General features: G+C 46.3%; 1 protein-coding gene across 1 annotated transcript; it reads right to left on the reverse strand.

Annotated features, from left to right (window-relative positions):
* Positions 1-1,128: 1,128 nt before the first annotated feature.
* On the reverse strand, positions 1,129-24,239 carry RPS19 (ribosomal protein S19). Its single transcript, XM_069640889.1, has 6 exons — positions 24,098-24,239; positions 22,135-22,205; positions 21,822-21,922; positions 3,097-3,280; positions 2,682-2,736; positions 1,129-1,187 (listed from the first exon to the last, which is right to left on the reverse strand). Exons 2-6 carry the CDS (start codon positions 22,203-22,205, stop codon positions 1,158-1,160), a joined length of 441 nt encoding a protein of 146 aa, XP_069496990.1. The 5' UTR covers positions 24,098-24,239; the 3' UTR covers positions 1,129-1,157.
* Between the last annotated feature and the right edge of the window lie 47,850 nt (positions 24,240-72,089).

Here is a 72,089-nt window from a genome sequence, read left to right on the forward strand (position 1 = left end):
GTTGGGCACAGGCTGGTAGGGTCTTGCTCGTGGCAATGAATGAAAATAAATTAAAATCCCTGCAGATGCAGGCAAATTTAGAGCAGCTTGGCACACTAAACCGAAGGTCCCCACTCACACAATCCCAAAGTATCAGTTGCCCAGTAGGTCAATTCACATTTCCAAAGCATGCGAAAAGTGGTCTGACACTTATGGGCATTAGGCGTACCAGAGGTGTCTTCTCAGGGAATCAATACCCATCCCAAGAGGGTTGATATGAGGGGGATTACAGAAATAGCTGGATTAAAAAAAGTTATTGTTTTTACTCAAATGATTATGGTACCAATGAGACCAGTTCTGGTTGGTTCTGTACCAAAAAGCATTTTATGACAAAGTTCATAAAGAAGGCTTTGCATAAACACTTCACTGCGGGTGGGCTGGTTGGAGTGGTATCACCAGAGGTTCCTCGGTGGGATGTGAAGAGGTTCAGTTCAAGTTACTGCCCTTTGATTTGGAGCCAAAATCCAGGGTTTTTGCAACGCTCTTGGCTCCAATGATCCACCTGGAAAGAATAGAGATTTTAAATGTGGATTACTGCCGAGGGACAGAGAAAGGCGATGTAAGCCAGGGAATTAGTGCAGGGTGGTTACTGTATGACACCAGGGGCTCAAACCAAGTCTGGCCCATTGCACTGTATCAAACAGATGTGGTCCCCAGGACATTTATCCAGATCCACATAATCACGGTCCAGTCAGCAGCCGTGGTCTGTGATGACAAGGGTGTGGACTGACAACAGGATGAGGAGCCACCCCTGGCAGAAGGTTTACCAAGGAGAGGCAAAACAGATCACACTTCACCTTGAGGGAACGTGTAGTGATAGAAAGAACAATGAACGAAAGGTCTTGTGAAAAGTAGAGACATGTGCATATCCACTATAAAGTGCAGGAAGCTTCCCACTTCGGTACAAGGAAAGCTCTAAATGCACATTTGCCCCAAGAACCTGAGCTGACTGCCTGTCTGTCGGGAATTTGGAAGCCAATTCACCAGACGTTCAGATAACCCACAGTTTAATGTGGCCACGTATTAACATGCTGTCAAGAACCAATGGTGCATTAAACATTTACAAAAAAAGGCGACAGGACCAATTAACACATTTTGAATTTGGTTTTTAATTTCTCTCAATGTTGTTTCTTGCTTGCAGCTGCAACCTAAAATAAAAAAGGTAAATATTAGGAGTAGGCCATGGGCATATGAAAAGAATTTACTGGGCAACAGCAATCCTGCATGCCCTCAATCAAAATAGACACAAGACTAACTTCTTGAGCCAACTACGATGAACTCAGCATAAAAAAACAGCTAATAGACACAGGCCTTCACCCACAAATGGGCAATGGCCCGACACTATTAGCAGTTGGGTAATACTTTTTACTTTTTAATTTGGGTTCAGGCAATCCTAGAGACTGAATCCACTACCAAGTAAACCCAAGTAACAAACACGCATGCAGCTTGAGCAAGGCCTCCATATGATATGGAAGACCAGAAGGAATATGCATGATCATTGGAGTGCAAGAAATTACAAACTGCAATCTGCAAGAAGAACACAGAAGCATTGCTCTCAAAGACAGGGAGGTGTACAAGTATGACCTGGGAAGCAACAGTAATGTAGTGCGCATGCTTGTGCCTATTGACTACAGTAATCTTGGTTTGTCTGAAATGCGAATATCCACATGTGCCTAGTTACTGCCATGAAAAACAGCTGCAGGTTACTCATTTAGTGATCTGGTCCCAGGAACCCTGGATACCAAGAGGAAAAAAAAAGGAATGGCGGCCAGGAATATGATAAGTCATTTCATTTATAAATGCGCATAACATGGAATGTGCCTGGCATAATCATTGCATCTGGGAGAAGATTGAATAATTTCTCATGGGAGTGCTGAACTGAATCCTTCACGGATTGTCTTGTGAGGTTGGGGCAGGTGGGCGAGTCCAGATTTAAGTGAAAAGGAAGATTTTTTTTAAATATTTTCGGACAATGTTAGGAAACGTCCAGGGTGTGGCGAAAAGGAGGAAGGTTGTGCCACAACTTTGTACCAAGCACTGAAAAGCATCCATTGCGCCTGGTAGAACAGCAACTTGTGGGGAAAGTATGGATGTAAGGAACAGGGATGTTCATACAATTGGATGCATGGGAGATAATGTGTGGACACTTAATTTGAAAAATGTGCGATTGTGGGGATCCAATGAAGATTATGCCTAGCAGGGGAGATGGGAGAGACCAACACGGCTGCATTTTGAGCTATGCATAGCTGGTGGACTAGGTGTTCAGGGAGGCAAACATAAAAGGCGCTCACATAAAGAGCCTAGAATTGATCAGTGCCCTAACCACCGGTGCGGAAGGGCAAGCTGAAAGGCACAACCTTTCACCGACTAGAGTGACAGAGCCCAGCATGTTAACTTATTTGTTGATCAGTAGGCCAAACGATCGTGGCAAAAGTCGATATATAGCAAGGTTCTTAAACCACCCATTGCATAATCTTACTCTCCCTACCGAGTTCCTTCTCTTGACAAACTATCGAGACAGCCTATTGGCAGTACACTACAAAACCATACATTTTGGATTACTGCATTCAAGACTACAAACGCAAGCAGGAGATCAAGTAAAATCTCTGCGTCACAAATGATAGCATGAGCATAGCAGTTACCTGTCCAGCAATTCGGTCCAAGTCTCTCTGGCCTTGTGACGTTAACTTTCGACCTCTGTAATGAAGGAAGGCAAAAGGTCAATAGTTCTCTCCCTCGTATACAATGCAACGGGTTATTTAATAGGAGCTGTGTATTTTGCACACTACAGCACTCAAGTAGCATTTGAACACCAGAGCAACAAAAAGGCCATAGGATAATTACTGTAAAGAGCAATTGTGAAATTAGTCTAGTAACAGAACTGCAATATATGTAGTATACCATAATAAAAAACAAGTTAAACATTTAATCTTGTACCCGAACAAGTTCAATGAAAAGCTGATCACCCTGCCAACACAAATACAGACTATTAAGCAGGGATTATGGTATATGTCTTATGACATGCAAATTAGGTCATCGTTCCAATGAGAGCCTCACCCATTGGGGTCTTTTTCTACCATCTTGACTCCTTCTAGGGATTGCATCACTCGACGGGCCACACTTTTTGAGCCGCTGCTGAAGTGGCTGGGCATTACTCCATTGCGTTGCCGCCCACCATAAATTTTGGTCATGGAGCCAACGCCAGCACCACCGCGCAGGTACAAGTGACGGACAGTGGAAGCTGAAAAGGAAACAAGGGGGGCGGGGGGAGGGGGTGAGTGAACAAAGAACAAACATGAAGTACCTTGCCCACAAAAAACATCCGTAAAATATAGATTAACGAGTAGCAGTTTTATATGCAGCTTTCTGAGGAATTAAACCCAACACAAACAAATGGAGTAAAACAAGCGGAGTATGCACTGTCGAGTGGTGGACAACTTGCACGAGACTTCAAATAAAGTCTGCATCTCGTTTTTAATACAACAGGATTGTTACACTCCAATAGCATTCGAAGTCTGAGATTTCCAAAATCTGCAATAGTCAAAAACAATGTTAATTTATGCATTAAAATACATCGCTGAAACTAGATTCATGGTTTGCATGGATTTCTTACAGATGCCCATGGTGAAAGATTGCTGAAAGGACCTACCTGCTGAGCTACTGTTGGATAAGAAACTTGTTTCCATGGCAATGTAGGCTAGCCAACCTCATTATCGACTTCATACAGAAACCATAAAATGCCAGAAACGTGAGAAACCCTAGCCAGTGAAGTGCATAGCCTAACTGGGAGACCATTCTAGCACAATAAAGCGATGACAAAGAAAAAAAATCTAAATCAAGACTACCATTGCATTTCAGCCAATGGAGCACTACTCTGAAATGCACAATTACCGTCTTCACTCTTGTGTAAAGAGTGGATAGGTAACCATAATGCTCAATTTACCCATGGTAAATATTGATGCAAGCTACAATCTAAAGAGAATATACCACCGTTTATTCCCTTTTGTTCCATGTACTATTTACTGACACTCGCGCCTCATGAAACACCAGTTAGATCTTCCCGTCACGTGTACCGACAGAGTGGCTCTTTTGTTGCAGCTCGAAGTAGAACAAGAGATCAGTAGCATTAATTTGGCATAGAATGGATGGTGCTGGCAGAGTTTAATCTCGGACCACAGCATCACACTGTTAACGCTTAAGTGTATTGCCTGCGTGCAATACACCTGGTGGGCAAAGTCAGTATAGGCAGAGAAGGAGGTGTAAACCAACTGACAAAGCTGTAATCCCTTCACAAGACCAGCCATCCCTACCTACCCTCTTGTCCTCGCCAAGCGGCATAACATGTTTGTGAAGTAAATCTATCTTAACAGCTCACCTTACAAGAAGGGAATTTAGCTGTTACCAGAAACTAAGTAGCATAGTTCTTCTTGAAGCAGTGAGATCAAGATCCATGCCAGGTTGAGACACTTGATCGGACATGCATCAGAACACAACTACAGATAGGGCATATAGCTAAAAAAGCACTGTGCTTGTCAGCAGATGTCTCCGGCTTGAACAAGCCCATGGCACAGAAGTTTGTTCTTGAGGCACGCCTCATGCCTGCTTGCTAGGAACAGGACCAAGTTCCAGTCAGGAAATCCAAACTAAAAGCGGTTTTCGATAAGCAACTTTCGAAAGTATGGCCGTAATCAGATGTTGCATACTTCCATAAACACAAAATGAATAGTAGACCTACAGAACCAGTCAAAGCCAAAACGCCAGACCTAGTCTTCTGGAGGAAGATTCATGCACAGATTTTTCCAGTCTATCAAGAGGGACCAATTATGCTGAATTGTGGTAAGAGGCCTTTATGCTGGATACCAATGCCAGGACTGAGCAGGGTAAAAGAAAATCAATACACGCCATTCAAACCTCAGGTCCTGGAGGAGAGTGTATTCCAGGTATTTGGACTTGAGCCCACCCGAGTGGTGTTCGACAGATGCTCCAGACTACTATGGAGATTTACATTGTTAGGTTAGAGGGCCCCAGGTTGTCTGATGTACTTATGCACTGAATGGGAGTCCAGACTACTGTGAAAGTGCATACCCATTACGACCAGAGAAGGAAGATGGTAACAGGGCTTACACCCATATGGTATTCCAAGGCATTATTGCAGTACAAACAAAGGGCATGTGTATGACCTCTCAAAGCGCAATCCTGCTGCCTCAACTTGGCAAGGCTCCAGAAAAGCAGATATGCTGGGGGACCAGATTGTGAAGGATTACAGTGGATACTGCCAAATTCACCTACCAAAACAATTTTTAAGTGAAAAACATGCACTTGGTTCAACAGTAGCCAGCTGTTGAAAGTGTGCAGTCTACTATACAGCACCAAAACTTTCCGGTATTATCAGGGTTCATCGACAAACATACAGAAAACCACCCCTCGAGTGTATCTGCTTCTTGCAACAAGTCAACTCCCATAATTCAAATCATGAACTAATGCTTCTATTAGCGAAACATTCATTTCCGTCTAGACATGTTAATGTAGGATATTCTGTAGACACATTGTTATTTGTGGGACATTAGTACCAATCATGTATCGCTGCCGACTTCAAACCTAGAATGAACAATTAGGGAGAATCTACCATGGATTGCCGCTCTAATAGCAACACTAACATTGCATATTCAAAGTTAATTCGGGCTTCATTATAGTAAGCACATTTAACAGCTAGGAGATGTATTGCCAACTGTTTGAAGTTCTATCCAGCTCCTCTCTAATTGGCTGTATTGGAAACACCAATATTGGGTGCCACAATCCACCATCTAAACATTCCAAGTAACGTGTATATAACCAAGCAAATCTAACACACCAAGAGGGTGGACACTAACTTTTGGGCACAGGTTAGCAAAATTGGTTTAAATACAAAAACTTAAAACTAGGAGGTGGAATGATTTAAACAAGTACATTTTTTACTGATTTTGGGTCTATGTTGGATAGCTCAGCGGCAGCGTGCGCGTCTTGGAAGCAAGACGACACGAAGGAACAACAGGTTCGATCCCCGGGTCCGCGCTTAGAAACCTCTGGGTGTTTAAGCGCGTTATAAATACGTAACTAACACAAAAAAACACAATTACGCAACTAAGAAAAACAAACAATTCCTGTAACAGCGCCTCGATGCCTGCGGGCTGTGTGAGCGCTTTATAAATGTTAAATAAATAAAAATAAATATGTTGTGCGCGTATAAACGTACGTCAAAAAAATAAATCAGAAACGTTCTCGAGTTCGAAAAAGTATATAGCTTTTACTTGTCTATTGGTGCAAAACTTTAGACCATGTTCTACTCCAATAGAGGCAACCTTTCCAGAGTGTGAACCAATCAATTCTCCATTTTGAAAGAGGTTTACAGTGTCCCTCTAAAGATTGAGCAGCACCCAAACCAGTCATCGGAATATGGAAGCACGTCAAGATCTCATCGATACTAAACTAGGTCCCCACTCAAACATTCCCAGACAACCAAAGCCGGCAACCGGTTTATTCACTTTTCCGAAGCATAATAAAAGTGGTCCGACACCTGGGGGCATTATAACTTCTTGGGAGAGATTTCTCTAAACGCATGCCTCTAAAATCATCAGAAGCCAGTGGCAAGTTCAGGTCTGAGATGACTCACATGGCCTATACATTTAGATAAGCAGTGGTGACCGTACACACCCCTGCTTTAATCAATGTGTTAATTGGTCTACGATACTAAATCCAGTTTGGTATGGCGGCATAATCTTACATTGTTACCCAAATAATTTGATCAACAAAGGCATTGCAAAGACCTTGTTGATTGTGTTCATCGTGATTAACCAGTCATTTTTGCAAATTCTGTAACTCTCCTGTAAACTGGGATTAGGATTGTGTCAAACAATGCAGCTGGAATTCCATTCAAAATTCTGGTTCACTTGATCACAGTGGCGGGTAACTCATCTGCACCAGGGGGCAGATATATATTTTTTAATTGATTCATATTAAAATCTGCCACCTGGTTGCAATTTCTTCCCAAAGAAAAGGCTTGTGCCCAAGTTTCATCATCACAATGTGATTCACCTGGTTGAGAGTTGATCTTTATAAAGCGACAAAACCTCTACACCATTTAATGCCTTTAGCAGACACTTGCTGATAGTAAGATCACTAAGGGCATTTTCTAAACTGTGCAGTTCAGATTATCAGATTCTTAACTTTGGTTTAGTACTTCGCCACTGCACTCCCTTGTGTACTTAAGGAACCCTCTGCAGACCCTTCCTGCCCGGCTAACTCTCACCCAATCTCCATCACTCCTTTCCTGGGCAAACTCCTGGAAAAGCTGGCCATCTCCCAGCTTAATTTTCAAACTGAATCCGTTGTCTCCATGACCATCAGTTTGGCTTTGGAGCTGCCAGAAGCATGGAAACTGCTCTCCTGAACATCCGTGAAGACCCGCTCTCCAACCTTGATTCCAACACCCCTGTGTCCTCATCTTACTTGATCTCTCTTCTGCCTTTGACAGTCATCCATGCCATGATAGCATGGGTATCACTGATCAGGCACTGGCCCTTTTCAATCGACCCTTTCAGGTCCAACTTGGGTCTTCTCTCCTCCATCTCCATCTGTGGTGTTCCCCAGGGGTCTAACCTCCCTCCATGGCTGTTCAACCAATACCTGGCACTCCTTGCCCACCGCATTGCCGCTCTGCCCAAAACTTCAGTGCTATGCGGATGACCCTCAATTTATTTTCAGACTCCATTCCGCCACCTCTTCACCTTCTCTCATCTCTGCTATCCAGGAGTGGTGTGCCATCAATGATTGGCCTTAATGTCAGTAAGACAGATTGCCGTCATCAGCACACCTGCTTCCTCCTTTCGTCACTCTGGCCAGCCTCTCTTGGCCCTCTTCCCACTACGACCTCCACCTGTGAGGCTAAAAATTGCAGGGTCATCTCCAACTCCACACACTCCTCACATCCGACGTCTAAGTAGTCAGACTACCAGCTGCACCTCCTCAGGGGTATTCTTGCTTTCCGCTCCTTCCCCAGAAGGTCACTGTCTCCAGAGCTCACGTTCCCTCGAGGCTGGACTACTGCCAACAGCCTCTTCCTAAATATGCCTGCCTCTACTCTCCGCCCTCTGCAACTGCAAAACAGGACTGCAAGACCTGTCCTTGGCCTCAAGCCCGGGGATCGTATCCCTCCAGGACTGAAATCCCTGCACTGGCTCCCAGTGGCGGCAAGGATTATTTTCAAAACCCTCTGCATTGTTCACAAGGCCTTCTGGGTCCTAAATATCTTCATTAGGGTTCCTCGCTCATCCGCCTCCAACTCCCCCAGGGCCAGTCACTTCTCGAAACAAGTTGGTGGTAGATCTTTCTTCGGCTAGGGCCTCTCTCTGGAACAGCCTCCCTGCCTCTGAAACTGGAGGAGACCCACCTCTGGTTCCGTAAGCCCTCAGGACCTTCCCCTTTGCCTTCTCTCCTCTCCCCAGCCTATCTTCTGGCTGAAACAGATATTGCACTGTTTACCTGGCTACCCTCTGATCTCTGGCCCAGGTCGCCTCCCCACCAGTTGCACACCTTCACTGCCCCCTGGGGCACACTTCACTTGGGGAGTGTTTCTGTATCCCTACCAGCATGTGACACCCGATGTCTGCACTTACCCTCGCAGTTGCTACTAGCTGGCCTCACTTTATTTCACTGTTCATCCTAGGCACTCCGCCCTCACCATCCCCTCATCCCCCCCATCCCCTGCACTTGCAAACTCAATGTTGCCTGGCCTAGTAAGATCATTCGGTCTTCCCTTTGTTCCCCCTCGCTTGCCACGCCGTGAAACTCGTGTATAGGCGCGTTATAAATGACATATCATATTGCCCCATTTTACTAGCATGGTGATATCACATTCTTCTCTATCTGAATAACCAAAATGTTAATTGTCTTGTACTGTGCACTCTTACCATGCGTTCGATCTGCAATGGGAGGGTTGGGGTACATTAGTGGGATTGAAAGGGAGAAGAGCAAGGGAGCTTTGATGTGCTGTCGGCAATTTGAGTTCGGAGAAGCCAGTCACTGAACCCAGGTGCTTTTTGGTTTGGTAGCTGTCATGTGGTGTTGAGGTAGGATTGTGCATGGTATGGTTTCGTGTTGGGTGTTAAGTACGGGCAGAAGGAGGCATGGTTGTGCTTAGAGTGAGGGCGAGTATGCAGTATGGAAAGTTGGTATGGTTAGGAGCAACACATGTCCCACCCCCAACAATCCATCAAGGAGCAGAACCCAACACGGAAAAATTTACAAAAAAACAGATCGACTACCCCTCTCTTTAAGTCCTGTATGGGTCACGGGTGAAGATAAAGGTTGACCTGTACACTTTGTTAGTGAGGTTATCGCCCCAACACTACAGATGTTATACAATGGCCATTCTAGGGAGCACATGGCTGGCCTGAACAAACACCAATAAGGGCCACCCATGCTAACAGGGCAAGGTGCAGAGTACGGCCAGTATGCAAAGTTGGGCTGAATGAATAAGAGTGGTTGAGATTTACTGGAGCAGTGTTGGCTGTGCTCCCCGCCCAAACCACACTTACCTTTCCTGTCATTGTAGGTGGTCTGTGTCAGGCGTCCTGAGGTGAACGGGGGACAGCGAGTGGAGCTGCTCAGGAGGGAGCTGCCCTAACAGATGGCGGCCTACCCAGATAAGGCTGCCCTGGGAGGGGTGCTGAAGATGCAGTGAAGGGGATCACATGACAAGGTAATGGTCCAACCGGAGGGTGAGGGAGGCAGCCCCATTGTGTCGGGAGGGAGGAGCTGATCGGAGTGGGGACCGTAGGGACACAGAAGGCAAAGGAAGAAAAAGAAAAAAAAAAAGCCAGGGGGGGGCAGAAGCCGATTCCCAAGGACTGGCCTGCAACAGGTGATAAGTTCACCTGGAGGCTGAGATGGCGTCGCCAGCTCATGAAAATGCTTCAGGCCCAGTGCAGTGTAGGGGTCACGTCGCAAGGTTGCGGGCCAACCGGAGGGCGAGGGAAGTGAGGGGGCAACTAGTTGGAGTAGGGAGGGAGAAGTAAAGCAAACAAAAATAAAACAAGCAGATGCTAGAGCTCACCAGGCACGCTGCTCGAAAAGGGCCTAGATGGCATCCAAGACAAAGTAATCCAGAGTGGCTGTAAAGTACTGACTAGGTTTAATACCTCAAATTGTTTTCCCTTGTAGCATTACTAAACCCAAGTTTGGGATGACCTCTCCCCCACTCTTGACGCTTACCTGCAATCTTTACTATTTCAGGGAAGATGCTTTGGTTTCCAACATTGCAATAAACCAGCCGCAAGTCAATCAGTTGAGTCATACATTAACCAGGTAAGCAGAGGAAAAGCTCATTGGCCAGATTCAGCTACTACATTGTCCTGTGGCTGGATGGAGGTTTCCAGTCAAATGGCATGCCCAAATGACTACCTGTGGGCAACGGCTGGATGACATCTCGCAGCAACTGATCAGTTACAGCACCTCAACTATACGCAGATCGAGCTTACTCAGAAGATACACGGATTAAGTTAAATGTCTCGTCAGTGCGTTGCGTTTAAACTTGGCATGAAATGTCTATGCAGATGTAAAACGAATGGATTCATAAAGAACCTGCCCCGGCTGTTCACCTGGCAGGGCCTAAATAGAGGTCAAGCGCAGTAATGGAACAAGACACTCCTTGTCAAAATGCTTCGAAAGTTGGACCCGGACAATCGTTTCATTTCGAACGATGGAGATATTGCTAAAAACGCCCAATGTGAAATAACTACTTTGCAAAGGTCAGTTGAGAAAGAATTGAGTAGGGTCTTTGGATCCTACAGTCCATTTTCCACATTGGTCAAGTGAAAAGAAAAGGCAAGTCGGCGGTTGGATATCTGGATGGCCAACTCGAGCTATGTACTCACATCAGAAACGGGGTCAGCATGTACTTCCCAACTCCGAATACCAGCTCCACTCGGAGGGAAGAAAAAGCGTTAGATTCAAATGCAGCCCCTCCACAGCAGTCAACTGAACATTGTACTTGCCTACCATTGTCAGGGGCATGCTAACGGTGTAAAGGGAGAATAAATCTAATGAGGATATAAACCACAGGACAAAGCAACGCAGAATAAAAAAGTAAACTAAGTGACCAACTGTCAGCAAAACGTCGCTTTAACATTAGCCAGTTTGAAATTAAAAAAAAAAACATGTTCAGTAGATTTAAAAAGTAAACGCTTTTAAACAAGCATCGCCAATATCAACAGTGGGTTTTTGCGTAGGCATCCTTACACAAGCCAATGTAGGATTTGCAAATGCTTGTTTTAACAGGGCTTAGGACTCACATGGTGCTTATGAATAGTTGCTGAAGGCAGACCTGGATAAGATATTTATTACACCAGTAGCATGTTTATAGCTCCAATTAAGTCATTAACTCTGAAGACTACTTAAACAATGCCAGGCCCTTCAGTGCCAAGTTTGATGGTAAGGCTTCATGAAAGGGCTCTAAAGGAGCCGAGTAGGCTTTTTGGGAGGGGCAGGAACTTGGGGTGAGGAGGGCATAGGGCAGGGGTCCCCAACCTTTTGTTAGCAATGAGCAACATTTGAGCGTCAGATGAAATGGTGAGCAACTTCAGCACTTTGATGCAATTTATCGGCATTCAGTGGTAAAATGATTGGAACAAATCATATCATTTGACATTAAATTGGTATAGAAATACAATCTTTAGTAAATTAAGTGGCAAACAGTGCATTTCTAGGCACTGGGCCAGCAAAATTATTCAAAAACATTGAAGGATGTATGAAAATATTTGAGTGCTTGGAGTTCTCTCCCAGGAAATGTTCAAGAGATTTAATGGTAAATGTTTAAGCACTTTTTAACAGTAGCATTTACTCCTAAATATAAAGGCTTATTTTGGTGCTGCCCCATCTATCCCTCCAAAGGGATTATCAGGATCTTTAGGGGCAAATTGGGCATTTTTAGGAGAACAGGATGAGTAAAACTAGACAGAATTTGGTAGAATTTAAAGATAATTTCAAACAGGCTTTGTGTGAGGGGAGGGTTATCCACCTAAGAAATCTAGCAGAAAACAGTGCTTTTTAAAGCACTCAAGGTCTGTTACATTGAAGACAAGTGATTAGGAATTTTTAAAAAACTATTTCTGATGGATTTGGGTACTCTTTCCCCAAGCAATCCCCTGGGAAATATAGTTGTAGGTGGACATGCTAGTGGGCCAGTAACATTGTACACAAACTGGAACTTTTGAAGACCACTTATGTTTATGGTTGTATACCTCACTTGTTAAGTGCACTCCCATGACATGGGGTCAGCCTGCACTTCGAATGTTCATAACAGTGGCAGGGTCGACTTAGCCATTCATTGCTCGAGGTTGATTAATTCATTACATTAGTAATATCCGTTATTAAAGAATTTAGAAGCAGGAAAAATCTAGCAAGAAACACTATACTAAAGTAAAAATAATTTCTATGTCACTAAGAAATTATTTTCAGTAACATAAGTGAATTGCAATTGGTAGCTACACTAATTAAGTGTGCACAATTTGGAGCTCATTCCCCTTAGAAATCCATTAGTCAAATGCCAGATAAGCAAAGCATCATACAATGTGAATGTTCCCACCAGGCACTGCAATACAAGTAGTATGTAACATTTGTGCCAATTATGACACATAGGGCCCGCAAACACGAACTTCACATGTATACAAACTGGCATAAGCAAATTGTTTAAGAAGGAAAGTTTGAGCATGCATGCCACTTATTTGCCCAATATGTGGGCACCAGCTGTATAAAGGCACATAAGCTGGCAATTCTCACCAGAACACACAGGCATTTGGTTCAATTATTTTTCCAATTAATGCACTTCCGTACTAGAAAGAAGAATCAGAAGATGAAAATGTCTTCAAAGATTATGCAATTATTGTGGAACATTTTGGACCCAAAAATTACATTTTGGCAACAAACGCAAATCATACATGTACAAAAGATTGTATTCTTGATCCAGCCAGCGATGCACCTCATAGTGTACCAGAGTTTCAAGTGGCATAGAAATTTTAGAGTGCTAAGACAGAAATTGTCTGAATAAGGGTGGATTCAGTGGGGAGTCCTTTTTACTTCTGATTACAGAGCAGTACCATGGATATTCACATGGGTGGCCAGGCCAGCTTAGTTTCTGTGCTTCAGGTTCTCTTCAATCACGGGGGACTGTCTCATCTGAAGCCCCAAGAGATTACTGTAACCACCCCCTTGCTCCCTGCACCCACCTGGCCTGACCCACCACTCAGACCACTCTACTGTTGCTTCCACAGCTAAAGCGTCAATACCTAACAGTATGTCATGCCTGTCAAATAGGTTAGGCTGATTGGCTAGCCTTCCTGCACAGTTCTGGCTCAGGGTACACTGCCATTGTTGTCTCATTTCTGAATGTCCTTCTTCTTAGCCTTCACACAATGACCCAGAGCAACGGGCGAGCAACATTTTAGGGCCAGGAGAGCAACATGTTGCTCGCGAGCTACACGTTGGGGATCACTGGCATAGGGCATGGACAGACTATGGACGGGCAAATAGTCTCTCCTTGTATGCCATTTCCTTATCTGCATAATGCAATCGTTTCTGCGTGTAAGTGGCAGTTAAACACTACCCAACAGCCCAAATTAGGTACCACGATTTGTACAATAGCTAATATTTAGAGCTATGGGGCACAAGGCAGGACTGCACTTCTCAACTGGGAACCTCAGGCTGGAGCTGTATTCTGAGGCCTGGGGTAACAGGGCTACCCGCGTTTAACGGAATCCATGTACAACAGATCCTTTGTATCATTTGCAAGACAATCAGCTGTCCTAGCTCTTGCGATTGGGTTCATTATTATTTATGCAGACCTTTTCAGTGAGCTCTGGCAGAAATGAATACCCATAAAGGGATAAAGATACGGCAAAAATGATCTACTCCCTGCAAGCACTTTTTCACTATGAGCATGAATCAGTCAAACCTTCCTGCATTCTCTGCACCCCTTTTCTTTGGGCACTGAGACTAGTTTTCTCATGTACGCTGTTCCTACTTTTAATGAATAAAGATGCCAATCCAAGCTGTATGTAATATTTTTGATTGGTTTGTCATTTTGCCCATTTGGATGACACGTGTTTCGGCATTATCCCTTGCCTCTCAAATACGGGCATTTCCCTGCTATCGCAGTCCAAATTATCTTCTTTGTTGCAGTGCTATTTAGTTATTGGGGTTGAATCCCACCTGAAAAAAATCTCTTGCCTCACGCGTCGGATATCAGGGTCCCTGGAAATCCCCCTCCCCCAATAACTAAATAGCACTGCAACGAAGCAGATAATCGATAACAGGGAAATGCCCGGATTTGAAAAAGGATACCACCAAACACGCGTCATCCAAATGGGAAAAACGACAAACCAATAAATCAAAATTACAGTTTGGATTGGAATCGCACAGAAAAGGGTGTAAGCACACACAAAAAAATCTTCCCATTAGTGGAGGAGCTCATGGTCTCCGTGGTTGCACACACATATACAACACACAGAAGGATAACCAAATCTGAAACTATTAAAAAAAAAATACTCTGAACTGTAAAAACTATTACTCGCCAAGGTACAACTTAAGGATATCACCAAAACGTTCCTCGAAAATATTCACTTTGAGACAAAGACCAGCACACCCCATCTTGACCACTCCTCACCTTAACAGATTCCAGTGGCAGAACCGTCAGTGGAGTTTCTGCAACATTCTGAAACCAAAGGTATGAGCTGCTTAACCAAGAAGGGGGGCAGGAGGTATCTGGCTGTGAGCGTGACACAAGTACATTATCAATCCAAGGATTCGAGGTCCCAACCCCCTCCACAATTGCTTGAACATCAGCCCTCTACCAATGTGCATAACACATCACATGAAGTCAGTGTTTGAGAATGCTCTAGGGCCGACAACAGATAAAGTGAGACCAAATCTGTACATCAATTTTGTCATTAACCGAACTGAAGCTGCCAACACCACATCACAGCTGCCTTGGTCTCTCTCCAAATGTATCCTAAGCGCCTTAACTTAACCCCTCTCTTTCAGATCCGTCAGGGGACCCCTACGGCGGTGATAGTGTGCAGTATAAATATCCTGTAACATTAACATTTGGCACCCTTATGGTGAAAAGCATTGCTAACACAAAGGAGAAGACCCATGAGAACCAGAATACCAGATTGTCATATTGTAACTGGCAATGTTAGGTCTTCAGCCAATTAGCGGATGCATTCGCGATTGTGGAGTCTCGTTAGAAAGGACGTGCTTTTCTACTCAGCCCAACAGGGTGCCGCTTTCACGACCTGGGAAAGGGGGTGCGGGGGCACATGGTGTTTAACAGCCCGCCCGAGCAAAGAGTGCCTCAACTTGGGCTGTGGGCCGCACGAAAGCTATTCGCAGCCCAGGATTTGCCAGGGTGGACAGTTTTCTATCCAATAGATGTGCTACCGAAGGGTGGGAAAAAAAGTACAGAAAAAAAATGCCTGCCACCATTAAAATGAAATGGAAAAGGGACTTTTGGATGACGGCAGCAGTCCATGGAAAACGTGGCCGCCGTCATCCGAAAGGGGACCCAGTGCTGTTGTAATGGCGACTGGCATGTAATTAAAATTTTTCCCACCAGCGAATGCACATTCGCGCCAGGAAAGGCAGATTGTCATTTGTCAATCTTTACCATGTCCGATTTCACTCCTGTCAGGCCGCAAAACTCAAGGAAAGGACCTTCAACCTCTGAATGACGAGTCCAACGGGAAGGATGACTGTCAACATTTTTTTTAAATAAAAAAAAGGCACGTTTGGTTTCATGAATCCATGACTGGGCAGCAATATGAAGGCGACCTGCAAGTGTTGGCATGTCCCTCCTCCAAGCCACTGTCGCCCTGATCCCGCCAACATTCTTGCTTGCCTTCTCCCGAGCCCACCTCTCGCAGTCATTCCCGCCTGAGCCAGTCTTTTGCTGTGCTCTAAACGCGTTTTTATGCTGCCCCACTCAGTGTTCTTCCAGACATAGCCCTCGTTTGTGCCCCCCAACACCAAACCCCCAGTCCCATGACCCTCCCACCTTGAACCATTCAACCCTCATTTATGCTCCCCAGCCCCAATCCTCGTGTGTTCACCATCTCACCCTTTCTTATTCCCCCTACTCGATTACGCTTATCCTCAACCCTCCTCCTTTTGCCCCATGACCCTATCATCTTTTGTGCTTACCCCTAACGCTTTCTCTCCCAGCACAGACCCTAATGTGCTCCCACAAGAGCAAGACACTTGTGCTTCTCCAACTCAATGAGCCGCCCGGCACCAATCTACCCACCCACTGCCACACCCTAGCTCATCCCCCAAACTTCCCTGCCCAAAGTACCTCACCCATATCTACCCACAGCCTACTTCAACCCGGCCTAACCACCCACCAACCCAAGTTTACACATGCTTACCATGCCAACCCGCCTCCCCAACCAATGTCCCCCGCTCCCTCACACATTAGGTCACCCCTGAAATAACTACTTTAAAAACTCTACACGCCTGCAAGTTAGTTTGCTGAAACTAACATTAGTAATAGAATTTAACTGACTCATACACAGCAGTGAAGAGAAATATGCCTGCAAACTAACTTGCAGACATTTAACGGGGCAAGTAGACCCATGCTTATAAATGGAAAATTCAGTCAACGGCACAACGATTTGTTTTGCCAATGCGTACCTTAATATTTTTCAAATGCTCGTTTTTATCCATCTGCTAGTTAAGACTGAACAAACCCATGTACATTTGATACCCACTGCCCACATAGCCAGTGACTCCGCCAGTGACTCCAAGCAGTACACCATTTATATGAAGCAAATTCCTTTGTGATTGTGTTCAAACCTTATGCACAACAGAAATGGAATTATGTAGACTAACTATAATTTCAATTATGCATAAATTCTGTAAAAAGTATATGTTCATGCCACAATTTTCTTGGTGCAAAATTCGGAAATCACTTCCACTATATGCGGGCGATCTACTTACTAGAACAGCAATGAGCAGAGCCCCAATATGACCCTCTGAAACTAACATTGTTTAGGCAGTAGGATGCATTATGACAGCAGAGAATACTACAGCACAATTTTTTTCTTTTTTATAAAGCTCAAAGCGGCCGGGGGCATCATGGCGCTGTTACAATGATGCTTACACCATGTCTGGTTCTTGGTTATAATAAACCCTTTGCCAGACAGATATGCACAATGTAATGACAAAACCATTAAGATGACAAGTGATGGTGAAAGGTGCCATGGTACATGAGTGAAGTAGCAGATGTAGAGCTTGTGAGGCCTAGGTACGCAAATGTGAGTGACTAAACTAACAATGCAGAACAGCATATGAAGCCCCCCTATCCTTCTGTGAGGACAACGTATGGGGGCTCACTGGAGTGATGGGTGGGCTAATTGAAAAGTTCAGTTTTGAGCGATAAAGATCTTGTTTCGCAGGTATTCCAGGTAGGGCATTCCAGTGTTTAGGAGAAAGGATTGTGAAGCAGGCCCCTCCTGCTCTGCCCTTTTGAAGGTGGGACCTTTTGGGTCTGGCTGATGTTGCTCTAGTGATCGTCTGTCAGACACGGGGGGGGGGGGCAGTGTGTGGAAGACATTTATGTGTTAGTGTATAGAAGAGTATTCCTTCTTTGACTGGCAGCCAATGTGCTTTTTCTCTGGCACTGGTAATGTGCTGAGGGCAACCCTGATCACATTATTTTGAATCAATTGGAAGTCGGTTGAGATTTTTTGTGGACATGCTGGCAAATAAGTATTAGTTTCGTATCGAAGGACGCCGAGGATGCAATGGCGCTGACTTGGCGAGTCATTGAGAGCGTGGAGGCAATGTAAACCCCTAGGGTTTTGACTGCTGCCGAGAGTGGAATTTGGGAGTGGTCAATGCATATGTTTTACTGTTTGTCCAGCTTGAGCATTTCCCTAGGGCCTACCACGAGGAGCTCAGTGTTATCCAGGTTGAGGCATAACCCATTGGCTGCCATCCATGCGTGAATGGTGGAGTAGATTTTACATAGTGCTTCTGCATCTGTTTCATAAGAGCCAGTGAGGGGAATGAGCACTTGGGTATCAGCAAAGTTTGTGTATGCTATGCCAAGATTGTCCAAATAGTTGAAGAGCGGCAGGGTGAAGCGATTGTACAGTGTAGGAGATGTGCAAGAGCCCTGTGGGACTCCAGTGTATGGTGGTAGAATTAGCACGAGCCTGGTCTGAGAATACCTTCATGGCTCTTCCTTTGAGGAAGGAGGTAACCCAGGCAGTGGAGAAATGGGCAGTATTAATGAGCTGTCTGCAGAGTGTAAAGTGGTCCACCAAGTCAATGCTGCGGATGTTCTCAGCATTGCAACTTTGTAAATATGTTGCATTATATCTGTTCTTAATGCTGTGGATGAGCCCAGTTCTGTAACCATATCTGGACTCCACCTCGCAATATGTAACCCAAGCTATACATTCCTCTTGCTGCTCCTGTGCCCTGCTACCCGTGGGTTAGGTGCGCATTACAAATAATAAATCAAACTAAACAAAAACGCTGCGGACAGGTTAAGGAGGAGGAGACAGGCAAGCTTTCCTTCAATATTTCAGCTAGGTGGTTTTTAAGATCCAAGAGGGCAGTTTCAGTACCATGACCAGGGCGGACTGCCTCTTCCATAGGATATTGTTGGATATTATATGCCGCTTTGTCCAAGTTTTTTACCACATAAAGGTTACAGTGGTAATGGGTCTGTAGTGGTTTGGCGATCCCGGTTCTAGGGAGGATTTCTTCAGAGGGTGAACCCATGCCTCCTTCAGGCAAGCAGGAACAGTGCTGGAAGCGAAAGGCATTTATGCATGCTGTCAGGAAGGGCGTTGGTTGCAGCCTGATGAGATTGGCCGGGCAGGTATCACCCTTACAATTCAAAGGTTGTTTTTCAGGATGGCATACTTCTAATTCAGACACATCTCGGAATGGGGAAAGCTTATTTTTATTCCTGTGGGGTGAGGATTGCCAGGTGGTGGGGTGCGCAAGGCCGATTTGGGTAGGGAGTCGGAGTGAGATTTGATTTTACCCTTTAAGAGTAAATTTTGAGCATAGCAGACTAGATGCTCGACCAAGATTTGTCTTTTATGAGGTCTTGGTTGCTGGTGTCTGGTGAGGCTAGCTCCTTAAAAGCGTGTGTCTAATAGGGCTACTAGACGCCATGCATCCCACACAAACCTGCACATTCTACTTTCCACCTACTGATACTGCAGTGTTTGAAATGTAGGAGATCCTGTTAGCTTAAAACCAAATTACCAGGAGCTACTTTCGACCACAGGCCAACTGTGGCCTTATAAACATGCATGTGACAATAACTCTGCGCTGATTATTCATTCACACTTCAGGGGACTGCCAGCTACTACCTGCCATCACTGAACACACCAACAGCACACAACTGTACAACACTTGCGGCGGGTTGTCTAAAGCCCTTCAGCAACAGTCTCAAAACTAATGACTAGACTGTTAGCAAGCCAAATACGTAGACATGGTGCTCCCCTCTGATAAAACACTTTGCTTGAAAAATCATACCAGCACAGAACACTGGTTCTACCTTCCCGAGTTAGGTTTTTACCCCGTCTCTCCTCCAATAGCACCTCTACAATGACAATGAGGCTGCAAAGACGTCATAACTTGCAATACAAGATCATTTTACATTATAACCGGGGCCTTCAAGTCAGCAGGTGAGATCTGCCCATTAAGCTATCCCTTATGACACTGGGCCCGATACCAACTGACAACCAAGTGATGCACGATTTATGCAGGAACTCTAGTGACCCAGGGTAAATACTAAAGCAACATAAGGGGAGGAACCCTGTATTTTGTACATCTCTCCACCCTACTCCCTCATTCTAAATAGAAGGTCCAGTGAACTCAAAATGGAACTCCCGACACCCCTGATGTGCAACCAAACCCTGCTAATACTGCACCAGTTTTCGCATCTATATTTGGGGCCCAAATCCTGAAGTGTTTTATAATGGTGCAATCCCATAGGAAAACGTTCATAACGGTCAACATGAAACTCCAGATACCAGATCAACTGCCAACAGTACGTATTAAAGAGCCAAGCATAGCTAATAAGAGAACTTTAGCCCATTAATTACCGAAATTAATAATTTCCTGGGTTTGTTTGTTCCCCGCGCCCACCCGACCTCCAAACTACCCTTTCAACTAGTGTGGACCCATGGAGGAGGTGATCAGTTGCAAAAGACTAATGACATCACAGATCATACTAAACTCTAAAGCTGAAAATGGACGCCCGTGCATATACTTTGGCCGTGTCATTGTTGACATCTGTGGGTGTCACTTCAAGAATGGATGTAGGGTGTGCGATTACTTCTGATCTCGTCGCCGAGCCTGGAATCCCTACGGTTCCAGACCTTGCACCTCTCCAACCTTATAGCCATGTTTTGACCCACAACTGTGATGGGGGAAATAATACCCAAGAAACCTGCCCCCAATGAAGCCCCTCACTCTGCTAAAACTTTCTAACATAACTACACGGCTGTATGGATGTTGTAAATGGCCAGCAGAGGCCAATTATTTGGGCTTGTGCACAAAAGAACCGCAGGTTTGGGCCCACAGGCGGATCTTTGGGGGGGGGGGGGGGTATTGATGACATTCCAGCACCACCCATTCACTGCGAGTAGAAAACTGTATACCAACTCCTTTGGACGAGAAGGGCCCAGTGAATAGCATTTGCCAGTGTAGTATTGTTTTGGCTGAATTTTACCAACTCAAGAAACTGGTTCTCCCATCTGATTGACCTTGTGGGCAGTGGTAAAAGCAAGGAGGGGCCTTCGACTGGTCAGGGGGGCCAAAAAGACTAAAGTGAAGGAGGGTCTGCCTGTGCCAAACATCGGCCTTGATGACACTGCCACCAGAGATGGAGGACTGCAATAGGCTTAAAATACCCATTTAACAGTGGGAGTTGAGGCATTCACCCATGCCCACAGCTGGACCAGTCACTGCCCCTTCTAGTCTTCATTGCTGCACCCCTGGGCTGAATGCAATCAGAGTACCCAGGGCAAATATACCAGAAGAATGCCCCAGCTGGGTCATGCTTTTGAGAGTCTGACAATAGTAGGCAGTTTCCACAGGGAAGCAAGTCACCTCAGCTCCAAGGTCCCTCTAAGCTTGCTCCAAACTACCATGAACCCAAGGTCTGCAATGGATTCAGGGGATGCACATTTGTCAACCGGGATCAAATGTTGTATTAGGTCTCGCTCCCAGAGGCCTACTATGCACGACTCCATCAGAATCGATTTCAGACTTCCATCTAGCTGGGGGTATATTACACTAATGAACCATGCGGGCCTCCCTTCAAAATCGGCAATTGTACTCACTCTTCCTGTGACCATACCCCCCATTGGTCTGTTCGCACAGAAGTAAATGTTGCCCCCGCTGGGGAATAGGCCCTCAAGAGAGAAGTCCACCAGGGTTCACGGTTCTGAGACACTAACCAGCATTTCTGCCGTAACTTGGTTTGAACACAGCTTTTATGTCATTGCCAGGTGATGTACTCCAATGGGAAAATTGTGTGACGTTTTTGTACACTGTTTGCGTGCTTGTCAAATTTTTATGGCTTCACAGACGAAAAATAAATGTCAATGAGGATTACAAAGTCCAAACTGGTTTAAGTGGCAGCAAACCGGCCTTGATGTAAACATGAAAATATAGAGCCGTCTATCCAATTTTTACACACACACACACACTTTCACCCTTACCAGCTCTGGTGTAAAACCAGTTCTCATCGTATGGTGCCAGCTCTTTGTGTTTTGCCAACTTGACGGTGTCCACCCATTCGGGGACTTTCAGTTTTCCAGATCTAGGGTAGCAATAAGCAGACGCATTACAACGAAATTAAGGTCATTTGTTTAGACAAGCCAGTTAGATGAACAGACATGGATTGGGACACAACAGCATGTGGTTAAAATAAATGTGTGTCGTTTGTTTTAATGAAGGTGGCCGCACTAAATGTTACAAAATAAATAGTATTTCAGAAAACCGCAATAAAATTAGTATACCGATATTACTCACTTTTTTAGGAATGCAGACAGGGCTCGGACGAAGTCCTGCTGGTTCACGTCCTTCACTGTAACGCCAGGCATCTGAGAAGATAACAGCACTGAAGTGAGTCGAGAGTGTACAAGTAAATACTGACCAGTTCGGGGTTCGAAGGAGCTGGGAGCCATCTAGCTCCCGCTTGTAGCCAAAAAAAGCCTGGTTAGGTCGACACCCAACAGCTACTTTTGGCCCCCAAGGCCAACTGATGTCAAACAAATACATCCGTTTGGGGCAATTTATAAACATTAGGAGGCAGCTTTACAACATTTTATGCATAAGAGATCATAAATAACGGACACGATAGGTTTTCATCTTATGTGGAAGTGAGATGTGCGCTACTATGTACTAGCCCCTCATTACCCAGCGGTAGGCTCCTGGTAAGTGCTGGATTCCCAGGAGCTGCTTCTAGCTGCCCACTTGTCTAATCTTAATTTCGATCCCTGCTAGGTTATCCCAAATGGCGCACTGGCGTAGGAGGAGCGGAGCAAATCAGTGCTCCACATTGAGCATCAATGCACAGCAGGGAGTCACCCACCTTGGTTAGTGAAACGCAAACCAGCTTGAATCTGATGCATACCAATAATAACACTTGTCTTAACCTATTTTTGCACTCTTACTCGAAATGATTGAACCCAAGTAAATGTTCATGAACACATTCATTGGCCCAAATTTAGGCATAAATTGCCACAAGTTACACCAAGGTTTTTATTTGTTCTACTAGTGGATCCTTCATGAATATTCAAGTTTTAATAAAACCAGTATGTGCATCCAACATTTCAAACCCAAAAGCAAAAGGGAACCTGCCATTAAGATGACACTTATTTTTAGGTTCCATGTGATAATACCCCTGCAAAAATGTTTATGGCACTTTTTTTGCAATAATATTACCATATGAAACCTGCAGGGGATACCCCCACTCCCATTTACCCCATATATTGTCCCCATAAATAATGTCGCCTATGCCATTTCCCAGCAACTATAATGTATGACAACATTATCTACAGGGGTAATATTACCTGAGACCTTATTTTTATCAGTAAAATGATCATTAAGTACATTAAAATTCTAACCCTCCCTTCTTCACAGCTCTTGGTTAAAAGATAGAAACAGTGAACATGTTCAAAACACGCAACCCTGTGCGCACTGCCAAAGCTATACAACAAGCATCTTTGTGCCATCTTTATAGCAATCAAATGTGTCCAACGCAAGTCTTAACGCCCTAGTCACTGTCAGTACACACTTCATATGTTGATATCGGCTCATATAAAGTACGTCTTTTAAACAAAATCAGTAAAATAATATTGGAGGGCAATGGTTATAATCGTCACTGGTGCGCAACATCGCAGAAAGGTGCTTAAAAGAGCTTTTGATGTATTTATTCCCTTTAAACAATGAAAGGCTAAACTTCAAGATAGTGTGTTGACTTGTGCAAAACAAATCCGTTTATGTCACTTCCTACATCTAATCAATAACAGCCCTGCAGTAACAAAAAGAAATATGTGTCGTCAAGCTGCTTAACATTCGAAAGAGCAGCCTGAAAAAACACGCTTCCATTACGGAATTTCACCATTCATCTTTCTTGTCACCCTGCACTGAACCCGCCGCAATCAGTTTCTGAAATGGAGGCAAGATTGCTGCAACGTACCCTTTCTAGTTCTGCCTGCCAGATACTTCTCCCTGCACCCTACGCTATCTTGCGTAAATAGGTAAACTCAGACGTTCACTCTTGTATACAGCGAAGCGCCGTTCGGAAAACACATGGCAAGCCAAAGAAAGGATGGTGAAGTTGAACAGCTCAATGCATGTGCTCCCTCTGCAGTCCAAACTATGCTCACTCGACACCCCTTCGCTGCCACTGCCCCAAGACTCTGCGGGCCCCATTCCCAGCTTCTAAATGCTCGCTATAAAGCGCCCCGTTCCACAGAACAGCCATCACCTTGCGTCTCTCCTGCTACCGGAAAGGGAAAAGGGAGAGCACGGGGTTTACAGGCCACTCAAGAAAGGGCGAGCATGGGAAGAGAGCAAATGCGTCACTTCCCTGCGCGAGAGATGGCATAGAAATAGAGAACAGACAAAAACGAGCCCTCTACAAATACACCATATATAAAGCTTCATTGGGCACAGCAATAGATTATGACACAGAATTATGGCATTATACAGAGAAGGCACCAGATTGTACCTAGTATGAATTCATCGCGACGATGGAACCCACCGACTTGATTATATAGCTAGGTCCTTTAAAAACACACGTTTTATTACACTACTCATCAGTAATTTATTTGTCGCCAATCAACTGCATCATCATCGATATGTCAGTAACCCAATCTAGTCACTTTTTCCGCAACTGATGGTTATCATGTGTACGAACTAAGTAGGGCACGAACAACGAATCGGCCACTACGCGCTTACAAAAGACATGGGCCGCCTAGCCCAATGAGGGCTCTCGAATTCCAGCTCTCGTTGACCAATCATCCCTCAGAGAGCTAGTTGTTTTTCTTCCAACAAACTTTATTAAACATATGGGACAAACAATAGATACGCCGCACATATACCCACACAAAGTATGATTCGTGAGATGCTCGCTAAACTCTACTTTTCTGTCCATTTGGGGACATGATTTTGTTTTTCTGCACTATACATCCAGTACAAAGGAAAAACAATATACCACGAATGACACATCAAAGCCAAATTAGCATCCACTGCTAGAATGGGAAAACAATGCTCTGGCCATGGGGGCAGGGAGGAGGAAACACCTTGAAAAAAAAAAAGCCTTGGCAATGCCAACAGTTTTAGCTTTTGTATAGGCATGAGAAAGTCATACAGACACTGCTGTAGGGATATTAACTGTCCATCGATGGTAGCCGGTGCAGAATGGTGCTAGGACACCGGGGATATAACAGCAGTGCCTAGCGAATGCCTAATACAAAGCCTAATACATATACAAGCCAACAACGTTGGCTTTGCCAATGCTTGTTTTTAACAGGACTTAATTGAAGGACCACAATGCTTATAAAGTGTGGTTGGAAGGCAGACTTGGGCTGGGAAGGGTAACACAGTCTTCCCACACCCCAAGCCAAATAGCTCCCAACCTTTTGTGTCATCAAGGAGGGTGAAAACACCTGATTTTCTTTTTGGTGGGTGAGAGCCCATAGAAGTGAATGGGCATATGAGGGACTTGGCGGGTGATTCAGCTGCTTGCAAGGCGGGTGACACCTGCCAAAAGCTGGTGAGTTGAGAGCTATTCCCTAAGCGCCTTAGGATAAGGAAAAGACCATAGAAGCCGTGTAAGAGGCCAGGGGGTGCCCTGAATTGTCTGGAATGATCATATTATTGCATGCTCTTTAACTATAGCGCACACACAGGAACAATCGCCATTGTAGATATTAGCCGCCATATTGAAACACAAGGCCTAACACGCAGCGCAACAGTCAGCCTCTCAGACACAGGTCACGAACATGAGGGAGAAGCCAGGCTGTATCCAGGGCAATGATGAGAAAGGCCAGAGCCACACAGATCCACAAACCCTTCATTGTGCTAAAATGTTGCCGCTATGCCCGATAAAAATGTGCCCTGCAAGGCCACGGGAGGAGGGCTGCGCGTCTCTGCATGCTACAAGCCCATGAGGAGGAGGGTAAGGGCCTCCGGCACCCACCCGTCCCAATGCTAAGTTATAGCACCAAATACCTCAGCGTTAGGACCCCTGAATTCTAAAGTACCAGCCAGTCCCAGACCACTGACCATAACAGTCCCCAATCGATCAGGAAAGATCAGAAAGTAAGGTTCTCTTTCCTTCATTCCTGGATCATGTGATTTGTGCTGCGAGGTGCAGGGATTGATGAAATGATTGCCAAAAGTGAGGACAGAAGACCTTGGAGATGTGCCTGCCTGCCTGGGAGGTAGTGATGTGTGTGAGTTAGTGTGACCTCAGATCTCCCCCCGGGTTCCAATCTGCTTGGCCCAGGTGCACTGTTCTAGAGATGTATTGTTTAGTTTTGCCAATGCCAGCTCATTATTTAGCGGTACAACGTCCTTTCATCCCGGGATGTTTTTTCGATGTTTATTTTTTTTTTTTTTTACCGCACATTTTTTAACAAAAAATACCATCACATTTTTTTGGGGGGGGTTAGAAAATTATATATATGGGGTGTGGGTGTTTAGGAATACATACAAAATTAAAGTGAATAGGGGATTTTGGGGGGAACATCGCAGTAAAAAACCCTGTGAAAAAACATCCCGTGATGAAAGGACACAGAACCTATTTAGCTCCGCCCATATGACGGATGAACATCACCCACGTGAAGGATGACGGATGGACTGAGGCCAATGACCTGTCATCCGCTTTGGAGCGGGTTGGCCATGTATAGGGTCACACCAACCAGCCACACAGGTTTTCACTGTATGTAATGACGTCACCTGTAACAATGTGTATCCTCATAAGGTTCTGCTCATGCAGATTTTGGAAGAACGTTCCACGGCAGCAGAATTCTTTGTTGGCGCATGGCGCATCTCTTTTTGTGGAAATAAACCTTGTTATCCTCGCAAGAGGTGTTTTGGGCCCTTTTCCCTAGCGGGTGATTTTATTTTGGTATGAACATCTGGGGGGCATTCCTACGCTTGGTGCATACATTTTCATTACACCAGTAGCACATTTGCAACTCCAAATTAGTCCTTAACTCTCAGAGACTGCTTTGAAAAAACACTGGCAGGCATTTTGAGTGCAACATTTGATGGTAAGGCTTGTGTATAGTGAGCCCAAAGAGTTCCTATGAGGAGGTGTTTTGGGTAGGGGCAGGAACTGGGTGGGGTAACCATATGCAGTCAACGGGTGGGCAAATAACCAAACATATACAAGCGTTTTGTCCCTCCTCATATGTCATCTCTCCCTAGCTTTTCAGCTTATAGGTGGCATTTAGCACTACCTAGTAGCTAAAACTAAAAATGAGGCCCAGACTCTGGTGCACATTGTAAGAAAGAGACACATAGAATATGCAAAAGTGTAATTTGTTAAGCAAGTGGTGGCAGAGTATTTATATAGGAGTATTTATATATTGAGCAACTTAACCATAACTGCATGTGTAATATGTATAATTCTAAGGACATATGTGCATAGGGCATGCACACAGACATTCTTACCCTGGCATCCCCTCATAACTGCTTTTCTAAATTTCTGACTCAATTTGAGCATCTAAAGATGTTGCAAGCATGTTATCTTCATACCCAAACACCGATGCTGTTAGATGGTTAAATACACTTTAATGTTAGGCTGAGTGTTTTGAAAAATTAAGTGAGCACCATGCCCAGTGCGTATTACAAACTTGGTGATTTAAGTCATCAACACTTATCATAGATATATTTGTCAATAACTGTGGCCATTCTTGGGTTCCGAAATTTCCCTTTGATTATATGCAAAGAAGCCAGGAATCTTCATTGGTGCTATTTTTCTTCACCTTTCTCATAGGTGTATTTTGAAGGGGTACAATAGCAGTGTGCTTGCCTCTACCATCTTGGAAAGAGAACCTATCAGAAAATAATGTATATGGTTGTTTTTGGTTTTGATAATGGGCTTTGCTCAACATGACAATTGTAAAGCGCTTACTTTGACTACAATATGTATTTGGAGTGATCAATCAATATGAACATTGTAAAATCTTTAAAAAGAAACAGCGTACAGGGTTTCTCAAAATGTTCTTAGTGCTTGAAAACGGTTGCACTCAGATTAAAACCAATTATCTGTTTAGTTCTGTTAGCACCAATGCAATGTTTCATTTAGTGCTGGCCACTGGGAACACCTCTAGTGCCCACACATCTTTTAAAGTATTCACAAACACTAACAATTAACATAAAATAGAAAATGAGATACTGAGTAATTGACCTTGCTGCCTGGGTCCTATGGTCCCTTTTTAAAGTCTGTCAGAACTCTAGCAACCCTCCATAACCTATCAACATAGCCCTCACAGCCCACATACATGTAATACACCTACAGAGTGATGGCAGTATCCAATCAATGCACATGCGTTGACAAAACATGTGTCTAAATACCAGGCTGGTGCCCACGTCTCAGGATGCCTCTTTCTCTGCTGCGCACAGTCTGCTTTTAACCAGAAAAACATGCCCCCACCTTCGAGATGGCTGTTTTCTTCTGTTTGACCTGCTTTCAACAATGGCTGGCATGACTCTTACAAAAGAGCATCTGACAACAGTGAGCAAAGAGATAGAGAGAAAGCGAGAGCCGGAGTGTAGGAAAGCACAGAGAGATAGGGAGATGGAGCGAAACGAAAGACAGAAGAAAGAGAGAGAGGGTAAAAAGGATGAGAGAGCTTGATTCTTTGTCAAGACTCGGAGGCTCAGATTATGCTCTAACTTCTCTTTACTCACTCGAGCAGCATCAATTTCATCAACAAACATGAAAAACAAATAACCAAAACTACAAATCCCAACAAAACATCATCACATTTGTAGTCCGTTTTTCATAGGTTGTTCTGGTCATGTGACTTCATCCTCTAATCACGCCTCTCTTATCCTCTATAATACATTCTGACCCCATAGTCCTTCCTCTTTCTTTGCTGCTCGAGCAGCTGAGATAAGTACTTGATTTTATCTATTGTGAATTTCATGTGTATTTTGATTAATGTTTATGTTTATATGTGTGCACGTGAGCACCTACAGTACTTAGGACACGCGGCGCGCTAGCATTAGCCGGCGGAGCATATCCGTGGTAAGGGTACGCAACGGGACTTCTGTTCTGGCGTCATTTCGCCTCATTAGGAGGCAGTACAACAACGGAAGTTCGCAATGGCGCGACAGGACTCTTTGGGTTCCGGCGCCATTGCGAACTTAGAGTTTTAAGAGTGGCAGCTTTGGTGCGCATACACAGAGGATTGGATTGCCTGGTCCGGGCATTCTATTGAGCAACAGCATTCTACTGCTGTATTTTGGGTGTGAAGAGCGAGCAGCTCTGCTGAAGAAGTCACGGGCGCCATCTAGTGGCGGAAGTGGTACCGCAGGCTGAAAAGAGCTCTGGTGCCATACAGCTGGGTCCAGCCCAGGTAAAGTGGAATAGACCCCTCATTGTTCTGCCTGCTGGGGAGGAGGCATTAAGACATTGTGCAATATCTCATTGACGGGCTCAGTCCCAGGCAAAACTGCTAACTGATACAGAGAATCGCTAAGCTACATTATAATATATATTTTTTGACGGGGGCAGCCCAAGCAAACAGCAAATACATTTATTAATGCACTACTAACATGAGAGATTACTCAGAAGAATCTGAAGGTCCTCACGTCAGCGGCCTGCGTATGAGTGAGGCAGTCCAAAGAATGGAGACTGCCGAGAGGCCCCGTGGAGAGAGTGGCATTTTGCAAGGCCCGGCTGCCTTGTCGCAAGGCAAGGCACACAGGAGAAAAGGGGGAAGTAAACATAAAATCCACAGGGACCGTAGCGCCCAGACCCCCCCGGGTTCACCCCGCAGATCCAGCTCCAGGAAAAGGAAGGCGAGGTCTTGTAAGAGGCGAGTCACAAGCTCAAGCGAGTCGGATGACGAGTACTGCAAGAGAAGTTCAAGATCTGAGGAGTTCACTTCATCAGAACCTCAGACCTCCCCAGAAGAGGATGAAGATCAGCCTAAAAGTAAAAGAGGCAGGAGGGAAGAGGAGGACCCTCTCAGAGACAAGTTTGATCCTGACGACGGTCCAATGAGTGGGACCCTCTGGAGAAAAATTGCAGAGTACATCAGGAGACGGTTGAGGGCGCCGCTGAGCAAGCAGGCAAGATCCAAACTGAAAGCGGAGTGCCCGAGACTGAGGTTTCCCGGACGGGGTAGCTGAGACCCCTGAGATCGATGACAGGATCCTCACGTTCCTGAGCAGATATGGCAGGGACGTGAAGAGGGGCATTGACAGGTCCTGGAGGTCCTGCCAGGATAAATTGCTGGACATCTTGGGGCCGATTACAAGAATCTGGCAGCTGGCGGAAGAGGCAAAAGCTAAGAAGGAGCCCATGGACCCGGACATTGTAGCTGGTTGGGCTAAGAGGGCCCTCTGTCTGTTGGGTAACGCTAATACAGCGTTAGCCATGGAGAGGAGGAGGTCCATCCTAATGAAACTGGACACCAGGCTGGGTGAGATGGCGACATCAGAACAGGCGATGGCAGCAAAGGGCAAGCTGTTTGGAGACCTGTTTATTAAGGACATGGTGAAGTTCGCCAGTTCATATGTCTCAATGGATAGAGCCCAATCTTCTTTGAAGAAAATATTTGGCCGAAAGGTTTTTGACAGGACTGGAGGAGGAAAGGGCCGCCCGTCCAGCCGTGGCCAGTATAGAGGCTCCTATAGAGACAGAGCTAATTGGAAACAAGAAGATCGAAGATACAGCCCCTTCTTCCCTTCCAGGGGAAGAGGCAGGGGAAGAGGTTGGAGGAGCAATAACAGGCAACAGCACCAGAATAATTCAGGTGACAGAAGTAAGATCGGCAGAAAGGTTGGATGTGAGTATTCCTCCGGTAGGAGGGAGAGTGAAGCTGCATGTATAAAAATGGGAGGAGTTGTCCTCAGATGCATGGGTAAGGCAGATTGTGCGAGGTTTTCAGTTGGAATTCTGGCAAGAACCATATCAGGTGGTGTTGCCGAGGCAAATAAGGTTCAGCAGAGAAGACGAGGAGCTTCTAGACAAGGAGATAGAATTACTAAGGGTAAAGAACGCAATAGGCCCAGCCTCAGAAGTTCTGGGAGGTTTCGTAAGCAATCTGTTTTTAGTGAAAAGCAAAAACAAGGTAAGGCCGGTGATAAACCTGAAAGGTTTGAATTACTTTCTAGTGTACAGGCACTTCAAGATGGAAGGGATTCATCTTTTAAGAGATGTCCTCCAGAAGGGAGATTGGTTGACAAGGATAGATCTCAGAGATGCATACTTAACGATTCCGATTCAGGCAGATCAGAGAAGGTTATTACATTTTGTATGGAAGGGACAGAAGTGGGAGTTCAAATGTCTTCCTTTTGGGCTGGCGTCAGGCCATGGTGTTTCACCAAGCTATTGAGACCTGTGGTAAGATATCTGAGAGAGCAGGGGATCAGGATGATCATTTATCTGGACGATATCTGTCTGATGTGTCAGGACAAGGAGATTCTAGTAGAACAGGGTCGGATAACCACTGTTTTGCTGCAACAGCTGGGCTTTTTGATAAACTGGGAGAAGTCGGAACTAGAGCCAGTGCAGGAGATGGAATTCCTGGGATTCAGCTTAGAGACAACACAGGGTATTTTCAAGCTTCCATTAGACAAGGGGAATTCAGTAAAGAAGAAGATCAAGAGTATGATGACGAAGCGAGAGATTTCATTGAGGGAAATAGCAAAACCGGTAGGCCGTCTGTCATCTTCAATTCAGGCGATATTCCCAGGGCCTCTGCATTACAGAGCATTGCAGAGGCTGAAGATAGAGCATCTCAGGAGAGGTCTATCTTACGAACAGAAAGTGGTGATATCGCAGGAAGCGAGGTTGGAACTGGAATGGTGGTACTACCACATGGAGGCATGGAATGGCAGGGCGATATTTGGCTCATCCCTGGACCTGGTGATAGAGTTGGACGCCAGTCGATGGGGATGGGGAGCCAGATGTGGAGACCAATCGAAAGGAGGGAGATGGTCGAGCGAGGAGCTGTGTCTCCACATCAATTGCCTGGAGCTTCTAGCGGGATCCTTCGCGGTGCAGTGTTGGACCCGGGAAAGAGTGAAAGCCACCATTCTGTTGAAAATGGACAATGTTTCGGCAGTCAGATGTATACATCGACTAGGCGGAATGAGATCGATGAGGCTGATGGAGATGGCCAAATAGTTTTGGCAGATATGTCTCCAAAAGGGAATAAGCGTGAGAGCGGAGCATCTGACCGTGGATCTCAATCTGGTAGCAGATTGGAATTCGAGATGCTTGAGGGACGCCAGCGATTGGCAGCTGAACGACTCAGTATTTCAGGAGATAATGTGTCACAGGGGTCAGTGTCAGATAGATCTATTCGCGTCCAGGCTGAACAGGAAGATCTCCATACTTTACAGCTGGAGACCGGATCCGGAAGCGATAGCGACAGATGCATTTCTCCAGGTTTGGGGACCAGCAAGAGAATACGCTTACCCTCTGTTCGCCATAATAGCACGCACAGTGGCGCAAGTCAGGCGACAAGAAGCCACAGTGATTTTAATAACAACAGACTGGAGACGTCAGGCTTGGTTTCCGGATCTTGTGGAGTTGTCTTACGAGGCTCCAATTCGGTTACCAGACAGAGAGGATATATTGTTAAACCCAGCAGGAGAGACTAACCCGCTGGTGAGGTCAGGGAACTTAAGCCTCATAGCTTGGGCGATTTCAGGGAAAATTGGTCTAAGCCAGGACTTTCAGCGACAGCTCAAGAATGTATTAGAGAATCATGTGCCCGGCTACGGGGAAGGCCTATAGAGTGGCATGGAGTAAATGGAGTGATTGGTGTATGGAGAGAAAGGTTGATCCCGTCCGAACAGATGTAGTTCACATAGTGAATTTATTAGCAGCACAAGCAGCGGCGGCGAAGGCTTACAGGACCATTAATAATCATAGATCAGCGATATCGGCAGGTCATGTGCACATTGAGAGTAAGCCGGTAGGCGAACACCCTTTAGTATGTAGGCTCCTGAAAGGAATCAGATGTATGAGACCACCCACACCTAAATATTCTCATTTGTGGGATGTGAGTGTGGTATTGAAGATGTTTGAGGCTTGGCCAGATAATGAGTATTTGTCCAGCAAAGCGTTGTGGGCTAAATTGACTACTCTGTTGAGTTTGATTACATGTAAGAGAGTGTCTGATGTGAAAGCTTTAGAGGTAAATAGGAAATCATTTTCTCCGGCTGGAGTAGTATTTTATGTAGAGAAGAGAACAAAGACAAACATTAAATCGGTTGTGTACTTGGCCTTTCCGGGGAAACCTAAATTGTGTCCAGTTAGATGCCTGAAATTGAATGAAGAAACTGCGAATAAGGCGAGACCTAATGGGGAATATCAGTTGCTGATAGCCATTAGGAAACCTTTTAAAGCGGTAGCAGCAGCCACCTTCTCTAGATGGGTAAGGTGGTGCATGGCAGAGGCAGGTATAGATGTGAGTTAGTTTGGGGCACATTCCACAAGGGGTGCTATGGCATCATCTGCTTTTATGGCAGGAGCCCACCTGGAAGATATTTTTAAGGCGGCAGACTGGTCTAATGAGGAGACGTTTAAGAATTTTTATTTTAGACCGGTAGAACAAGTAGCGTTGTTGGTGGTAAGTAAGCTTTAAACAAGCATAATCTGAGCCTCCAAGTCTTGACATAGAATACAGATTTTCCATACATTTGTTACAGAATGTCATGATTCTATTAAAGACTCAGAGGGAAAGATTATTCCACTGTCATGATGCCTACCTCCAAGGAGCCAGGTCCGACCCAGCAACCCCAGAGGCAGGCATCATTTCCCCCAGGGAAGTGCCAGCGGGCCCAAGCTGGGGCCCTTTGGACACAGTCCTGGCGCCTTAGGCGCCAGGCTCATGTTGGACCCCTGTCCTGGCGCCTTAGGCGCCAGGCTCATAAAGCTAGACATGTGTTCAAGTGTTTTAATGTGCACTTACCTGATGCAGACCATGCTGCTACATCCAGGCCCTCTTGAGGCCTGAATGGAACTACTTTACCTGTGGGACTACTTTCCCTGGGTGTGGTCGGGGAAGGATACATACCTGATTGGTGGAAGGATACATACCTGGAACTTCTTCCAAAGCTATTTAAACCACACCCGATCAGCAACTCACGCTTCGCGTTGTTCTGCTCCTCGCAGCTGGACGCTCACCGTGTCAGCTCCTGCTTCTGGACTTCAGCCACGCCTGTCAGCATCCTGGGTCACCTGCTAAGAGAGAATTGGAGAGAAAGAAGACCTTACCTGCTAAAGCAGCATTACGAAGACATCACACCGACAATCCTGAAAGGGAAGACATCATTTTAAAAGCATTTCGCTTCGATCGCTGCAGCGCTGCATTTCACTCACCTTTCCTGGGCACCTCCATCTTCAGCAGCGATCATCCAGATCCGCAGCCACTTCCCAGAGCCTAGAGAGAAAAAGACAAGAACACAAGGTGAGAGAAGGAAGGGAATAGGAAAAGCTCAGTTTCCTTCTAAGACTTACCTGTTGGGTAATTCCCATTTCATTTCGGGTCCTGCCGCTTCCTGGCATTCCGGACCCCGGCCCCTAAGGGGAAAAAAGACAAAGACATTGAATGAGCCAATGCAAAGACATTACCCGAACGCTCATCCAGAACTTACCTGTCATTTACTGGAACTGCACGTTTCACTTCGGGTCGGCGCCATATCTCCGGCATTCCGAACCCCGGCCCCTAAGGGGAAAAAGACATAAGCGTTAGCGCTTGCTGCAATAAGACAATGAACATTATTATTAAGCTTGAACTTTTGAACTTGCTACAGAACTCTTACAGCGCCTTACCTGAATAGTCAAGCTTATTTGAACTCCCATCAAACCTCAATCCAGTGAAGTAACTGGGTTTCAACGCGCCCCTGCATCAGAAGCAGGATGGAGAGCTCACCCTCCCTGACCCTAAGGTGAGACTTTACGGGGAATCGAGGAAGGGTATCGTGGAGGGTTGGAAGGGAGTGGGAGGCTTGAGCATTATTCCGTCAGTAGGTAATACTCCCTTTTCACGCACAGGGGAATATTCCTGCGAGCCAGTGAGTCCATCTTCACAGTCCTGCGCTTCACCATTGAAGAAGCATCAGCACTTGAAGCCAGACCTGTTCCTCCGTGGGAATCAGGTGAGCGTGACATCCACCGAATTTCAATCGCTACAATAAAAATGTTTAAATATGATATCTGGAAAATAATGTGATGTTGGATTGGATATGGTAATGTTATTGTTATGCGATTGCCCACCCGTTCATAAGGAGATTGGTAATGGTTTATATTCATTTCAGTGACGGAGCAGAAAACGATGCCTTGAGAAGGAAACAGAGAAAGTTAAGTCGTCTACCGGTAGGGGCGCTAGTTTTAATTCGTTCAGCAAAAGAAAGAGGAAGGACTATGGGGTCAGATCGTAATCTAGAGGATAAGAGAGGCGTGATTGGAGGATGAAGTCACGTGACCAGAACAACCTATGAAAAACAGACTACAAATGTGATGATGTTTTGTTGGGATTTGTAGTTTTGGTTATTTGTTTTTCATGTTTGTTGATGAAATTGATGCTGCTCGAGTGAGTAATGAAAAGTTAGAGCATAATCTTTCGCCTCCGAGTCTTTAATAGAATCATGACTTTCTGTAACGAATGTATGGAAAGTCTGTATTGATGTATGTTTACCAGGTACATCATGCTTTTATAAAATTCTGTAGTTGGGTATTTACAAATGCACTGCTTCACAGGATTCCAACCATCAATGACCAGAGCCGGGGTCGGTGAGTAATGCTGGTGCCACTGGCTCCCTAACAAATGTCAACGCACACAAATGCTTTTTAATTGATTGATTGATTTGTGCATTTGTAGAGCACATACCCACGAGGGGACCAGGCATGAATGCATCTAGACGCAGAAGTGTTCTTACATAATGAATTGCAGTGTCACAGGAGTTCATGCTGACAGAAAAAGATATAACTAGGCAAACAAGTGGGGGGGCGTGGCTTGGTAGCCATGCTGTGAGGACGTCTCTACAGAGAGCTCCCGAGAATCCTGCAATATCCTGGCTGGTAATCATGGACTCAGCTGACAAGGGTCCATGAAACACTAAGAATTGGCTGTCGGAGGTAAACTGGCACAAAACCTGCGCACATCTAGTGCAAATTACTGGGGCTGGAGCAGAGAACGAGTCAGCGAAGCCTTGGGAGCATGCCACGGAAGAGAAACCCAATTGGCGGTCGCAGCAGTTCACAAAGCCCGACTACAGTGACGAAGTGCCCGGAGAGGAAGACCAATTGTATCGACGTGGACTGCAGCATACAGCTTAACCCTAAGAGGGGGGGAAAGGTGTGCAGCATCGGGAAGTCGCAGCAGTGCAAGTGAGGAGCTGGAGCAGCCAGCATCATAAAAGAACCGAGTGGGACCACTTGGGGCGGCCCGCAAATGAGGGGGTTATTACGGGCATGGAAGAAGCAGAATTGGTGCGGGAGGGTCCCCTCCAGAGTCCGCCCCAACAAAGTGGAGGATACGGACAAAGAGTACCAGGCTATGTAGGTGGGCACGCACAAGCTGCAATCCAGCTTCCAGTGCGGTCTGCCCCCAGGCTGGCTACTTATTTCCACAATATAGTTGCAAACTGAGGACCAGCACTGGGGAAAACTGGGAAGACGCAGGATCCATCTATGGTCCCATGCAGGACTGGTGCGAAGCACAGCGGCGAGCCGGACACATAAGTGAAACCGCGGCTGAACTTTAAAGTGTACCAACTAAGGAGAAAGAGGCACTGAGGAGGACATAGAGAAAGAGCGTCCCGCTCCGAGTCACACAAGAACGGGAAGCCTTTCGGCGAAGACGTGGCTTACACTGAAAGCAGAGGCCAGGAGCCGTGGCACAGCTGCACCTGGGAACATTCAGCCAGAGCTGGCCCGGCTTATACGGAGGTCCGGGCGCAAAGAGAACACAGGCAGAGCGGTTTGTACCGGGTGTAAGTAGGTTTGCCTGGTCGCTCTGCGGATTGCCAGCGGAGCGGATGGGTTATTTACAGGAACCTGGAACTGCATAGAGGGCCTCTTGTCTGCGAGGCAGGGGGTCTCCTCCATGTGAAGGGAAATAGCTGTAGCTATATCACTTCAAAATCAGCATTCAGCTTACAAGTCGGCACGCCCAGGCATGAGAGGACAACGGGTGCTGGAGGTCCTAGCACAGGGACCACGAACAAGCACAGAGGGTACTGTGCGCCCCCACCGTGATCTGACTTCATAAAAACACCTAGACACTGGAAGATTCCCCGCAGTGGGTGCATGAAGATAAGCAGAGGCCGTGGGACGTGGGAGAGCACAGTCCACTCGCTGGTCAAAATAAACAGCACAGGCGGACTTGAATCACAGTTTAACGCCTGACTCCAGGTGCCATTACCGCGTGTTTGAGGCGTGGGGCGGAGGGTGGAACATAGCCAGGAAGATGGACGTGCATGGGGTGATCGGAGCAGCGCACTGCTCCAGCCCATTGCAAACGGGCAAGACAAACAATTGAGATCTGGCTACCATAGCATAAGGAAGGCTGCAACAACCGCGATTGTATAAAGCAGCCTAGAAGCGGAGCTGCTCATGATCAAGCAGAAGTGCTAACACCCTCTGTAGAAGGTAGACTGTAATATAACACCAGCCCTGGCCAGAACCACTTGGCACAGCCCGGGCCGCAAAGACAAACAAGACTGACAGGTCCTAGGAAACATGGGAGAGCACAACCCACATGAGGAGCCACGCCACTGAGAGCAGAGAGGCGTACACCACAGGAAGCAGTTAGGGTCGGAATTGAGGCCACAGAGGACTGCCGGACAGAGTGACACACAATCCGCTCAGGCTAGAGCTGGGCAGGCGGCCTGTCTGTAGGACAATGTTGCTGCTGATGAGGAGCCACTGCATAAGACCTAAACACAGCAAACTGCCACTCAAAAGGGCCCTACTTGATAGAATACACAGAGCGGCAGTGGGCGGACTTTGGAGAGCGCAGCCCATTAGCTGAGCAATGGATCCTGAGCCAGGATTGTCTAGAAAATGGTGCCAGAAGCTAATGTAGTTGGGTCCACTGCACTGACAAAAATATCTGTAAATGCCCACACAGCGCTGCTGAGCGGGCATTTACAGATTTTGGGTGGGCCTTGCCCCTGAGGCCCTACCCTGTGTATGCCCCTGCTCGCAAAACATGGATTAAGCAGGAACCTGAATTTCCATGTTGCCTTTCTTTGGCACATTAGATCTATCTTTCACCCCTATTCAGAGGATGTTTTGTTAAGTCGCATGCAGGAACACAGCACTGCTGAGTGGGCAGTTACAGATTTTGGGTGGGCCTAGCCACTTAGGACCTACCCTGTCTACACCTCTGTTCTCAGCCCCAGGACAAAGAGTGGGAAAGGCTCGCTACAGCAAGATACTTTCAAATCTTTCACTTTTGAGAGCAGAGTGTTTACATTTAAAAATCATGAACAAGCAGCAATAAGAAAGCACACAGTAGCCGAGGACAGAAGACTGCCTGTGCATATCAAATACACCCCAATGACAAATTCAAAGATTTAACTGACCTGCTTAGCTATTAGTGGCTTAGACCTCACAATGATTATCATCTCTCCGTGAAACAAAACATCCTCTGAATTGGGGTGAAAGATAGATCTAATGTGCCAAAGGAAGACAACATGGAAATTCAGTTTCCTGCTCTCAGACGAAGGAGGGTTGACAGCCTAATGGGTTAATGCACCTACTGCAGCCCCCTATGTGTAGCCTGCAGATGACACATTCAGTTGCTGGTGAGATGCTGATACCGGTTTGCCTGCTATGCAGGGGCCGGTGGTCACCTCACAGCACCTCGAGAAAGTGCCCTGTTTGAGTCCCAGTGGAATTATCTTACCAAAAATGACCCGTAGATGACACTTTTTCCTCTCGTTTTTTCCAGTCAGTTGGGGCCAGAGAGACAAGCTTTTGTATGCTTGTTACCAAGGCCAGAGTGTAGAAAACAAAGGCACAACTGTTAATAGGAATGCACGTATAGAAGGGGGATTAGCTGTTGGCTGATCGGGCAGGGCAATGTATACCAATTTTCAAAAGAAAAAAAAAACATTTTATGATATCCCCATGAAATTCTGGACATTGGACTAGAACTCAGGTCTTCAGCATTCCAAGACCAAGAACTTACCACTTGAGCCACTGGCAGCTGTGCTTCTGAGTGTAGCTTTTGGGGTTATATATCTTTCTCCTGCATGCCCCTGTGAGCATACCCATTTGCATTGTGAAACGTGTTCACTGAGGATAGAACATATGCCCCCCTCCCACCACCGCTCTACCAAATACCAGCTAACTGCGGTGCCCTAGAGGTTAAGTGCTTGCCTTACAGCACTGGGGGCATGGGTTTGAGTCCTGCTTTTGGCACATAAATGGAATAGTTGGGTAATCTCCTTGTACAGTTGCGGGTACCCACACTCCTTCCAAAAGATTCAGTGGCTATAGAAAGAGTTCCCTGGTAAAGGGAGGCTGGAAGAAAGTAGAGGCAGGACTGTGGAAGTGAGGAAGTGTCAGGTGAAGGAGGAGGTGGGGCCAGCTAAATGGGGAGGTAGGGCCGGATGAATGGGTCCCTTTGCAGAGGAGGCGCTGGGTGAGTGGGGGTAGCTCTAGTGGGACATGGTGTAGCTTCCCTGGTAAAGGGAGGGTGCAAGAAAGCAGAGAGGTGAGACTGTGGAGGCGAGGAAGTGCAGGGTAAATAAAGGAGGAGGTGAGGAGATAGAGCCGATGAATGGGTTGCTGTGGAGAGGAGGTGGGACTGGGTAAGTGAGTGGGGTAGGTCTAGAGGGGCATGGAGATGTAGGATAAAGTGGGCCCTCGGGAGACAGGGAATAAGTTGTCCCTGGGGATGGTGTCGTAGGGGAAGAGGGCCCTGAATTGTGGAGGGTGGGGTGTGTAAATGAGGATCCTAATGTGGGGAAAGGGGCATCGAGGAGGGAAAACGGGTGCCCAGTAGAGGGTGGAATGGAGCCCACAATGGGCTTACATTTTTGTTTAATCCATGTTTAGCGAGTGCTTCCCAGAGACGTACACAGGGTAGGGCCTCAGGGGCAAGGCCCACCCAAAATCTGTAAATGCGCACTCAGCAGCGCTGTGTGGGCATTTACAGATATTTTTGTCAGTGCAGTGAGCCCAACTACATTACCTTCTGGCACCATTTGCTAGACAATCCTGGCTACGCCTATGGGTGAGAGGTCTGTTTTCTGCCTTCAACTTCCTCAATTTTGGAGTGGCTGGCTCCACCACTGACAATCAGGGCCTAATCCTGGAGGGAAACGGGCAGAGGTCTGCGTCCTGCTTCCTCCATGCGTCCCTAATGCTCCCAAACGTGGCCACAGCCATTACGGGCACAGCCCTATGTCCTATACAGCCTGTCTGGTGCAACCACCTGCACAGCTTAGGGTTAGGATCTGTACTCTTCCACGTAGGCCTGGCCACATAGGCCCCAGAAAATGTCACAGTCTCCTTTGTAAACCTTAGTGACAGTGGCCTAGGTGAAGATGATCTTGCTGGAATACTTATGCCCTCTTCCTCCCAGAAGCCACCTGCAAGCATAGTAAAATGAAGGGATGTGCCTGCTCAGCTGCCCTCTGTTTACCCTCTGCCTAAGTGACATTAGTTCTGGGCTCTCCAGGCAAATGTATCGATGTGGGAGAGAGCTAGGAATAGGACATCTCTTTCTGCAGGCACAGTGGGGAAGACTCAGAGAGCTGCATGCCTGAGACATCTTTCCTTGTCCCTCATTCATTGCTGTGTTCCCTAACTTTTAACTCTCTGCCAGGCCCTGTTTCTTTTACTGCCAACCCCCGTGACCCCTCGTCTTCCACCTACTTCCCCCTCTATCACGCCTTCTCCTTATTTGCTCTCTTCTATGGCCCTTTGAACAGGAATGCAGGCCTAGCTAAGTCTCATGAAGGACATCTACCAACAAAGGTTTAATTCCTCACTTATGGGAGGTGCTGTGAGATGAGTCACAATTTAGAGATTTTGGGTGGGCCTTGCCCCTCAGGCCGTACCCTAAACCTCTGCTCTCACCCCCAGGGCAAAGAGTGGGAAAGGCTCGCTACAGCAAGTTTCTTTCAAATCTTTAAAATTTGAGAGCAGAGTGTTTACTTTTAAAAATCATGAACAAGCAGCAATATGAAAGCATACAGTAGCAGAGGACAGAAGACTGCCCTGTGCATATCAATACACCCCAATGACAAATTCAAAGATTTAACTGACCTGCTTAGCTTTTAGTGGCTCACACCTCACAATGATTATCATCTCTCCGTGAAACAAAACATCCTCTGAATTGGGGTGAAAGATAGATCTAATGTGCCAAAGGAAGGCAACATGGAAATTCAGTTTCCTGCTCTCAGAGGAAGGAGGGTCGACAGCCCAATGGGATAATGCACCTACTGCAGCCTCCTATGTGTAGCCTGCAGGCAACACATTCAGTTGCTGGTGAGATGCTGATACAGGTTTGCTTGCTATGCAGGGGCCGGTGGTCACTTCACAGCACCTCAAGAAGGGATCCCGTTTGAGTTCCAGTGCAATTATCTCACGAACAATGACCCGTAGATTACACTTTTTCCCCTTGTTTTTTCCAGTCAATTGGGGCCAGAAAAACAAGCTTTGGCATGACTGTTACCAAGGCCAGAGTGCAGAAAACAAAGGCACAACTGCTAGTAGGAATGCAGGTATTTAAGGGTGATTAGCTGTTGGCTGATCGCACAGGGCAATGCATACCCATTTTCAAATGAAAAAAAGAACACATGTTAAAACATCCCCATGAACTTCAGGACATCGGACTAGAACTCAGGTCTCCAACATTGCAAGTCCAAACCCTTACCACTTGAGTCACTGGTTGGTGGCTGTGTTTATGAGAATAGCTTTTGGGCATATATATTTTTCTGCTGCATGCCCCTGTGAGCATACCCATTTGCATTGTGCAGCTAATGTATTTGGGCCCATTGCACTGACAAGAATATCTGTAAATGCCCACACAGCACTGCTGAGTGAGCATTTACAGATTTTGGGTGGGCCTTGCTGTTCAGGCCCTACCCTGTCTACACCTCTGCTCTCACCCCCAGGGCAAAGAGTGGGAAAGGTTTGCTACAGCAAGAATCTTTCACTTTTAAGAGCAGAGTGTCTACACCTTTGGTTATGTGTCACAGGGGGCATGGCAGGCTTTGGGTAAATGCTGTGAGCGTTTTGTGTGTGTGTGTGTTGGAATTATTGGTATACGCAGCATTGCTGGAGCTGTTCCCTGACTATGGTCCTCATCACGACTTTGGCGGTAACCCTTAAATCCGGCGGTAGCGCTATTACCGCTGGATTTAAGGGTCCGCCAAATCAGGACTTTGGCAGATTTCACCCCAGCTCTGAGCTGGGGGGAAATCCACCGAAAATTCGCGCTCATACCGCCGGCGGGAAATCCGCCAGCGGTATTAGCGTGAAATTTCCCCATTGAGCCTAATGGGGAATGGGGCATTCCCGAATGGGCTCAATGGGGAATGGGGATTAACATTACCGCCAAACTCGTGATCCGGCGCTATTAGCGCCGGGGAGTTCGGCGGTAGGGCAGATAGCGTCGCCGCTAATAGAGCCGGCGTTACCACCCAAGTCGTGATGAGGCCCTATATGTGAGGCTTTGGCCTGTGTCATATATTCAGATTTCAGTTGGCCCCATTGCTTAGTAGCCACTAAAGAACTGGGGGTGCAAAATGCATTGTGCCAGGTTGTGGCAGTCATGTGACGTGGCTCAGAAGACAGCATAAACATTCACTCCAGTCCAAAAAACGGTCTTGGATGGTAGGGGTGGGATGGTGGGGGGTCGTTAAGGGGGCTATAGTCCAGGTCTTTTGGTTGTAGCCTGAGATAGATGTTCAGAGGCTACAGCCAAAAGGCTAGCTACCCCGAGTCCTGACAGTCCCCACATTAGCGTTGTGCCAGATCTTTTACAAACCTAGCAACACCCCTGCTTGGATGAATAACTCTCCCTGCACTGTGTGACCGTATTTTAGAGTGTTTATCAACTCACTGGCCTTCCTACCTTGAAACAATTTCCTTTTCAATTAGAATGTGTTACCTTGTGGCTTCCTGTTCCCTAGTAACACCTCTGTCATGGCGGTCCAGTGCTCAGAAATCTCATTTCTGGGCAGCGGGGTTAGGAGGGAAGAAGGGGCAGGCATGTGCAGCAGCCAGGAGACATGTAGGTCAGGGACGTCATTTGCAGGATTGCCTGGAGGCGCAACTGTGACGCCTGAGGCCACAGTGCCAACCCCTGGTGCTCCCTTGTGACCCCAAATTTAAAAAGAAAAAAGAATGTGGGAAAATAAACAGGTGCTCCTGGTCTAGCGGGCCCTCCTGCGGCATGGGCGGACCCACCACACTAGGTCTGGTGGGTTCCCAGCCCAGTCCTCACTCATCAGGGTGAATGCTGGACCAGGCAGGCACTCAGTAGGGGTTGGAGCTGACAGTGACATGTGGCACATCTCACATGCCACGTTCAGCTCCAACGCCTTCTCCCTCGGCTTCCTTGCAGCTCATATACAGGAAACAGAAAGCTCTTGAAGCTTCCTGGTTCCAATTTGTGAGCAGCACGGAGGAGCCGAGGGGGCCTGGAAGGACGGAACGAAGCTGCAAGAAAAAGGTAAGAAGGCTTTTTTTTGTAATATGATGTGTGTTTTGCATGTGTGAAGTGCGTGTCAGCTGTATGTATGTGAATGGTGGGGGAATGAGAAGTGGTGTGATGTGAGTTTTTGAATGTTCAATGCCTGTGCACAGAGAATGCAATGAGTGGATGGATGTAAGAGAAGGTGTGAGTAACTGGTGGATGAAAGAGAAGTGATTTGCTGTGAGTTTTTGAATGTTCTGGGTGGGTGGTGTGTGCCTGTGCACAGAGAATGTAATGAGTGGATGTAAGAGAAAGTGTGAGTGACTGGTGGGTGAATGAGAAGTGATGTGATTTGTGTTTTTGTATGTTCTGGGTGGCTGGGTAGGTGTGTGCCTGTGCAGAGAATACAATGAGTGGATATAAAATAAGGTGTGAGTGACTGGTGGGTGAATGAGAAGTGATGTGATGTGTGTTTTTGAATGTTCTGGGTGGGTGTGTGCCTGTGTAGAGAATGTAATGAGTGGATGCAAGAGAAAGTGTGAGTGACTCGTGGGTTAATGGGAAGTGGTTTGATGTGTGTTTTTGAATGTTCTGGGTGGGTGGGTGTGTGCATGTGTCGAGAATGCAATGAGTGAATGTAAGAGAAGTTGTGAGTGACTGGTGGGTGAATGAGAAGTGATGTGATGTGATGTTTGTTTTTGAATGTTCTGGGTGGGTGGATGTGTGCCTGTGGATAATGCAATGCGTTGATGTAATTGAAGGTGTAAGTGACTGGTGGGTGAATGATACGTGATGTGATGTGTGTTTTTGAATGTTCGGAGTGGGCGGTTGGTTGGATGTGTGCCCTTGCAGAGAATGCAATGAGTGGATGTGCCTCTGTAGAGAATACAATGAGTGGATATAAGAGAAGGTGTGAGTGACTGGTGGGTGGATGATACGTGATGTAATGTGATGTGTGTTTTTGAATGTTCTGGGTGGGCGGGTGTGTGCCTTTGTAGAGAATGTAATGAGCGGATGTAAGAGACGTTGTGAGTGACTGGTGGGCGAATGAGAAGTGATGTGATGTGTGTTTTTGAATGTTCTGGGTGGGTGGGTGAATGGGTGTGTGCCCTTGCAGACAATGCAATGAGTGGATGGGTGTGTGCATGTGTAGCGAATGCAATGAGTGGATGTAAGAGATGTTGTGAGTGACTGGTGGGTGAATGAGAAGTGATGTGATGTGTGTTTTTGAATGTTCTGGGTGGGTGGGTGAATGGGTGTGTGCCCTTGCAGACAATGCAATGAGTGGATGGGTGTGTGCATGTGTAGAGAATGCAATGAGTGGCTGTAAGAGAATGTGTGTGTGAGTGACTGGTGGGTGAATGAGTATGCATGTAATGGTGTGTTTCTGAATGTTTTGGGTGGGTGGGTTAATTTGTGTGTGTTCAGTGCCTATGTAAAAAATGCAATCGGTGGAGGTAAGAAAAGGTGTATGATTGAGTGACTGGTGGGTGAATGAGTATGAATGTGATGGTGTATTTTTGAATGTTCTGGGTGGGTGGGTGTGTGCATGTGTACAGAATGCAATGAGTGCATGTAACAGAAGGTGTGAGTGAGTGACCGGTGGGTGAATGAGCATACATGTGGTAGTGTGTGTTAGAATGTTCTGGGTGGGGTTTGGTGTGTCTGTGTGGTGAATCCAGTCTGAGCGAGTGCGAGAGGATATGTATGGGTGAGTGAAAGGGGATGCATGTTTGTGTAAGGCCTGGGAGACTGGGGAACACTGGAGCATTTTTTCCACATCCTTTATTGACTTTGCATGTTTTACTGGTATTTTTGGGAAAGCGCAAGTTCATATCTGCAATTCCCTGCCTAGAATGGCATTTTGGTGCAGTCAGTCTAGCCATTACTTACTGTGGCATGACATTTATTACTCTGGATCTTTAAAAAAGCAAGCATGATAAGTAGTGTTACCTCGCTAGACTGATGTTTTGGCGTAGCGGCCTGTATATTCTTCACTGTAGCATGACTTTTTATTAACTGAGTATATATGATGAATCAACCAAGATAATTTTTCTTATGGGTCTAGACTGGCTTACATTGTAACCAGTTTGAACAGCACACATGGTTTCCTATTGTGACATGTCACTTTTAATGGCCAAACCCACGGGAGTATGTACTTAGATAGGAGTACTGGCATATATTGGCAGAGCCAGTATTGTGTTCAGTGCGAGTAATGATACTATAGAAAAACGTCTTGAAGCAAACATAAGTATGGTCTTATATGGGAATACTAACATGTTGGTGGAGCCAGCATGGAAATGTATGGGCACAACCAACATACACATGTTTTTTATACTGGCATATATTGCAGGGACTGGCATGATAATGCATTGCGAAATGTCCTGTGCACTTTTGGTGACTTGCATCTAATATACTTTATTCAGGATTTACCCTACACGCTACAAAAACAAGTGTTGGCCTTTTACCCACATTATTGTCCTTCCACCCAAATTTTCCCAGAAAGTGTGCTTTCTAATGCACCATGTTAACCCATTATTCAAAATGTTTACTCTGGGGAGGGTGAAGAATAGATCCTGGTCTCCCCCAACCCATTTTCGTTAGTTCGGGCTCCCTCGCTATACTCAGTCGCAAACACATACTTGTGGCAAATATTCACACCCTCCAAATAAAACAACTCACCAGCTACCACTAGTGGCTGGTATATTTGTAGACCAGACACCGTGCCTTCTCTCTATGTTACATTAAAGATTTAAGCTTTGATTGAAAAACATATTCACTTCTTTCACTTGCAGTAGTGCATGCCCTTGCAGTGGCTTAATCATCATGGACATTCCGCACACTTGGTGGTAGCGAACGTCCGGGGGTGTGGGGTGCCCTGTGCTTTGTTAAGGAGCTTGGGGGCCCCCACAGCATGGCTCACAGGTGAGCTGCCAAACGTTGTGCTAAGCCAATGGGCACCACTCCATCTGACTAAGGGGTAGTGTGCAGTGCGCGCCTTGAAGTCTGGCAGTGAGTCCCCGGGTGAGAAGCAACTCGTGGGTGTTTAAATAACTGTGTGGTGCTATGAATTGATGTGTGCAGCAATAATATTACATTAAATGGTGTTTTTTTTTAAAGTCATCGGGCACCCAGTATTACGCTTAGATAATAAAAACTATTGAGGGGTCTTGCGTATATTCAAAGAAACTTTCGCAGGCATTATACTCCAGCAAAAATAACATTATCAGGTTCGCTCCCTTGTGTGCATGCAGAGCAGCCTAATAGTTTTCTTCTATCGTGGTGGTAGCTGACTCGTAGATATATTTATAACCAGGGAATTCTGTTGATACTAAATACTGGTCAGTGATTTAATTTTCAGGCCTTGCTTGGGCAGTATTTTTCTCCTGGTTAAACAGCAGCGCACGCCGCCCCAGGTCCGTGCTTTTTTGGCTTGTTTTTCACAGCACAGATAACACATACTTCTGTTTCCATTGATGTATAGATCTTTCATACACTAGCTGCAGCCTGCATTACAGATTTCAGTTACCCTGTTAGAAATACTGCATTATGTATGTTTTACATACAGACCCCATGTCGAACCTGGAAAATGGCGTTCCCCAAATGGGTAATCGCGGACAAATCATGCCTCCGTCTGTGCCTCGGTTCTTATATCTGGCTCAAATGAGAGCACCTCCAAACACAGGTGCTAGAAGCATCTAAAAAATCCTGTGATGTCACTTGTGGCGGGGTCAAATTACATCACTTCCTGTGATGTCATCAGGGTCATGGGTTGTGTGATGTCACTTCTGCTACCCTTGGCATTTTCATGAAATTACGTCGCTGGTGTAGGTGGTTTTGGTTGTGGCTCCCCAGATATGTTTGTGCTATTTAGTGGGGAGGCACACCACCAGCACTTAGCTTGTGTGGATTGCCCTTGCACTCATCTGTCGGAGCTCTCCCCGAGTCCACCATCACCAGCGTTATTCTTTCCAAAGAAAATGCAGGTGTTTATTCAGCATTACAGTGAGACAAAGGCTCTGTGTTACTGTGCACGGTTCTAGTTCATTTTAAAATAAAATGCATTTGTCAGTGCTCAGATCAGCCTGAGACAAAGGGCACTGCCCAATATATACCAGCACCACCAGCAATAACATTAGGGCATTGAGGAGAAGGGTTGGTAAAAGATAGACCTGCACGGCTTCTGGGGGCGCATGAAGGTGAGGGTTAATTGTTGAAACTGGTTTATAAATGAAGTCGAGCGTGGCCATATGGCCCACCCGCAGGGAATGATAGGTGGATGTTTTGTAATTTGTTTTCGCAGAAATTATGTCAAATTTAAGGAATTTTGTATTCGCTGCCTTAGAGCATGGAGATCAGCAGGGCACGGGTAAGCATATTGATAACAATAGAGTCAATTGTATCTTCACTACTTTTTTTGTTAGGGGAATTTGTAGGGGAAGGGGATTTGGGGGAATCAGGAATGGGTATTCGGTAGATTTAATGTTGCCTTCAGAATTTGTGAACCTACGACAAAATAGATGATTTAAAGAGGCATGCTGAGTGTATCTTCAGGAGTATGCCATTCTTTTGGTGCATTGGTGCATTTTTAGACAGAAAGGGCATTGCTACATTGCTGCGTTTCTTAAACTTCAGCCGAGCATTGCATCTTTCACTAACGTTTGATCCGATCAATGCTTGCATGTATTGTTATTTGATGTCAAACAAAGGTTTCAGTTTAAAAAAAATAATAATAAAGCAATTTGGAACATCTGAAAACAAGGCCTGGTTCACTAAGCGCTTCATGGTCCAGATTAACATATCTTTGCTCAACTGCAATTGCATTCGCACCTGTGCAAAGGACTTTGCACAGCATTTGCACTACCGCCAATGCAATTGCAGCATGCAACAGGAAAACCTGGGCATAAGCACCCCAGCCAATAACAAGATACATTTGGCATGTTCTGCCCTAGGAAGAAGTACAATAGGAATTCCCTGAAATAGTATACACAGTGGTCGACGTGTACGAAAAGAAGTAGTGGAATTATGTTCCCTACTGGCCTATAGCCCCACCACACAAAGCCCATTGCCGCGCCCACTCCCACGCACCATAAAACCCCCTAACGAAATGTGCCTTCTGTTTAAGGGAACGTTTAGTGCAGTGCACTTGTTTCAATTTATAATTTTATAGGAACACTGATACGTAATTAAAAAAAGTAGAGGAGCACTGCTCTTAACCGCTCCCGCCCTCTTCGACCACTGATTGCACATTAGGGGTGGTAGTGCTCTATGGTACCCAGACACAGACCACAAAAGTAGAAAGGTCACTGTCCATCAGAGGGTCTTCTGACTTCATACATCAACAAAATACTTTACTGCAAAAAGAGCAGTCGGGAAAGAGGAATGGGTGATTTTGGCTTGCTGATGTTTTCAAGCATGCAGATCGGAATATCCCGATTTCTGTGTGCTAGACAGCTTCTAAATATGAGGGTTAATGGGCAACTATTTTGCAGGAATGCCCGCCCTTTGCTGTCAGGGGCAAAGCCAGACTCAGAATTGGTGTGGCGGAGGTACGGGATAGTTTTAAAAAGCCAGCAGCGAACGGGGCCATGAGTGATCACCCAGTACCCAATGACTCCCTAAGTGCCTGCATGCCCATTATCCATTGTTCTTCTGTTTGCATACTCTGGCACACACAGACACCACCCATCCCCCATTACTTATTTTTAGTTATTTTATTTATGTATTTATTTGTCTTTAGTGCAATATGATTTTAATTAAAAGTTAAACGCTCAATAAAAATCACATATAAAATATTGCATAAAACCAACTCAAGAGTTATCCATCATGTTCTTAAAAAACGAACCTAGATCAAATTAAGGACATTTGCTTTTCTAGCACGTGTCTAACACAAAACAATTCATATTTTAAACTTCTTCCCTGTGTACGAAATCAAGGAAAAATAATCTTCTAATTTCAGGTAAGGTTTAGCATTCCCAGAAAAGATGTTTCAACGTTTCACTCTTATAATTCTTACCACGGAACCAAAATATTCTTACGTCCCTCTTCAGGTCCTGTCTTGTGCCTTCAACATAAATCACAAGTAACTGATTAGACCAAAGCAGTGTATACAATCTTGCTACTTCTTTTCCAGGTAAACATTTTTCTGACATGTGCGATACTCTGGATAACATTTCAAATACTGTCGACAGGATACTGTATCTTCCAAATAGTGTACATTATTCTTCGAGTCCCAAAGTGAAACCTTCCTTTGAAGATCAATAAGGAAGCCTTCGGTCTCACAATATTCATTATAATCAAGGTTTCGGGTTTTATAGTATTCATTTTTCCAACTTTTCCATCTGTGTTTATTGTAGGAAAACAAAGGGTATCTCACCCGCTAGTCCTCGGGTACTTCTCATCCAGGTGGCCAGGACATGGCCATCGCTTTTGGATCCTGTTCCTAGGAATGGACCAGTGCGGGAGGATCACCTGGGTGAGGGGTCTTAAACGAGTAAGGGTGAGACAGCCGATGGTGAGGCACGGTATTCCCCCCTTTTTTGTTTATCTACTCTATCCTATTTCTTAGAATTTGCTGAAGCCCCAACTCCCCCGCCCTTTTTACACAAACACTAGGCCGAGGAAGAGGGTGACTGAGAGTAACCAGACTAACTCTCTCACATCGTACTGGACATGTCCTGTTAATTGGGTCAGGCAAAGTCAAGCAGTTTACCCTAAGTGTATACACCTGATACCAGTTACCTATCCTCACACAAATAAAAGGCAACACCTAAAGCCACACTCTGAGCAAGGCGGAACACGAGACCGAGCAGAACTTCCAGGACAAAGGCACACTTACTAGAGCAGAGCAACAGACCCAGCAAGCTGAAAACCCCAAGGCTTCCCTACTGGAGGTTGTTACCTCTGACAGACCACGAAAGATGCGTGGAGAAGGCCAGATCCCACAAGTGAAGATTGCATTGTGTTTCAAGGACTCCCGGGTGAACAGCAGACTTAGGGAGGCAAGGTCAAGCCTGTGGTACTAACCTTGACTTGAAAATTGGAAAACGCAAAACAAGAAAGAAGCACATATAGCCGGTGCGTTGGTAAGCAACCGGAGAGACCGGTGTGTGTAAAAGTGAATGAAGTACCAACATCATATCACACATGGAAGGGTGCACACATGTGGATGAGACGCAAATAAAAAGACAGACTGTGAATGAACTTTAAAGTAAAATACAGCTGCAAGATCAGCGATACTAAGCAACTGAGTGGTCCGGTGAAAGGAAGTAGCCCATTCAAAAGTTTCAGTGAAAGGTGCATTGTTTGAAGCTGAAGGGCAAACAAACAGCAAGAGTGAAAGTAAATAGTGAACATTGAGTCAAAGTGGTTCTGCCTTGGTCTGTAAAGAAAGCCACGCACATTCAAAAGACTTTGACATACATAAGTGGTCCGAACCCAATTGAGGGAGACCCGAAGGATATTAAGCTTGGAGAAGGGATCCCCCTTGCAACTTTGTGTGAACTGTACCTTGAGAAGTCTGACCCGGCAAAGGGGGACCTATGAGAACTATGTGGTGGAAGGCCTGAGCCCGGCAAAGGGGGACCTTTGTGAACATTTTGGTTGAAAGAATATTTTGAAAGTCAGACAAAGGAACTTTAAACGTGGACGGCCAGGCAGGCCTCGATCCACGGTTTTGAACTGTGTACTGTGTTGGAAGCTGAGCCAGAGTGTGTCATCATGCCTACAAGGATCGCCTTACCTCGTGAGGCCTAACACATGGAGGAGAGCTGGTTCAGCCACATTATCATTTGAACACTGACTTTTCCTTTTGCATGCATTTTCTCCTTTTTACACTTTTTATCTACAAGATAGGTCAGGGAATAGGTTTTGTTAGCATAGGCCATTTTTATTTGACAGACTCCACTAGAACTGCATTATTTGATGGTCAAGACTACTCCCATCCTAATTATAGGGCAGAATAGGAGTTTCTCCAACCCCAACATTTTTAATAAAGGTTTTACAAATTGTATCCATTGTGTCAGTGTCAATACTTGTCCATGCCTTCCCTACATTATCCATACTTCTGTTTTTGTCAATTTGTCTCCTGCAGCCCGCCTCCCCCCCGCCCTGCATCAACAATCCCTCCCTGGCCATTGTGGGAGTTTGTATTGACACATTATGGTGAAACCATCACCGCCTTATTGCTGATGCTTTGATGTCACTTTTGGACTCATGTGACTCATGTTGGTTCACCCACCTCTAATCTCGTTGTTCTCATGCTGGATTTCCTTAAGCATCACGTAATCATGGTGACCATGAGTTATGTTGTGCCCACCTACAACTTGAATCCTGGCTTGCACTTGCTGATCTCTTGCAACATTATGTGTTCAGTACAGACATCTGCAACTTGATGTGCTCTCTCAACTTGCTTATGTGCTCTATAACACTGTATTTCACCGGCTTTGCTGCTTCCTCTCTTTCACCACACTCACTGCTTCTCAGTCTTCTCTTCCGCTCCTTGTCTTTTCCCTCTCTCCTCTTCCCCCTCCCCTCACTATATTCTATACACTTACCCTATCAGAAATGTCATCAGGCCTAGTACGATAGTCGCTTGTTTGTTCCTCTCCACCCCCTCACCTTTTGTCAACCTCCAGCACTACCAGAAATATCATCATGCCTAGTACGATAGTCACTTGTTTTGTTCCTCCACTTCCCCCCTCTCCTTCAACTTTTGTCAATCTCCAGCACTGCCAGAAATGTCGTCATGCCTAAAATGATAGTTGCTTGTTTTGTTCCTCTCACCCCCCTTCTTCCCTTTTGTCATTCCCCTGCACTACCAGAAATGTCGCCAGACCTACTATGATAGTCGTTGTCTGTCTCATCTCCTACCTCCACCTCCCTCCCCATCATTGTCAAAGCTCTTCCACTATCTGAAATATTGTCAGGACTTGTACGATATTTAATTTCACATTCTTAATGTCTCAAAGCCTTGTTAAAATTTAATTGTATTTTCCCTTGCTCCCTCCCTTGCCTTGAAGTGCTTCGAAAAACACATGTGTGTATAGGCGCTATACAAATAAACTATCAATATCAAAAATGATCAATATCAATTCATATGTATATATCCACATTTATATGTGCTTTGTAAACAAAATAATGTGTAACTAGTGTTTTTCTGGGGTCTATGTCATTATTGCGATGGCCGAAAATGCTGACTTTTTTTTAACTCTTTACACCACATATATATGCGAGGGGAGACCCCCTGCATTCCTCCCATATTAATATTGTATTCTATACCCCCCACATGTATATGTGGTGTAAGGGGGGGTCACAATTGTCAGGTCGACATTTTGGTACGATTCCCCTTTCTGCATTAGTTCAAGTAAAAAAATGAACAATTCTATGACTGTAATGGGAAGCTCAAATGCCAGCTTCTTGCACATCAAGTCAATATCCCTTTTTACACAAAAAAACAAACAGCTGCTCCTTATGCTGATGTAATAAACATCCCTGTAGCCTTTTAAACAACATCAAAGGGATATAAATCACTTGTTGTAGTGTCTCAATTGTGTTACTTTGCACAGCCATTGACCTGTAAGGCATAACAGACAACCTGAAGAGCTAATCAAATGAATTTCTGCATTTTTCTATTTTTTACAAATAAATACAACTGGGAGTCCTAAATTTAATCCTTGAAGCCAACTTCTTCCATGGACCTTTCTCGGTCAGTCTTAAAGTCGCAGAATTTTTATTTATCTTCCCATTTCCACATTACCTCTTTAAAAAACTCACTAGCTGTACCCGGCATAACATACACCATCATAGCATATCTTAAAGGTTTTTAATTAAATATGATTGCACTTTTATTTATTCACTCACTCATATATTTCATTGTAAACACAATTAACAATCTCGTTCTTCTCAGATACAACACTCAATGAGCCAAATAATAAAACTCTTGAGAGAGCAACATATAGTTGCCTGTGACTGACTACAGGCTTCAAAAGTCTGTCCCTGTGACGTATTAATGGTCATTGAAAAGGCTAAACACATAGGAAACTGTCTGCTTATGAATTTGAGAGGCATATTTGTATCTGGCGGAATGAGAGGTATGCGCGGTATGAGAACAGTATCTAAGCTCAATCCATCGGTTACATAGGCCTCTATGATGTGTCTTTGTAGACGCATAATTGTCAACCATGTTCCATTGTAGAGTTCCTGTGATGGCATAGGATTGTTTGTTAAAATGATAGCTGTTGTCGAAGTGGAAGGGCACATAGTGGTGCACTTTGCAATTTAGAGTGCAGAGGGCAACCTAACACTGATCAATTGCATCGGCTGTTTGTTAAAATGATAGCTGTTGTTGAAGTGGAAGGGCACACAGAGGGGCACATTGCTATTTGGACAGCAGAGGTCCAAACACTGATAAATTGCATCAGCTGAGTACGGAAACATACCTAAGCATTTTATAGATATAGATGGATGCGGCATAACCATACACCAGCATTTTATTGTCTGCCTTTCCTTTCCTTGTGCGTGTTTAAAAAGGTATTTACAATATGATGTTTCTTCCCTGGGGGTTTTGGGAAATGCAATCCTAACCTTTCCCTTTTCATTGCACATCCATTTCCCATAGAAGTGCACCAAGGTGGTCTCGAACTTGGGTAAGGGGAGAACAGGTAAGAGGCGGGCTAAGTATTTAGAAGTATGATTGTCAGAAAAGTACATTGCTGTGCCCGCCCACACCTGTCTCCCATTTAGTGCGTTAAAACCATCACCCCCTACCAGTGCTTAATTTGTAAAAAAAGTGCCAGTGCCCAAAAAGTATTGGCCCCATAATGCCGGGCGCGGCGCCGCCGCACTAAGCGCGGGCACACCGGCCGCACCAGTTCAGTGCTAGACCTACCTAGATTGGCCCTGCACCAGCCCATCACACTGCTGCTGCTCCAGGTCACATGTTCGGCGCTGCAGCAACTGCTGGCACAGGCTAGTAGTAAATACGCAACTAAGACGTGCTCCTCCTGTAACTGCGCCTCGATGCCCCCGGGCTATGTGAGTGCTTTAAAAATGCAAATAAATAAAAAAGCATTCTGTTTCAGTCACTGTTGCACTGTATTTATCTCTGCCCCTTCTGTCCCATCTGACAGTCTGTTAAAGTACACCAAGTATTGTTAATCGTTTACCTCCAGGAAGAGCACCCTCCCCTCAGCCCGTTCTTCAGTCACCTCATCCAGGTGTTTTGTGTAATCAATTTACACTCAAGCCCTTATCAGTCATCACATGTCATAAATGCATCCCCCTTCACCCTTCCTTCAAGCACGAGCATGGTGTTGTATAACTTGGAAAAAGTAATTTCTGCAAGACATTGTTGTGAAATCAACGACCTGTGCTACTTCTGCGTTAGGGCCTCTTTCCACCTTAACCCATATTAAAAAAACGAAATATGTTTTGTCACCCAATATTCAGGAGCCAGAGGAGAATGCATATTCGGATATCTCCTTCCCACTGACATGTTCTTGACATACTTCACTAAACTGCAGGGTGTAACAGACACCCACCTCCCTATCTCAGGATTCCTATCTGAGGATTGCATGTGCTCTCATTTGGAGCACATGTTCGGAGCGTATTGTACCCAGGTTACGGGGCCACATCTGGTGTATAGACCACACATCAGAATAGAAAACATGCGCTGGAAGTATGTAAAAAAATGACTGCAAAAGACGGTTGAGAATTATACACGAATACTCAACTGGTGCTTTTATTTATGACAACAGATTAGTGGGCACGTGCACCATGTTTATCCCCCTCTAGTTTCCATGTGTGTATCTATAAGCCTGAAATGGCATTTCAGAAGTTCGTCTTTGCATGGGCTTTTCTCACGAAATGGAGCTGGCCCAATACGTGCACCGTTCCGGGTCCCCTCGCTGAAGCTCGCTTGTGAACTAATGAGGCCGATAACATTAAAAGGAAGAACGGAAACACCCAGGCAAAAATTCACAGTTCATGTTTCACCTAGATGAATGCTATCCAGGGTCGGACTGGGACATACAATTGTCCCGAGTCGGGCTCGGCACCAATGGAAAAGGGGCCAAAGTTGCAAATGACAATTCATTCCTTTTGTGACAGACACTAGTGGGACCACGCTGCCGCCGGTGCCCCGCCCGGTCCTGGGCTTTGCCCTGGCTTGAATCAATCACTTAGGCTACCTTCCATGGGGCCACCACCGCCACGGCCATGCTGAGCCTGATGATGACAAAAATAGGTGCGCAGCGCAGCGGCCCCACGGAAGGTAAGATTTTAAAAGAAAAAACGTATCTTTGGGCAGTTGGGGCCCATCACTTTCGAAGTGATGGGCCACAGCCGCCACTCAAAATAAGTTATTTCTTTTAAAACCTACCTTCCAAGAGGCGGGGCCCCGGCCACCGGTACCACGGAAGGTCAGGTTTTCAAAGAAAAAAGTAAAAAAACATACTTTTGGGCACAATTCACGGGCCAGGCCGCCCGCGGCAGAGTCAACCTACTCAGTCTGTGGCAGCCGGCAGCCCCTGGTCACAGAAATTGGCCTGGGCCTGGCACTGACTGCAGTCAGCAGCACACTGTACACAGGTCACACAGACAGAAGCCAGGGCGCGGACGGCCCCTGGTGGGGTTCTGACTCCTGGGCAGTCAGGACACCACCAGGGGACCGTGCCGTCCCCTGGGCCACGACCTGGGCCTTCCTTGCCTGATCACTTGACTGTGACAGGCTCAGGATGCACTGCACGCAACAACAAGTGACTTGACTTACCTGCTTTGCCGGCTGGCACACGCACAAAAGAAAAAGCAGGCAGAGGGGGCCCCAGGAAGCAACTAGCCCGCACCACGCAGTGCAGCAGGGCAGGCTCTCTCTCTCACAAGTCGGGACCGACAACGCCACGCCTCGACACCTTCACTTCACAGTAACTCGTGAAATGAAGGTGGCACTGCGCTGGCTCCTTTGGCAACAACAACAAATCACCATGTAATTTCACTGGCTCAGAAGAACAGCCAATGAAAACTGCACATTCTGTGTTACTATACAGAATGTATCAAATACTGCATAATAACAACAGAATGGTAGTTTTCAGTGGCTGTTTGTAACAGTTTGTTGTTCATTGCTATTGCTGGCCCCTCCCAGGCCCAGCCAGCCATGGCCGCAACCTGCAAGCACGAGAGAGATGGAGATCAGAATGACAAATCCCAATGATTTATAATCGAAGCAAAGCGAAGTGGAAGAACAAACTAAGCAATGGCACGTGCACTGGCCCTGCATGAGGTCCGGTGCCCAAAAAAGAGTGCCGGTGTTGGGCACCGGCAACCACCCCCACAAATTAAGCACTGCTTCCCACCCCCGCTGCACGTGTAGTTTGAGGTACAATCTAGGAACAGCTTTGCCTGAGGCACAATCAAAATACTCTGTGACACAACTGACACAACTGAAGAGCGAGTCCTGCACCGTCTAAGAACAAATCCATCCAGCGATGGGCTACAAACCAGGGATACAAATATGCAAGATGAGGTTTCTCCGAAAAATCTTTTTTCTTTTTTAACATGTTTATCCTTTCCCCATGTTCTTCAGATGTACAATGCATACGTGGTAAGGTCAGCAAAAACCGGAGGTCTGTGTGCAACATGGTCAACGCTTTCCTGCCGTGCTGTATCCCATGAGAAACTGCCCTGTGCCCAGGGAAACGTTTATCTCTTTTAAAACCTGCTTCACACTTTCTGTGTGCGCTTCGCTGTCCCTCTGCCCCCCTCCCCTACTCACCCTTTCCATGGAACAGGTCTGCAGCATGGAGTGAACCGCAAATTCACATGCGGTGCTGAACCTCACTGCTTCATAGCCTCCTCCATCCTCACAGCAGAGCTCGGCTGCAGAGGGACATGGCTTGCAGCAGAATCCCACAGGCGAAGAGATCCGGAAAGGGGTTGGAGAGGAGAGTGAAGTATTTAACTTAAGTGTGTATGACAATCTAACACCACTAGACTCATGGCCTGCTAGTATATTAATGGCTTTTACCGTCTACGTGTTCACGTTATAGAAAACAATCTTGAGCACAACCCCAATCCTTTAATGCCATCGCTTAAAGAGCCCTCTGAAGTGGATTAAATGCACACACAATTAACAGGTTTCATGAGTGGCTGGTGAAGACTAGTGCAATGAGAGGTTGCAGAGAGTCCTTGGGCAACAGTCACAATGTTGAAGTTCCATGCGTCCCACTTTGACACATCTGAGGAAGTAGCAAAGCCAGTCAGTGAAACTCATGCAGGAATGGCAAATGGAGATTGCGGATAGTTGTCTACCAGATGAAGCTGCAGTCCACCTGTCAGTGAAGAGTCTGCCCCGGAGCGATCGGTGTTGGTGGTGTTTCCAGCCGCTAGCCATGCAAGGATGGTTCCAAAAGGCATATTTCAGGTTCCTCCTGGGTTCAAGTAGAAGACGGTCAAGGCTTAGCTGGTGCACGCTGAGGCGTGACAGGTCTTCCTAACCCTTCTAGTAGCTTGACAATGAAAACTGAACCATTCCAGATGTAGACGTTGCAGTCGCGCAGAATCCACATCGAGCCTACTGAACACCAAGAGGGCACTTGGCAATGGGGCATTCCTTGGGGCAAAACTGAACTATTCTAGATGTATACGTTGCAGTCGCGCGGAATCCACACAGAGCCTACTGAACATCAAGACGTCTCTTGGCAATGGGGCATTCCTTGGGGCAAAACTGAACTATTCTAGATGTAGACGTTGCAGTCGCGCATAAGCCATATCGAGCCTACTGAACATCATGAGGTCTCCTGGCAATGGGGCATTCCTTGACAGCAAGAAAATTGCAGGTTTGACTGTCTCGAGCCCCTCAACGCTGAGCATGCTGAGCCCCTCTGGGCAGACGGGCACAGGGATGATACCATAGTGATGCCGGGAGGAGGCTCGTTTATGGACGCCTGCTTGCTGGTCTTTTTGACATAACTGAGGATGGTGTGATTCCTGGGACGTGCCATTGGTGGCACCAGATTCGACCCTTAACCTTAGGCCCGTTCTAGCCTTTCACCTGCAATACGACTTTGGAAAAATAGGTGACTCTTCTACGGCGTGACTCTATTATTCGTAAGGCATGGTTTACTCTTTGGCTTTTTTCCTCCACAGGATAAACAATTGTAAAACAAAATGACAGTGAAGGTGAGGCACAAGAACGACACACGGGCTCTGGAGGAAATGTTACCTAGTTACCTCCTCAAGAAACATTTCCGCAGTATCGTACCAAAACACTGAACCATTTTACCGCGAATCCCACCACATGGAATGATTAACATCGAATTTAGCCGAAATTGTAGATGGGGTGGGGTCTAAATTAGGGGGTGGGGGGTTGTGGAGGGCTCCACCCACATATTTTGGCACAGAAATAGGGTAAGAAAAAACAATGTTATGGGACTCGCAGTAGAACATGTGATGTTTTCAGGTAGATCCCGTTTCCACTAACTTGGGGTTGCTGAAAAGCGCCAGGTGAAAGCAAGCAACTGCTGAAAAAATGTCGGCTACTACCTAGTCTCCCAATAGGTAGAAGCCCAATGCTTAAAGTTAGCGCCCTGCTTCGGGGCCACCTGGGTGTTCCCTGAACAAGAATTAAGAGGCAAGAAACGTGCACTGGAATATTTTCAGCAAGCTTCAACGACTAGCAGTAAACACTCCAGCCTAATGAATGCCAGTGACATTGGCTCCTGCGGGTGGTGGGTCAGAGGAGCCCCCATGAAGCTGAAGACCTCATTGTGTAAAGGAGAGCCACGGATGCTGGGTTGCTAGGCAGCCATCTAGTTCACTGGAGGCGAGTGCTGCAGGCTGCGTACAGTAGCAGACGTGATATTCGCAATCTTCTGTGTTTTATCAACAAACAATATAAAGGTTTCATGGCCAGCAATGCTGGCCCTACCCTGTGCCCTTTAATAGAATTGTTTGAAGGCATAGGTCTGAGGCGTCATATCAAAGTTTTACTGTGGGTATGAACATACTTTTAATCCAACTGTCCACAAGTCAAAGTTGTTGAGATCTGAGGGAGGCGCACGATGACTCCGAAGCCCATGTGGTGGGCTACTGGTACAGCTGTATTTCATCATCACAATATACGTCTTAGCATCTCTAAGCTCGCGAACGCCCACGTGCCGAGTTCAAGTATTAACAACATTGCCCGCATCTATTCTTCTGGCATGAGAATCCTGGCAGTGTTTTTTTTTTAAAGTGCAAAAGTAATTGTTTGCAGTAAAAAAAAAAATACCAAGACACAATGTATGCTGGAACTGATGCAGGAGCATTGACATAAAAACATGGAACCAATGTCTGACCAAAAAATGACGCGCCTATTCCTAAATTACTCTTTCTAGTCAGCTCCACATTGATGGGTGCGATAACTCCAAAAAAGTGGCATTACTTACCGACCAAATGCTTTCACTTAGTTGGCCGTAGCTGCATGCACCACTTGGTAACAGTGTTGCACCAACGCCTACACTGCCCATTACATCTATGCACAATCCTAACACTCCTAACTCCCCACTCGATATGTTTGGTGCCGGCCATACTAATTAGCCCTTACATTCTGTCGGCACGAGCACCCAAACACATGGAACCCACTTCACTTCCGCTGACAGGCGTGACCTGTGGTGCTTGTCCTTCAAGCCTTGCATGGAGCGTGCAATTGACTTCGATAATGGGCGGGACCATCAGGATTATCCTTGATGCGAAGTTCAACTTCCCCATTACAGCCTGCATCTAACGAACTGTAACCTTCCTAGCGTTGCACTGGGCCATTCTGCTGCTTTGAACGCCTGCGCCTTTTCCCCTGGCAGCCTGCTCGCCCCTCCCAAACAGTCTAGTCAATCTCCCAAAATGTGAGCATTGTGCCACGTACTTCCGCCTTCTCATGATCCATCGGAACCCTAAACTCACCCACCAATTGCACAAAATACTGCAATATTTGGCCACACTCTTGTGACTCTGGGTGGGGCCCAAAAACTGAAAATCATCGGTCAGAAACGTGACTGCCTCTGCTACCTTTCTGTACGTTGTGCTGCTTTTCCGGTTGAAGTGACAAGACTTGTGGTGCTGAAGTCGTATGCCCTGGATGACCTGATGCTGTCAAATGGGTGCTAGAACCCACACCAGAATCTACTGTGTACAATGTACTGGGTAGTTTACATCGACTATAGCGCCTTGTATAGCAGCAATGTGCCACGATGTCGCTAGAGGAGACTGATGCTTCCTTGCAAAGCACCCGCAGGAGGTGTGGGTGGGTTGGGAAAGACGGCTTCCTGCACCTGATCTGTGACCCCTTGGGAATTCCTCCAACCCCTGGACCTGGGGATGGTTCTTCTTAGAAGCTCTGCACCTTCCACTGGGCTGATTAGCAGCAAACATGACCAACTCCACGAGCAAGAAGCAATAAGTCATTTATTTCTCTGGACGAAGAAGAGATTCTGATTCAGAAAAGGCACAATGAACAACTAATGACACCAGATGCCTGGGCAAGCCATGCCAGCCCCCAGGCGAGCCATCAATATATCACTTTTCCGGTCCAGGGGGCTGAAGAAGGTGTCGTAGTAATGGCCTTGTAATACTTTAAGCACTTGCATGTTCTTTGTTGATGGGAAATCCAGCAGTCCCCAGCCTGATCTCTGCTTCCGTGGCTGGCAATTGTTGACCCCCACTATTGCCCGCAGCGTTGCCCATCTGTGTTACCTGCGCTTCCTTTTTTGTTTGATATACATCACATCTGAAGCAGGAATTCTGGCCTAATGATTTGGCATAAGGACTGGCCTAACCATCTACCAGCCATGAAAGCACATGCCGCAGAGCGCAACCAGAGCACAACCAGCCAAGCTGTGGAATGCCTTCCAGGCCTCAGAGATGGGTATCCATAGCCCTCCCTCTTCAAGAACGCACACAGCACAGTTCTGAAGCTGGTGGCTGAAGTCCCAAGGCCGATAAGAGCCTGCCTTGCAAAGACAATCTGAAGTTACGAAATGTACTTGATTCCCTCTCTTCGGCGAAATGACCTGTTGTTATGAATACATACGGCTAATGGGAGAAGATTAATATGTAGCTTTGCATTGTACTTAAGTATGAGCCAGGCCATGCAGGGGGCAGAGTCGAATACAGCCCTCCAGAGCCTGGTGTGTGTGTTAACATTACAGAGCTTTTACACCCCACTTCTGGCTTTGTTTATTATTTGTGCCAAGTGCCTGAAATGCCTGAGATGGTGTGAGGGAGCTAGATGAGCACTAGTCTCAGGGGGGGGCGGGGGGCAGGATGAACGAATGTAACAACCTGGGCCTGGGAGCCAGACATTTCCCCTCCTTCATGCGTGCACCTCATGCTTCAGGAATGCAACCTGGGGCCTAATCAGGCTTTGGCTCAGGGCAGCTGAAACCAGCTGCGAAAGTTACCAGGGCCTGTATCACCAGCCTCGCTGCCTTCTAACAGTAAACATAGAAAACATATTCTTGGACCTTTATCCCTAACTCGTGGGCAGAAGTCCCTCCTCCTAACTTTGCATTGTAACACACCTTCTCACAATTATTGAGCACTCTGGAGCAAAACGATCAGTGATTACAAAGCGGCGAAGCGCATCCGTATGAATTATGTGGCAGTAGCAAATACAAGATTCATGGAATTAATTGCGTGTAAAACAGGGATTTGCGGACAGAATGGCATGCAAATCCACGTTTTACACGCAAATAACTAATGAAACATGGCTTAATTGAAGATATAACTGCTGTGCAGTTATAATGTCAACTGCAAAAAGTCGAAAACAAAAATGTAGAAAAAAAAATCGAATGTGTTTTTTTTTATTTGTATGTTTTTTTGGGTTTAGCTATTAAAAATAAACAGGGTTTAGGGGGGAACCCCCCCATTAAAAAAAAAAATGAAAAAAATAAAACATTTGAATTTTTTTTTTTCAACATTATTTTTTTCGAACGGTGCCTCTAATAGCGACATGGGCGCGGGCACGTGATCCCTCATGCCGGCAATAGCTGCATGGCGGAAATAGGAGTACATCACAAGTCAGGCGGACATGCAAATAGCGGCATGAATCAGGCCCAAAAAGCGGATACCGGCATGGCGGAAATACCGCCATCGCGAACCACCCGTAAAGGGCCATGTGCAGTGTTCCCAACTGCCACAGGTGCACACAATCAGCACAGGTGGAGGCAATGTAGACTGGGCCAGCACAAAATGAGCACACCACACCCCTTCCCACACCCACACCCATTCACCAAAATGATTCCAAGACTAGTAGCAATCCTGGGGCTGAAGGACATGATTGCATTGCAACAGCAACAACAACAACAGGCAGCACAGAGGAGATGCAGGAAGAGAAGGAGGGCAAGACAGGCACAGCATGCCCCACCAGTGCAGGCAGTTGTACCACAGAGGCAGCCACCAATCCCTAGAATCAGAGCCAGTCCATTCAACCTATCCCCTGAGCAGATCCCTGTACCGTCTGGACTGGGATACCATCACCACCATTGTGGACATGATACACAACAACATCGTCGTCAGCCTCATAGGCATCCGTACCGCCAATACCCCTCTACTGAAGGTGGTCTCTGTGCTCCACTTCTTGACCACAGGCACCTACCAGCACACGGTAGGGCAGATGCCTGACATATCACAACCAGTATTCTCACGCACGCTGAACCAGGTGCTCGATGCCCTCCTGAAGCACACAAGTGAACACATATCCCTGCCATGGACTGCCCAGGAGATCTCTAACACCAAAGTTGGCTTCCATTCACTGGCAGGCATCCCAAGTTGCATCAGGGCCCTCGACTGCACCCATGTGGAATTGGTGGTCCCACATGCCATGGAGGCAGTGTACTGAAACCGAAAGCAATACCACTCCATCAACGTGCAAATGGTACGTGATTTTAACAAGATCATCACACATTGTTGTGCCTGATATCCCGGATCAACCCATGATTCAATGGTCCTGCGGAACTCAACGATACCACTCTACATGAAGCGACATGCCGGACAACGTTCCTGGCTACTCGGTGAGTAGCATGGCAAGCACATGGCAGTGTGATGTGGGGAGTAGATTTGGGGGGAGAGATGCATACTCCAACTGGGTGTGATTGGGGGGGGGATGCATACTCCAACTGGGTGTGATTGGGGGGGAGAGATGCATACTCCAACTGGGTGTGATTGGGTGGATAGAGATGCATACTCCAACTGGGTGTGATTGGGGGGAGAGATGCATACTCCAACTGGGTGTGATTGGGGGGGAGAGATGCATACTCCAACTGGGTGTGATGGGGGGGCGGAGTGGGAGATGCATACTCCAACTGGTTGAGATCAGTTGATGGACTAAACAATGCCCATACTGAAATACACCACTGTCCCCCAAGGCAGGCCACACTGAACCTGACACATGAAAACAATATGCAAGACGTAAGCTGCACAACAATGACAATAAGCCATTACTGCAACCATGCTATATCCATCCACATGTACACTGCACATCATCAGACCGTACCCTCTACAACACAATGCAGCAACATGCTTCCAATATGACCAATGCAAATGTCCGCTGAACAGCATCACAACGGAAATGCAACCTTGAGTGCATACAAAGGGATCACCTGAAGCTAATATACGGAATCTCACCCGTACACCACAACAGAAGTGCTGCTTGCCAGCATGGGAACATCAAGTTTAGAATGGGAGCTCACTAGGAGTCTAGTTCCAACGGTGACAGGACCAAAGGATACGAATGACTACACATCACATGGTTCATGGCAACAACTGCCGTAGGCATGCACGGTGCATGAACACTTGCAAGGACTAGATCACCGTCCCACATTGCAGTTACTTGGATTACCTCCATGCATGTACGGATATGTAGATGCCATCCACAAATCAAAGTTGACTTTTTGTGTGATAGGTACTGGTTCCATTTGATGTAATCACTTACACATATCCATTGTTACACCCATGCAGGTGATGCTGGCTATCCCTTGAAGAGGTGGCTCCTTACCCCTGTCTGGAACCCACAGAACAGGCGCAAAGGGGACTACAATTGTGCACATACCCGTAACCGTGTGGTGAATGAGCAGACATTTGGCCTTTTGAAGACACGGTTTCGCTGCCTCAGCAGGTCGGGTGGGGCACCCCTGTACGGGCATGAGAAGGTGGCCAAGATCACCATGGCATGTGTCCTGCTGCACAATATGTGCATCAGACGGAATGTGCCTCTGCCCCTGACATTGAACTGCAACCACCTGGTGAGGATGAGGATGAGGGAGAAGATGTGGCTGCACGTCATGCAGGTGGCGATGCACAGGAGGGACGTGCTGTGCGCCAGCATCTGATAGACCACTATTTCTAATACACATGGATGAAGAGGGTGCAATGGATGTGGGACTGGGTGTTGTGGGGAAAAAAACACTGTGCACTGTCCGGCTATAAAGCACACATACACAATGAAGAATGTCCACTCATGTGATTTTTCATGACACAATGGGTGTATTAAGTATTATAAGATTATGAAGTGCATGGACCCTCTACCCCAAACACCCTTTCCCCCCTCCCCCCACAACTCCCCCAAACACCCTTTCCCCCCTTCCCCTGCAACTCCCCCAAACACTTCCATTCCCTTGGCCTGCTTCTTTGGTGTTGGGGCCTGCGTCGCAGAGTCCTGCTCCTCACTGTCAGATTGTGAGCCTGTGGGGGACCAAGAGAGGGATAGCATTGGTGATGGGGCAACGCGCATCATGCATATGTTGTTGTTGCTGCAGTTCTGTGCATTTGGACTTCAAGTTTGGCTATACAGGTTGTTAGCCAGATGGGTGGGTCATACAGGCATGAATCTGGGTGACACGTGTCTGAGGTGCTGCATGCATGTGGTTGTGCGGGGATGTGCACAGCATATGAGCAGGGTTGTGTACATGTGTGTGTGATGCCCCATCAATTAGCTAATTTCCAGGTCACATTTGGGGGAGTATCTCATGCTTTGCATTGCAGTGTTTTGTGTGGACACTCACCTCCATCTGACAATGACGGAACACTGTGCTCCATTTCACCCACTCCCTCAATGGATTCGATGCCAATGATGCTGGCACATGTCTCCTCCCACTTTTGCATCTTGATTGGGGATCCTCCTCTGCCTCCTGTACCCATGGCCAGGCTCCTGTTGGCTGCTAGTATACTCCGTGCACGGAGTCGCAGATCGCCCCACCACTTGCGTACGTCCTTTACAGTGCAGGGGTGGAGCCCACCGCACTGACTTTCCGTGCCGCCTGTGGGATGTTTTTACCCATGCATCCAAGCCCTACCATAAAACTGTGCATTAATGGCATTGAAAACATCATGATGGCCAGAACTCCCCAGAGAGTGCACAGGGAAAACATGAAGAATAGGCTGCCACCCATTTTTGCCTATGTTGTGAGCACAGGAGGACACTGCCTAAAACCACCATTGGGCTACACACACAGTAGCCTGAAACCATTGGGAATGGCAATGCTGATTGCCAAAAGCAACCCAGAACTGTGGGGAATTAATTTTCTTAATGTCAAAAATGGATGCAATACTGGTGCTCACCACTATCAAAAAGCCGGTGTTTTAAAACCACCAGACTTTTGTGTAAAACTGAACAAATGAACCCAAACCAGGCCAAGGAAAGACTTGCTAAGAGGTGGATACAATGTAAAACTATATTCTGAAATGACTGGAAGGAAGTAATTATTTAATGTATATATAAAAAGTAGCTGGGGATGTCAGCAGCTTAAGTGAATTTGGGTTTAAAGCCACTAAAATCGAAATGTTTAGAATAAATGAGTGACCTACTTGTGAGTGTCACATAGGTTGCAATTGTTTAAATGTCATAGTTTTGAACTTAGAATCAGCATTCTAGCTGCATGTGCAAAAATTGTAAGTTGGATTTGAATGTAGAAAACTGGGAACTAAAGTGACATTTAGCTGAATTCTGCCTGACAACTACCCCCGACAGGAGTTGAACTGGCTCAACAACTCTTCCCAGGCCTGGCTGCATCCTGCTGCCCCCACCAAAAGGAGGTGACACCTCTCTGATTGAATTAGGGGAGTGGTACCCAGACTGCAGGAAATTGAACAAAGCCCTGCCCTGGCTCAGGCAAATGTTATATTGGGGGGGGGGGTCGTAAAATGGATTCCTCTTGGGAGAAACTGGGAGGGGCAGTGCCTGTGAGAAGCAAGCTGAGCTTGGGGGAAGTGGATAAAGCAGAAATTCCACCATGTGCTTTGGAAAACCACACCCCTTTGGAGCCAGAGCATGATTTTAAAAAGATGGATAATTCACAGTGCGGACTTGTCAAAATTATATAAATAACATCATCATTCTTGCGATTTTTCTGTGCACATTTTAAGAGGTGTTAGGACCCTGTGGTATATTCTTGGTGATAGTTCGGAAAAAAAGGTTGTTACTCCAAATGTATGCATGTTAAAAATCTGACACTTTATCATCTGAAACCCATATCCCTGGTGCACATTTGTGTAAAATCTGGAAAGGTTTAGAGGTCGTTATCTGGATGAAAAGGGGAGAATTCTGTCATAAGTGGACACAACATCGTACAAAGACAGGGATCGGATGGTTTGGTGCTACAGAAAATATGTTAAGTGGACCTATAATATTAGAAAAATGGTACATAGATAAATATGTATTTGGGTCAGAAATAGATTGTGTGCAATTATACAAGGGGAGGTTCCTCTGACCATAAAACCTAAAGCATCACTCTGACACTCCATTTCTGTCCCCCAATCAAGGGGGAGAGGAAAGCTTGGCCAATGATAAGTGAGAGGGGCAGGCTTAGCTAGGCCCAGGCACACACCCATTTTCAAAACACATAAAAGGGACATTGAAACCCAGGTAGAGACATTCACTTTCCACTTTCTTGTGGGACGCTTTGCCGGGAGACTTCAGACTTCACATTCAGAGATCCAGACTTCAAATCCATCAATATCCAGAGACAAGAATTAACTCCAGAATTTGTAGCAGAGAGGCCTGAATCCACAAGCTGAATCCTCTTCAGCAGGCCTCAAAACCAACCAAACTATTCAACAGCTGTAACGCTCACCTGAATCCCTCGGAGGCGCAGGTCCGGGGTTGGAGATTTCAGTGTCTTCTAGGGTCACGCGCAGGCCTCTGGTAACACCCTGGATAGACCCTCTCCTCACCGTAATTTTGACCTGGAGGGTGAGGTGTCTGCAAGTAGGAGAACAAGGGGTTAATGAATGTCTGGTTGGCCAATCTGACCTTCCCCTTTTCTGGACTCCCCACGTTACTCGTAGGCTGAATGTGCTCACCTTATATAGGTGAAAGCGGAGCTCTCCATCCTGCCTCTGTGCAGGGGTGCTGATGCCAGTTGCTTCACTGGTTAATCGCCCAGCCTCTTGATTGCAGAGGATGAAGTCAGGGAGCAAGGCCGTCGTTAGCTGCACGAACGGTGATTGCTAGAATATGAAGTTTTATTTATATGACCCCTTAAATGTCTCTCGCCATTGCAGGTCCGGTATGTAATTAAGGTAAGCGAGAAGAATGCCGGAGTTCGTGAAGGCAGGTAAGTAAAAGAATGTTATGCGAAGTTAAATGCACTTCTTAATGTCTCTTTTCCCTTTTTTCAGGTAGCCGTAGCTGTCGGCGTGGAGATGGACGCCGAGGTACATGCCGGAGAATGGGCAAGCCGATGACAGCTAGAAGGCACGTGAGTAGTGATGGCGTTCAGTGCCCCTAATGATGTCCTTCTTGTTTTAACAGGTGCGGACAAACAGCGCCTGACGAAGATCGAGGCGTACGTGGCACAGGTAAGCAGAATAATCACCGAGGTTCACTAACCAATGTCCTTTGTTTCCGCAGGATTGCCGGAGTATGAAGAGTGCGGCACGCGGCCTCGGGATGCTCCGATGGACGAGGTAAGTGCTGCGCTGGTCTTGTATTGTCCTAACCTGGTGTCCTTGTTCTCTTTCAGACGCTGCTGAAGACTGAAGACTGATCTGCCGGGAGGTAAGACTGAAGATTTCTTGTTCACAGATGCAGAAGCTGAAGATTCTCTGGAGCTGACACGGTGAGCGTCCTGCTGCTAGTGCAGAATAACGCGAAGCACGTTGCACTGATCGGGTGTGGTTTAAATAGGCCACTGGAGTGCTTAGGTGTCTCCTTCCACAGCCTCGCCCAGACAAGAAAGAAGTTCCAGCTTCCAGCACAGTTTCAGTATCCAGTCCCAGGGAGTGTTGCTGGCCACACCCAGAAGGTAAAGTAGTTCCAGCCAGGAATGGATGAGGATATCATCCTACAGGTAAGTGAGCAGCATGGTCTGCAGCAGGTAGGTCCACCCAAGCACCATTCCTCTCGATATGAGCCCGGCGCTTCCTGTGCCGGGACTGGGTTCCCTTATGAGCCTGGCGCCACTGGCGCCAGGACAAGGTCCAAAAGGCCCCTGTGGGGACCGGCTGGTGCCTGGAATGGAAGTTGTGACCCTGCTTCCAAGGATGTTGGGCTGGGTCTGACTCCTTGGAGGCAGCGGTCATGACAGCACCCCCCTTCAAGGCCCCTCCCAAGCTTGTCTTCTCCGGAGGCTTTGGCTTGTTGGGAAAAGTTCGATGAAACTTCCTGACTAGACGAGGTGCATGGACATATTCTGAAGGCTCCCAAGATCTCTCCTGGGGGCCAAATCCCTTCCAATCAATCAGGTAGTACAGTTTCGATTTGGAAATTTTGGAATCCAAGATGTTTCGAATTTCAAATTCGAGTTCTCCATCCACCTGGACTGGCTCTGGAGGATTAGTCAAACGGGTTCCGGGTTGCATAGGTTTAAGGAGAGAAACATGGAAAACGGGATGTATCTTCATCCGAGTAGGTAGCTCCAATCTCACAGCCACCGGATTTATCACAGCCGTGATCGTGTAGGGTCCTAAATACCTTGGGTTGAAGGTGTGTGGTCCTTTTAGGGATAAATGCTTCGTGGACAGCCAGACTTGATCTCCTACTTGGTATTGAGGTGCCTCTTTTCGATGTTGATCCGCTCCTTTCTTATACCTTTCCTTGGCTCGTTGAAGGTGAGCTGTGGCTTCCTTGAATGCTCGAGTTATTGTCCCATGCAGATGGTCTACAGCGGGCGTTCCGAGAGCATGAGGTGGATCCAAATTAGAGGTTCGAGGATGACTTCCATACAGCAGAAAGAAAGGGGTTTTTCCAGTTCCTGAATGGATTGAATTGTTGTAGGCGTATTCAGCAATCCAAAGGACATCCTTCCAAGTGCCCTCCGATTGTTGCAACATACAGCGTAGATATTGTTCCAGAGTTTGGTTAGTCCTCTCAGTCTGCCCGTCAGTTTGGGGGTGATGGCTGGTGGAAAGTCGTACATCAATTTGCGCTAAACGACAACAACTTCGCCAAAAATGGGAAATAAATTGGCTCCCTCGATCGGAGATTAACACTGAAGGGAAACCGTGCAACCGGACGATGTTTTCAAGGAATTCTCGGGCCAAAATGGGAGCTGTGGGTAAACCTTTCAGTGGAATAAAATGAGCCATTTTTGAAAAAAGGTCCACGATTACTAGAATTATGTTGTATCCGGAGCAGGAGGGTAAATCCGTGATAAAATCCATTGAGAGAGTATGCCAAGGGCATGGTGGAATGTCTATTGGATGTAGCAGACCTGCTGGTCTTTCCTTTTGACTCTTGTTTTGTGCGCAGATGCCACAAGAAGCCACAAAATCTTTAATGTCTTTTCTCCAAGTCGGCCACCAAAAATGTCTTTTGATTTTCTCTAGGGTTTTGCCCACCCCAGGATGTCCTTCTATTAGAGAATCATGGTAGCAGGTGATGACCTGCTTCTGTAAGTCAACACATGGCAAATATAGTCGTCCTTGGAAATACAATAGATTCTGATCTATCGTAAAATCTTTCCCTTTCAGTTGCCAATTCAATGAATCTTCAGGAGTTATTAGTTGACTGACTTTTGCTTCGATATCTTCAAGGGATAGCGTGTTGATCACTCCCAGTATCTTTTGTTCGGGGATTATTGGTACCGGCTCTGAATTAGCTGTGCGTTCGTCTACCCCTATTCGGGAAAGGGCATCTGCTTTTCCGTTCTTATTGCCTGGCCGATACGTGATCACAAAATCAAATTCCGCGAAGAATAATGCCCAGCGGAGTTGTCTCGAAGATTGGGCCTTGGCTGACTTCAGATACTGGAGGTTGCGATGATCAGTGATTACAGTGACAGTGTGCCGGGCTCCCAGGAGATAATGCCGCCAGGCCTTAAAGGCGGACTTAATTGCCAGAAGTTCTTTGTCCGTGATTGTATAGTTGATTTCGGGGGCCGAAAATTTGCGGGACCAAAATGCCACAGGGTGTAATTAGTGTGTTTCGGGATCTCGTTGTGATAGCACAGCCCCCATTGCGAGGCTGGATGCGTCTGTCTCGACGATATACGGAAGTTCTGGACGAGGATGCTTTAAGACTGGAGCGGAGACAAATTTAGCTTTCAATTCTTGGAAGGCTTGTTCGGCCTCTGGAGTCCACTCGAATTTTTTATTCTTTTTCAGAAGGGCCGTGATGGGTTGAACAACTCGAGAAAATTCTGGAATGAATCTCCGGTAAAAATTAGCGAAGCCCAACATGCTCTGTACTCCTTTCACGGAAGTTGGGGACGGCCATTTGGTGATAGCGTCCACCTTTCTTGAATCCATGTGAACTCCATTGGGTGACAAGATGAACCCCAAGAATTCGACTTGCTTTACATGGAAAGTACACTTCTCCAATTTAGCAAACAAACGGTGTTGGCGAAGTCTCTGTAGAACCGCTGTGACATGTCTTCGGTGCTCAGCTTCTGAGGATGAGTATACCAGGATATCATCGATATAAACAATTACGCATACATCAATAAGTTCTCGGAAAACGTCATTCATAAAGAACTGAAAGGCGGCCGGTGCGTTACATAGTCCAAAGGGCATTACTTGATACTCAAACAATCCGTATTTAGTGCGAAAGGCCGTCTTCCATTCGTCACCCTCCTTAATGCGTACCAAGTGGTAAGCTCCTCTGAGATCTAGCTTTGTGTATATGCAGGCTCCTTTAACTTGGTCCAATAATTCGGGAATCAGAGGCAACGGATATCTATTTTTGACTGTAATCTGGTTCAGGGCGCGATAATCGATACATGTTCTCAGGTCACCTTCTTTTTTCGGAACGAAGAACAAAGCTGAAGAAACTGGAGATTTCGAGGGGCGAATGAATCCATTAGCCAGGTACTGGTCCAGGTATTGCCTGAGATGGAGATTTTCTGGCTCAGTGAGAGCATATATTCTACTGCACGGAGGGGTAGATCCGGGTATTAGGTCTATCTGGCAGTCGTATGACCGATGCGGGGGCAAGGTATTGGCCTGATCTTTCTGGAAGACGTCGCGGAACTCTTGGTATTCTGGAGGCAATTGGGGGCTCTCGGAAGCGATGGCTGCTAGCCTGATATCGGGTCGAGGGTAGCAAGTTGGGGCGCATTCTGGAAACCGGATTACCTTGGCTCGCCAGTCTATCTGAGGATTGTGCTTTTCCAACCAAGGAATTCCCAGGATTACTTGAAACTGCGGGGCCTT

This window comes from Ambystoma mexicanum, chromosome 1q, assembly GCF_040938575.1.
Source record: "Ambystoma mexicanum isolate Mex_15411 chromosome 1q, UKY_AmexF1_1, whole genome shotgun sequence".
Lineage (NCBI taxonomy): Eukaryota > Metazoa > Chordata > Amphibia > Caudata > Ambystomatidae > Ambystoma > Ambystoma mexicanum.

Coding starts and splice junctions, on each gene's coding strand:
- RPS19 (XM_069640889.1), bottom strand. CDS start 22,205: ATGCCTGGCGTTACAGTGAAGGACGTGAACCAGCAGGACTTCGTCCGA. Junction 3,281..21,821: donor CTGGTTTTACACCAGAGCTG/GTAAGGGTGAAA, acceptor TTTCCTTTTCAG/CTTCCACTGTCCGTCACTTG. Junction 2,737..3,096: donor GTAGAAAAAGACCCCAATGG/GTGAGGCTCTCA, acceptor CCTTCATTACAG/AGGTCGAAAGTTAACGTCAC.